Source organism: Coptis chinensis, chromosome 9, assembly GCF_015680905.1.
Source record: "Coptis chinensis isolate HL-2020 chromosome 9, ASM1568090v1, whole genome shotgun sequence".
Taxonomy (NCBI): domain Eukaryota; kingdom Viridiplantae; phylum Streptophyta; class Magnoliopsida; order Ranunculales; family Ranunculaceae; genus Coptis; species Coptis chinensis.
Genome location: NC_141464.1, coordinates 23,742,519 through 23,814,607, shown reverse-complemented (window position 1 = coordinate 23,814,607; position 72,089 = coordinate 23,742,519). Strand labels below are relative to the sequence as shown.

The 72,089-nt window shown below is 37.7% G+C and overlaps 2 protein-coding genes and 2 pseudogenes across 3 annotated transcripts; all 4 read right to left on the bottom strand.

Annotated features, from left to right (window-relative positions):
* Nucleotides 1-31,784: 31,784 nt before the first annotated feature.
* LOC147475261 (uncharacterized) lies at nucleotides 31,785-34,898 on the bottom strand (annotated as a pseudogene). The gene is made up of 6 exons (XR_015209712.1): nucleotides 34,469-34,898; nucleotides 34,177-34,431; nucleotides 33,976-33,997; nucleotides 33,792-33,921; nucleotides 33,554-33,706; nucleotides 31,785-31,919 (listed from the first exon to the last, which is right to left on the bottom strand). The product of XR_015209712.1 is annotated as an uncharacterized LOC147475261 (transcript).
* Nucleotides 34,899-35,034: 136 nt separating this feature from the next.
* On the bottom strand, nucleotides 35,035-35,968 carry LOC147475260 (uncharacterized). Its single transcript, XM_086583267.1, has one exon. The coding sequence runs from the start codon at nucleotides 35,646-35,648 to the stop codon at nucleotides 35,235-35,237; it is 414 nt and encodes a 137-aa protein (XP_086439393.1). The 5' UTR covers nucleotides 35,649-35,968; the 3' UTR covers nucleotides 35,035-35,234.
* Nucleotides 35,969-35,987: 19 nt separating this feature from the next.
* LOC147475259 (uncharacterized) lies at nucleotides 35,988-37,268 on the bottom strand (annotated as a pseudogene).
* Nucleotides 37,269-56,756: 19,488 nt separating this feature from the next.
* Nucleotides 56,757-57,152, bottom strand: LOC147475258 (uncharacterized). The gene has a single exon (XM_086585353.1). It carries the CDS (start codon nucleotides 57,150-57,152, stop codon nucleotides 56,757-56,759), a length of 396 nt encoding a protein of 131 aa, XP_086441479.1.
* Nucleotides 57,153-72,089: the final 14,937 nt, after the last annotated feature.

The following is a 72,089-nucleotide window of genomic DNA, read 5'->3' as shown; positions in this document are numbered from 1 at the left end:
TGTCCATAACTTGCCACATATTGTGTCCAGTGGTGGCCCGGATTTTGGTGTTTTTACAACTTTCTGTCTTTGCGTAAAGCTCGTCGCCATGGTCATTCTGGCAGTTCACTTGACAAAATTGGAATCCAGGTTTGAAAGATGTGAGCTTCGGAAGTTTGCTGTTTCTTTACATGTGGTCCCGTTCTGCACTGGTTTTGTCCCTTTGGAATCTTCGGCTCTAGTCAGGCTTTGTTAGGCTTTACTGTAGATGAGTGGGAAGACTTCAAGTATGCACAGTATTCTCGTACTTTGATGCAGGTTTTATCATCATATTCACGTTAACTGCGAAAACCTGCAGAAGTACGAAAATATAATTATTTCATGATTATTAAACACATAATTAACCAAAATGTTATATCTCTACGGGGTTTAGTATTACAATTTTGGGTGCTTATCACACCACCCCCAAATAGCACTTTGCTTGTCCTCAAGCAAAGAAGAGACATTAAAACGATAAGTGGCCAAAAATGTGTTGTCCTAAACTAAGTCTCATTTCGCAGAGTGCGGTTGCATTGACCGTATGCAACAAGGCCTTAAACTACTAGGAATTCTGATAAGAGCCCAAAACTGTAGTTTTAACCCTATAACAGTCATACTTTTAGACCAATTATGTGAGTAATAATTAAGAGTTAATACTGATTACGTGTTTTTATGCATTTCAAGCTTCAAAGTCCATTATGTGCAGAAATGTGCCACTTTAGCGAGATAAAGGAGCAAAGGTCGGTTGCTAAGGAGTTCTGTGATTAAAGGCCAAGATTCAAGAAGACAAAGCCTTTCTAAAGCCCGGTCAAAAGCTGAAAAGTCGACGCGGGCAGAAACAACACTCAAAGTAAGCAGAACTTCCGAAGGCCGTATCTTTGGACTCGGACCTCAGAATTGGGCCTACCTTATGTCAAAACGACCAACTCGGAAAGAGCTTTCCAATGGTCTAAGCCTTGACCCAATCAAAGGAGCAGAAGTAGACGAAAAGTCTGTTGAAGCCAACTGCAGCTGAAGAGGCCTTTTTGGACTGAAAGAACCCAAAACATGGATCCAAGCCCATGCACGATTTTTGGATCTGAACATATAAAAACCAAAGCTTAGCTCTTTGTTAATGGTAGCTAATTAGACCTAAAAATATAGATAATTCTAGATCTAGATTTAATTGTTTTTAATTTAGTTTAGCTTCAATTCAATTCTTGTTTTAGATTAAACTCTTAGAATCATTGTTCTTAATTAGTTTGATAAATAAAATAGCTATTTGTCAATTTCGATTTTGTCATTTCAAATTATAGATCTAGTTTTAATTCTTGTTGATTATCATTTCTGAGTTGTTAAATTAGATTGAAGTATTGTTAGTTAAATTAGTCAAGTTAGAATTTTGATATGATGTTTAGTTATAATAATAAGGGAAATGATGGTTTGATGAATCAAGGCTAAACCTCCATTAGAGGGGTTAATGAAGCCTTGATGAAAGCTTAGTTGTATAAGTGTAGAATCGTTGTAGAGTCTATTCCATTCTAGAAGGTCGTGTTTCGCCATGAGAATGGGTAAACGACCTCACATGCTAGTTATAATTGGTAGAAATGTCATGTTAATTAGGGATTAGAACGAGCAATTCTTACAGTAAGAACGTAAGAATTGGATTACAACAGTCTATGCTAGGTGATTAAGTTGGATTCGAGGTGGAATCAATTCCCCTCTAATTCTTTATCTAGATTCACATTCAGTATTCAGTATCATTTCGTTATTTGTAACTTGTTAATTTCATTCACCTCGTAGTATAGAACTCCCCTCGTAAACCTCTCATTAGACTTAAGACCGATTAGTTAACTATGAAATCATTCCATGCTAGAGAACTAGGAGTGGAACGAATTTGTTACTCCACTCTATTTTGATATAATTGAGAGTAGAAACATTGATAAATATAGACTCGTAATAAGTTTTAGTTTACTTACGTTTTGAGTTTCATCGTTCATTTCGTAGGTAAACTATCATTCATATGATTATCAAATGGCGCCGCTGCCATCTTAGTTTCACTTTAGCATTGTTTTCATAGTATAATTAGTCATTTTTAAGTCCCATTAAACCCACCCACCCTTGTTTGATTCATACTGTGGTTGTCCGTTTCAGCATTGAAAAGTTCCGCGAAAAATTACACGGAGCGACCCGTCGTCCAAAGCGGCCGCTACCAAAAACTGGAACCTTGAGCGCGACCCGCCCCCATATCGAGCGCGACCCGCCCTAAAACACTGTAACTTGAACTTACACGGAGCGCCCTAAGCTAAATTTTTCCGGATTTCTACAGGTTTGTTTCGAACTTCGATTTTTTAAGTTTTTCAGTGTTCTAACTGGTTATATAGACTGAACACGCGTAAACAAGACGCTATTCATAAGCGAAGCAAGGACACAATCAGGTATTCCTTTCTTCCATACCTTGCATCTCCAGTTAGAGGTTTATACTATTATATCAAGATTGTTTGGAGGGTTGTCGTGTTTAGACTTAGACTTGCATGAGATTAAGGTCTGGTCGGAGAAAAACACCGAACGTAATTAACCGTCAACGTCAACAAACAAGTCTATCGAGTATACCAATCACTACACCTCTAGCTATTATCCCACCCACCACACCTGACATAATGGCTGAGGAAAGAGAGACTCCTCTCTCCGACTTTTACAAAGCCTTGAGCGATAGCCCTAAATCTTGCATCGTTCTAGCGGACCCGGTGGGGATTTTGAATTCCCCAAACATATTTAATTTGTTACCCGTTTTCCATGGTTTAGACCATGAAAACCTTATCAACACACGCGTAGGATTGAACAAGTCCTTATAACATTCCATCATCCTACGGTTGGTGCGGAACAAATTAAAGCGAGGGTATTTCCCTTCACCTTAGCGGATAAGGCAGCGTCTTGGTTAACTTCCCAAGCGCCTAACTCTGTGGACTCGTGGGGTAAACTTGTTCAGCTGTTTATAGAACATTTTTACCCACCCCTAAAGACGGATGAGATGCTTTCCAAGATTCATTTTTTTTCGATTGAATCCTCATGAATCATTTTTCGAGGCTTGGAATCGTTTCACCGATCGCTTATAGAGTGTCCACACCATAACCTAGCAAAAGACACGTTAGTTCGTGCCTTTTTCAAAGGACTTCAACACCACCATAAAAAAGTCCTTGACATAATGAATGGGGGTAGTTTCCTAAGTAAAGGAACCTCGGAGGCTTACAAATTTTTAGAAGATCAAACTAATCGCAATAATAATGGGGTAGTGATGATATCCCCGCCTCGCTAGTTCTTCTTCAACATTAAGGCCGATATGTTTGAGATGAAACCCGATCCAGAACTTAAAAATTTAATCGAATCTCTAACTAAAAAGGTTGAGGCTATTTCTGTTCAACAAAAGCCTATCCCCGTCATGAATGTAAACTCCAACCCATGTAATTTCTGTTTGAGTCCTGAGCACCTTGACTCCTATTGTCCTCTCGCCTATGAACAACAACAATCAGAGCAAGATAATGTTTGCTCCATTAATAGCTATCCTATTCCTAATGCCCCATGGAGACAACATCCCAACTTTAGTTGGCGAAACAATCAACAAGTTACACCTCCAGGGTTTCATAACCAAAATGTTAGGCAAGCAAACAACTATAACCAAGCTCCACCTAGACAAGGACAAGGTCAGGGAAATTATAATAATTATAACAACCAAGCGCAACCACGACAAGGTCTAGCACAAGGTCAGGATAATTATAATAGTTATAATACCAATAGAGGTATCATTCTGGTTAACAATAGTAACTATCACAACCCACCCATAAATAATCAACGTGAGATAGTTCGGTCGCACCACTGTGACTACTACTACACCTACACAACCGGATCGTATCGACGCCTTTATACAGGTTACCCAACAACTTTTCCAATAAATGACTCAATCAAACCAACAGATCTTACAATCCATAAATCAGGGCATACAACAGTAAGCCCAAGAGAAAGCCCAACCAAAAGGCGTGTTTCCAGGACAAGCGATACCAAATCCTAAAATAGCAAACACAACCTTTGAGGTAAACAGTAATACTAGTACGGAAACTACAATCGTAGGTGACCTAAATGCCATCACTACTCTCCGTTCTGGAAGAGTGGTTGATAACAAAGTAACTATGCCTATAGTTACCCCATCAGTACTTCCTACACCGGATATCGAACTAGATACCGAAATAGAAACTGAAGAGCCTACCACTGTAGAGGTACCAGTCAAACAACAAACTAAGAAACAGAAAGCCAAGGTTACACATCAAGTCGAGCCATACACGAAATATAGAGCGAAACCACCGTTCCCTCTAAAATTAGCCATGCTAACCAGGGATACAAACTTTGAGGAGATTAGGAACGTTTTCAAGAATCTAACGATAAACTTTCCTTTTCTCGAAGCTATTAAAAAGCTACCTAACCACGCTAAGTTTCTTAAAGAGTTGTGCACTACTAGGCGGAAGACCAACATACCTAAAGACGCCTTTCTAACTTAACAGTTCCCAACTTTATCCGAAAATAATGGAATTGTTAAGTACAAGGACCCTGGTCGTCCTACTGTAAAATGCACCTTAGGAGATTCTCACACGACGACCGCTTTATTAGACCTGGGGGCGAGTGTTAACTTACTCCCGTATTATTTGTATAAACAAATAGGTCTATAGGAAATGCAACCTACAAAAATAACGTTGCAGTTAGCGGACAGGTCAATTAAGTATCCTAAGGGTGTAGTGGAAAACGTGCTTGTTAAGGTTCAGGATTTCTACTATCCTGCTGATTTTGTTATCCTCGATACAGAAGTCGCTAACGACTCTGTACCGATCATCTTAGGGCGTCCCTTCTTGGCAACGGGCTTATAAATTGCCGCGATGGTAAGATGTCCTTATATTTTGGCCATCTTACTATTGAGGTAAATGTTTTTAAAATGATGAAACAGTTACCAGATTCGTCTATAGATGGGGAGGTTAGCATGATCGAGAGCTTAGCTCAAGATTATTTTAACAACATTTTTCCCGAAAACAATATGTACAAATTCCTTTCTTTTGGAGCTTCAGATATTGTAAATGACTCCTACTTAAAGGAAGTCAATACCATCCTTGAGTCCACACCAATTGTAAAACCGCCAGTCGCTCCATATACTGAGTATGAAGACTTACTACCTAAGCAAGTATTCATTATGCAAGATGAGGACCCTGACGAAATATCTATTGATTTTCCTTCCACCCCAGTGCTTAAACCTCTTCCCTCGGAGTTAAAATATATTCAACTTGATCTGGATGGTACTCATCTGGTAATTATATCTTCTCTGTTATCTAAGAATGAAGAGACACATTTAATCTGGGTGATTAGGGAACATCGGTCTGCGATTGGTTGGTCCCTAGCCGACATTAAGGGAATTGACCCTAATGTTTGCACTCATCGCATCCATTTGGAGGATAACATGAAGACTTCTCGTGAACCTCAGCGTCGTCTGAACCCTGCCATGAAAGAGGTGGTTAGGGAAGAAGTCTTACGATTACTCGATGCGGGTATCATATACCCAATCTCTGATAGCGAATGGGTAAGCCCCATTCATGTAGTTCCTAAGAAATCGGGAGTTACCATGGTACGTAATGGAAAGGGTGACTATGTTGTCACATAAGGTCCTATGAAATGGAGAATCTGTATTGATTACAGACGTTTAAATGCTATGACACGAAAGGATCACTTTCCTTTACCTTTTATAGATCAAATGCTCGAACTCCTAGCTGGTCATGCTTTTTATTATTTTCTGGATGGCTACTCAGGCTATTTTCAGATTATTATTGATATTGATGACCAAGAAAAGACTACCTTCACATGTCCCTTTGGAACGTATGCCTATAAACGAATGCCTTTTGGCCTTTGTAATGCTCCTGGTACCTTCCAGCGGTGTATGCTTCATATATTTAGTGACATGGTAGAGCGCTTTATGGAAGTTTTCATGGATGATTTTTCTATCTATGGAGACTCCTTCACGGACTGCTTGTCTAACCTATCTAAGGTTTTGACATGGTGTGAAGAAAAGAGCCTCGTTTTAAACTGGAAAAAGTGTCATTTCATGGTGAAAAAGGGCATAATACTAGGTCACATTGTATCTAGTGATGGCATCGAAGTAGATAAGGCCAAACTAGATAAGATAGCGACTCTACCTAAACCACGGACTGTCCGCGATATTAGAGCCTTTCTAGGCCATGTAGGTTTTTATAGGCATTTTATTAAAGACTTCTCGAAAATAGCTAGGCCTTTAACTAATCTTCTTTTGAAGGATGCAATCTTTGATTTTAATTTTAACTGTAAGCAGGCGCACCAATTATACAACCTCCCGATTGGTCTAAACCTTTCGAACTCATGTGTGATGCTAGTGACTATACAATTGGTGCAGTCTTGGGACAAAAACTAGATAATAAGTCCACTGTTATTTATTATGCTAGTAAAACCTTAAACGATGCTCAACAGAATTATTCAACTACCGAAAAAGAATTCTTAGCTGTCATTTATGCTTTAGATAAGTTTCGTCCTTATTTGGTTGGTTCTAAAACTTTAGTTTACACGGACCATGCATGTTCTTTAAGTACCTTCTTGCAAAGAAGGATGCTAGCGCAGATTAATTCGATGGATCCTTTCTCCGCAAGAGTTCACATTAGAAATAAAAAGGACAAAAGAGGAGTCGAAAATGTAGTTCTTGACCACTTATCTAGACTCACAAACGGCGATAATAGTGATTACGAATCCATACTGGGACTCTTTCCGATGAGCATCTCAGATGCTATTTTTCAAAGCACCATGGTATCGACATTGTAAATTATTTAGCGGCTGATGTTATGCCTTATAATTAGTCAAGAAATGAACGTAAGAAGTTCTTGGCTAGAGTTAAGTTATACTACTGAGATGAGCCCTACCTTTTTAAGTATTGTGCGGATCAGATTATTCGTCGTTGTATTCCCCAGTGGGAATATAATGAAGTTCTATCGTTCTGCCATGACAAAGAGTGTGGTGGCCATTTTAGTGGGATGAAAATAGCCGCTAAAGTTCTTCAATGTGGATTTTATTGGCCTACCCTTTTTAAGGATGCCCAAGTCCATTGCTAGACGTGTATTCGTTGCCAACAACTTGGGCGAATCACAAAGCGTAATATGATGCCATTAAATCCAATCTTGATAGTAGAAATTTTTGACGTTTGGGGCATTAATTTCATGGGTCCCTTCCCTGTTTCCCACGGTTTCATTTATATTCTAGTTGCCGTGGACTACGTGCCTAAATTGATAGATGCCATGGCTTGCCGTAGCAATGACCATAAGACAGTTGTATTTTTTATTAAAGAATATATTTTCTGTCGGTTTGGCATTCCTAAAGCCATCATTAGTGATGGTGGAACACATTTTTGCAACATAGTTGTTGCATCCCTAGTGAAAAAGTATGGAGTTACACACAAAGTAGCAACTCCTTATCATTCACAAACTAGCGGACAAGTAGAAGTTTCTAATAGGAAAATCAAAAAGATTTTAGAAACAATCAGAAAACCCCGATAGGAAAGATCGGGTCGAAGCGTCTATCGGATGCCTTATGGGCGTATAGGGCGGCTTTCAAAACTCCTATAGGTATGTCTCCCTTTAGACTTGTATTTGGAAAACCATGTCATTTGCCCGTTGAATTAGAGAGTATCAAGGCTCGTGGGCTATAAAAAGCCTTAACTTCAATATTGATGAGGCGGGTGTCAAACGCAAGTTGCAATTGAATGAGCTTGAAAAAATCCGTAGCGATTCTTACGATCTCGCGAAGGATTATAAAGCTAACATGAAACGTGTTCATGATAAGTAAATCTTGCACAAAGAGTTTGTGGTTGGTCAAAAGGTTTTGCTTTATAACTCCCGTCTACATATTTTCCCAGGGAAACTAAAAACCCGTTGGTCTGGTCCTTTTCTGGTTACTGAAGTCACCCCTTACGGGGCAATCACCTTGGTAAATCCCAAGGACAACAGTACCTTTCAAGTTAATGGTCAACGGTTAAAACATTTTCACGAACTTCTGTCCCCTGATGTAGAGGAAGTCCTTTTACAGGACCCTGTCTATGAGGATTGACCTTTGTCATTTGGTGTACTTCCTTTCACTTCCATATAGTGGTAAGTGCACCATTTAGGTAACCGGGCCCTCCCTATGGAGTGTGTGGCTGTATGTACCGGATCCTAAGTCCATGTTTCACATAATTCACGTTTTCCACTTTTGCATATTTTCTCGGTTTTTAGTCATGTTCCTCTATGGGGTGAATTATGTATTTATTGTTTTTCGTGTTTCTTATAATAAACTAATAAAAAAATAAAATAAATAAAAATAAAATAAAAACTTTAAAATCATATAAATAGCAATCCAACAAGTCTTGGGAATCTGACTTTAAACGACCCACGTTAAAACAAATTTTGTGTTAAAAAAATTTTGTTTGGGGGTGGGCAGTCAGTTTTTCCATCCAGATTGCTCGAACTTTCCATTTGTATTGCTTAGGCCCATTAGTTGTAGTTCAATTGGGTTGACGTAATCTAAAACTTAGATTTCCTTCGTTCGTATAACATACGTCACACACGCACTTCAAGGAGTTTTTCCACCTTCTTATACATCACCCATGGTGGGAATTGAGTGTTTTATGGATCATTGGATTGGAAATTCTCTACTGATCATTTCCATAACTCATTCGCCAAAATCGGACCAGTAATGAAGCGGCAAATTGAATTTGAAATTGCGAGAAATATCGAAAAAGTTCGAAATTCAAATTGGGCTTGGGCCCAAACTCGCGCGCATTGGCAGCGCACCTGCGCCCCCCTTTGTTTTCATGAACAGTATCGTGTTCTAACCCACCACCGCCATTAACAAGGTTTTCAACCTAAAGAAAAAAAAAGAAAAAGAAAAGAAAAACAGGAAGGAAACCTAACTAAACCCACGCCAAGCAGTTAAACCAAACTGACATCTTCTCCAAACCATTACTACCCCCAACCCTAACAATTTTAAAACTCCGAAAACAGCCACCAATTCAAGCTTCAACCTGCCACCGTACCCACCATCGCCACCACCATAGTTTTTAGTTGTTTTACATCAAACTCGCCTCCTTCACCGTCTACAAAACCATTGGCTGGTTCAAAAAACTTCAATGGCGCTACGACGAAGAATTGTGCCGGAGCACGCGTTTGCGGCCGACCGTTTCGCGTCATTTTACGACGCGGAGATGATTAGGAGAAATTGGAATGGACTGTGGTACTCGACAGAGGAGTTCAATCACTACGATTTGGTAGAACAGTTTTATAAGAAGCGAGAAGTGGAGGGGGATAGGATTTTCATTAAGGTAGCAGGAACGAGGAGGAAATAGTAGACGGCGGTTGTTGGTCGATTTGTTAGGAACTACCGAAAAGCAACCTAGAACGACCATTCGGGAATCAATTATCTTGGAGTTCCTGCTTTGATGAAAGATACTGTTGTGGAGGGTGAATACAATACGAGTTCTCATTGCGTTCGCCAGTCAACCCTGAGAACCAATCAACTAGCTGTAGCTCAGTGGATTAGTAGGAACGTCATCGGGAAAGACAAAGTCAGTGATATCGGTCTGTAATGTTTGCACGTTCTCTGGATTTTGCAAATGAATAAGTATAATTTCTGCATCCTCGATTTAATTTTTAATGTGATTAGAGGAGTGGGAAAGAGCAAGGCGCCTCTTCCCATATTGATCACTAAGATCATGCTCTCATTTAGAGCTGTCACAAAATATTCTCCTATTAAGATCAAATTGCATTCTAATGCAAGTATCTATACGGATTGCATCCAAGAGACTTGGCCGTTGTCTAAAGGAAATGTGGTTGAGTCGGAGGATGAAAGGGAGGATATGACATGTCTGGATGATGATGCCTTTGATAGTTGTAGTTCTAATTTAGAACGCATGCAAGTGTTGCAAACTGCCTTGCGTTGCGTTTATGGTATTTGTGAAAATATCCGAGATAGACAGATTGTAGTTCGAAATAAGCAAACGAACCTTCAGACGAGACTTGAAATGCTCGAAAGGGGTCAGGACGATATCGTGTCTAACTTGGAGACTATCCCCCGACATCACCAAGCCCGATATATCGATTCTTTCGGATTGAGATGGAAGCACAGCGTTTGTTCCGAATAAAGATGCTACGGCGCATGCCACCCGTGGAGGATTCTGTTTCAGCCGAGTCTGAGAGGCATGAGCGTCGTCGCCGAAGGACAGATGGCTCAAGCCAATCTCCATCCCAGGACTAATCTCCATCTCAGGGTCCATCTTCATCACATGGCTAGGTGTTCACCATCAGTTTGTGTTCGCTGTTATTTCATTGTTTTGATTGTTTTATTAGTTGGATTTTAATTCAGTTGTTAAATTTAAATATTAATGTGTTTGTTTTATGTTGTTTGGATTTAAATTTTATTTTAAATATAATTGGTTATTTTCGAATTGCGCGTGTTTTTATCTTTAATCCCACCTTCCCGAATTGTTTGGGGGTGGTAATATTTATACCGAGCATAATTCGTTATATGATCACCTTCTGTAAGGTTGTCTTGGAGTAAAGGTTGAGAATTTGGCCGATATCGGCATATCTATGAATATGTGTGGTGGTAGCATGAAACCTAGTAGAGTTTAGAAGTTACTATCTAAATCCAGTATAAAAGATACCATGGTTGTTAGAAAATCAAGAATATGGTTTGTTTCCGTTTCCGGGTTTGGAATTTTTCTATTTCCGGAAATTACCTTAAAACAATTTGGCAACTTGCCGATTCATTTTGGAAGCTCAGAACCTATTTAAACTCCCTTCATTCTACACTCACAAACCACACTACACCCTACCATCATCCCTCACCTTTCACTCCAAGCTTTTCCTTCTTTTTCCTCTTAAACTTTTGCTTCAGCACTTACGAGCGCACCTGCGCCCTAGACACTTCCAGAAATTTTACTTAGAGCGCGACCCGCGCCCCAGTTGAGCGCGACTCGCGCCCAAACACTGTAACTCCAAAAACACCTGAAGCGACCAGCAAGTGGAAGCGCACCAGCCTCTGTCCCTCATTACACGAAAATTTCCAATTTTCTAAGGGCTATTCCAGGATTTTTGGCGCGGTTCAAAAGAGTAGTTGAGATGACATCTCCTATAGTCATACCTGAACAGTCTTTCGAAGACGTGTTGGGATCCGAGACCTATGGACATTGGTTCAGACACAGGATCCTGCAGTTATGATGGCGCCATCTACTGGTAAGTGATGACGATTCATATTCAGCACAGCTTACTGCTTATTTCTACGACCATGTTAGATTATATTGTAATCAGGATGGAGAACAAGAATTTTCCGTTGTAGTCGATGACACGACACTAGAATTCAATAAAAATGTGGTCGCTTTAGTTTCAGGATTACCAATACCTGATCCTGTTCACACATGGGCATATATGACCGATAATGCATACCTTTATGATTATACATATTTCCATGAGTATTATGGGGAGGGTATTTGAGTAATGGACCAAGGGCGATATAGCATTGCCCTTGGTAGCCGGGTCCTAAACGTAGGCACCACTATGTTATTCATCCCGATGAATATTTTGGGGAATGGCGGTTCATTTCTGCAAAACAAGATCGGGCTGGTGACATTTTCCTCGCTTTAGGCTGAGGGACGTCGCCGATATGACATTCCCTGAGTTTTAGTCGCTAGTCTTAAGAGAGCCCAAAGCATGAGGCGTAAGTATCTTCTTATGCCTGTTTTGGTAAGCCGCATCATGCGTAGTTGTTTACCTATATTCTGTGCATAATTTACAGATTGGCCGGGATGGCAGGTGCAGCCTCATTTGGTCGCCCCGTACATCCCATGAGACATAATAACACTTAACAGGTTAGCATCAGTAGATGATAAATGGTGGCAAACTTGGCAAGTTATAATGGACTGGCAGGATGCAAAGGAACCTCATCTCTTTAATGAGGAGGAGGATGCTTAAGCGGGAGATAAGGTAAGTTTTAGTTTCAGTTAGTGTCTTCTTATGTCCCAAGCAATTTAATTCTGTTAACCCCATAACGGGTGGAACTCTTATAGAGTTGCATCAGTATTTCTATTTCCTATATTAGTATGTTTTAACCTTGTTTTGCAGATGTTCCAGAATTTCAGGCGTTTCCATGGTATTTTTCTACCCTCTTTATTTAAATGCTTTGAGGACAAAGCATGCTTCTTGTTTGGGGGGCATAGAAACACGTGTAATTAAGGCATCTGTTAGGATATAGATATGTATAACATGCATTTGTTTTCAAGTTAAAAATTTCAAAAATATAAATAAATAAGTCTATGCTATACACTTAGGAATATTGGTATTGTTTTCTTTCTCTATGCTCTTAACAATCTAGAAGTCTCACGTAGCTTTTGCATCAGAATAATTGTTAGAAACTTAGGTTAATATATAGGTTATAATCTTTGCATCTATCTATAAATATATTACATGAGTATCTATGATTGTTAGCGAGAAGTTTTGAAATCTAGGCTAGAGTACTTATTCTACAAATCCTATGAGAATATAGCCTAAAAGCCTTATATGAGCTGAAACATTTGAGAAATGACACAAAGGAGAAGTAAAATCCGGATAGAGAAATCACACGTCCACTTGCTTGATCACTATTCCAAATCCTAAGCGAGAATTTAGGCCCTCTTTTGGATCGATATAGCCTAAAAATTCAAACCTATGAATTATTTTCCGCTAGTCTCCCCTCGAACCTTTCTTTAGCCTTCCATAAACCACAATTCCTTTACCCTATACAAAAAAAACAAAACAAAAAAAAATTCAACTTACCCAATCTAGAATAAGTCTGAAAATAGAATGAGTGAAGAAAGAAGAAGAGAAAACCTATGTAAACAAAAATTAGTTAGTTGCTTCGAAAAAAAAAAAAAGTTTCCATCCAAGGAAAAAGAAAAAAAAAATAAAAATAAATAAAACTCCAAAAAATAGAATAAAAGGGAGTCAAAAGCCAAAGAAAAGAAAAAGAAAAAACATGGCTAAGGATGGAAACAAAGTATAGAAGCAAAAGAAAATAACAAGGTTTTCTCTAAGTTACATAATATGAAGACTCTATTATCTCGGACTTGTCCCTTTTGAATATCCATTTCTTTTCCTTCTTAAACCATCTCCTAATCCCCCAAGAACACCTAATAAAGACCTCTAGCTCAATTAGGAATAGGTTAGTGTGATAGTAAGTGGCAGATGTGTTTGATCGATTCCGCTCCCTTGTTGTCATTGAGATTGTAAGGTAAAGTGTGCCCACCGCATTAATCGGAGTAGCTAAACTTGAGGAAAAATCAGAGTGGTTTTCGTCTTGACATTTATGTGAGGACCTACTTAAGGACGTTATTCCGAGTTTTTAGAAACGAACCTGCTAGGCATTTCATGGTATTTCTCATAGTATATATATTTGTATCATAGATGATTGATTATTTTGCATATATTAGCTTAGGTTTTTGACTTGGTTATTCTTATTCATTTGCTAGTGAGATGTATAGATAGTTGAGTCATGAATGAGGAAACAATAGTTTTATTTCTTATTCGTTGTAGTATAGATGAAGTTTGTGAGTACCTTCCCTGGAAAACTCTCACGAGGCTATAACTTGTCCACTAGGGAATTCCTAGTGGTTTAAGGCCTTGTTGCATATATGGTCAATCTGACGCTTTTCAGAACGAACGAGTAGATAGAACTCCATTTTTGGTCACTTATTCTAATTTCTCATCTTTGCTTGAGGACAAGCAAAATGCTGTTGGGGGTGGTTTGATAAGAGCCCAAAACTATAGTTTTAACCCATAACAGTCATACTTTTAGACTAATTATGTGAGTAATAATTAAGAGTTAATACCGACACGTGTTTTATGCATTTCAGGCTTCAAAGTCCATTATGTGCAGAAATGTGCCACTTTAGTGAGATAAAGGAGCAAAGGTCGGTTGCTAAGGAGTTCTGTGATTAAAGGCCAAGATTCAAGAAGACAAAGCCTTTCTAAAGCCCGGTCAAAAGCTGAAAAGTCGATCTTGGGCAGAAACAAGACTCAAAGTCGTGAGAACTTCCGGGCGTTATCTTTGGACTCAGAACTCGGAATTGGGCCTACCTTATGTCAAAACGACCGGCTCGGAAAGAGATTTCCAATGGTCTAAGCCTTGACCCAATCAGAGGAGCAGAAGTAGATGAAAATTCTATTGAAGCCAACTGCAGCTGAATAGGCCTTTTTGGACTGAAAGAATTGGGTTTTGGGCCTGATTCTCTGGCCCAAAACATGGATCCAAGCCCATGCACGATTTTTGGATCTGAACATATAAAAACCAAAGCTTAGCTCTTTGTTAATGGTAGCTAATTAGACCTAAAAATATAGATAATTCTAGATCTAGATTTAATGGTAGCTTCAATTCAATTCTTGTTTTAGATTAAACGCTTAGAATCATTGTTCTTAATTAGTTTGATAAATAAAATAGCTATTTGTCAATTTCGATTTTGTCATTTCAAATTATAGATCTAGTTTTAATTCTTGTTGATTATCATTTCTGAGTTGTTAAATTAGATTGAAGTATTGTTAGTTAAATTAGTCAAGTTAGAATTTTGATATGATGTTTAGTTATAATAATATGGGAAATGATGGTGTGATGAATCAAGGCTAAACCTCCATTAGAGGGGTTGATGAAGCCTTGATGAAAGCTTAGTTGTATAAGTGTAGAATCATTGTAGAGTCTATTCCATTCTAGAAGGTCGTGTTTCACCATGAAAATGGGTAAACGACCTCACATGCTAGTTATAATTGGTAGAAATGTCATGTTAATTAGGGATTAGAACGAGTAATTCTTACAGTAAGAACGTAAGAATTGGATTACAATAGTCTATGCTAGGTGATTAAGTTGGATTCGAGGTGGAATCAATTTCCCTCTAATTCTTTATCTAGATTCACATTCAGTATTCAGTATCATTTCGTTATTCGTAACTTGTTAATTTCATTCACCTCGTAGTATAGAATTCCCCTCATAAACCTCTCATTAGACTTAAGACCGATTAGTTAACTATGAAATCATTCCATGCTAGAGAACTAGGAGTGGAACGAATTTGTTACTCCACTCTATTTCGATACAATTGAGAGTAGAAACATTGATAAATATAGACTCGTAATAAGTTTTAGTTTACTTACGTTTTGAGTTTCATCGTTCATTTCGTAGGTAAACTATCATTCATATGATTATCAAATTCCCTAGTGGACGAGTTATAGCCTCATGAGAGTTTTCCTGAGAAGATACTCACAAACTTCATCTATACTACAATGACTCAGTAACAAAGGCTTGTTCCCTTAATTAATCTCAAATATATATATATATACAATAGCGGGGGAACAAGGATTAATTCCTTTGAAATTCAAGTTAATATATATACAATAATCAAAACATCTACATATGAGCATGCATGCGGTGATCTTTATAGTGAAATATACGAGCAGGGCCGTTTCTGGATCTTTTGGATAGCATCCTTAAGTAGTTCTCACAGGAATGTGTCAAAACACAAATTCTCTCATATTTTTCTACTCATGTTTTGCTAACTCCAATGTGCAGTGGGCACATGTTTCCTTATATACTCAATGACAGTCAGAGGAGCTGAGGTCGAGAATTCATATCTACTACTTATTATCACACCATCCTACTCCTAATTGAGCTAGAGATCTTTATTAGGTGTTATGGGGCTTAAGTCGTAGTGTAGAAGAAAATGGAATGGAAAATTCAAAAATGATAAATATGGAAGAATAAGGTCTTCAAGATATTTACACTAGAGAAATCCTTATTTTTTTTCCTGCTTCTAACATGAGTTTCCATACTTACCTTTTTTAAGCTTTTATATTCCCTTTTGATTAGATTTTGGGGGAAAGTCCAACTTTGATTTTTCTTTTGATTTTTGGAAACATATTTCTATTTTTCTTTTTCTTTTCTTCTGAAGCAGGTAACTGATTTTGATTTGTGACAAGTTTTTCTCTTCATTTTTTCACACTTCATCCTATTTCTCATACTCATCACCTAGGTGGGCTTATTTATTTGTGGTTAATAGATGGTTAGTAAAATTTTGGTGAAATAAAAAGGGTTAATGAAAAGTTCAGTGGGACGACTAGCGAAATTTTTTTATAGGTATGAATTTTTGGCTATATCGATCCAAAGAAGGCCTAAATTATTGCCTAGGATTCGAGTAGTGATCAAGTAAGTAGACGCATGAACTTCTCTATTCGGAAAAACTACTTCTCTATGTTACTACTCATATATTACACATTCTGAGGATTTTTGGTTAGTTTATCATAGGATATGGAAATTAAGTTGTCTAACCGCGGGTTCCATAAACTTACTGCGATGTACATTTAGTGACAGTTAGTGCATGAATGCTCATGAAAAGATGTAAAAACTATTGCATACGTATTAACTTAAGTTTCTAAGAACAAATCTTAATTTTAATGCTAGGGTGAGATTTCTAGATATTTTTCATCACAGAAAAGGAAACGAGACTTTGTCACTAAATACACTTATTTAGACATAAAATAAAGTTATTTATAACCTATAAATGCTTAATTTTTGCGAAAGGTTCTAACCACCCCCAAATAGTAGAACGCTATGTCCTCAAAGTGTCAAGAGGAAGAAAGAATATACCTGAGATGCTTGAGCAAAAATAGAGCTGATATTTGCAACAGAAGATTATGTGAACACCACGTATAATATACAAAACAAAAGAGAAAGGGCACATCAAAAAGTAAAACAACAAATATTTACATCAACTTACACTGCCCTAATTATGAATTAGGGGTATGTCCATTCTAGCTTCATCTCTATCGAAGTGCCATTCTTTGGCGTCACGCCAGTTTATCATGGTCTACCAAACTTTGCTCCACTTTCTCTTTTTAGAAGTGTCCAAATGAGCTATCATGTCTTTGTCTTTAGGGAAACAATGAACGTACTTCAAGTACCTTGAAAAGCGCCGACGCCAGACCCGAAATCTCAAAGAACAAATTATCATGTTCGCCGAACACATAGAATCTACTCGTACCTAGTCATTAAAAGTGGCCGAAAATTGTGGGAAGAATGCCCTCATTATCCGGCATGCAGTAACGGGCAAGGTGCTATAATGGTGTCAAAAATGACGAGCCCTTTTCAGGTTTTCAATTAAGAGGTTCGTGATGTCGAAGAGGTGTGTTGCTGAGCGAGAGCATGGAAAGTCTTGCAAGCTGATACGGTGGTAGTGGAACAATGCTAATCTCCCATGATGTTTAGAAGGATAAATAACATGGCAGTCCCGACATTTATTGTCATACTTTCTAAGGGAATTGTTTTGTCCAGCCATCGTCCAGCTTCCTCACGTTCAACGACTTGGGTGAGGCCATCACCATGAAGGTCGGCGAAATCTTCCCAAAAGTAGTGATTAAAGGAGTTTTGTATGATGTATTGAATGGTGGGGGTTGGCTGGTGATAGGGAAGGTCCAAAGTCATAGCAATTGTTGGCTCATAAAAGATATGTCTAGTGTTACCCATACGGATTGCAAATCCATTCAAAAAGAAACCACGGGCACCATTAAATGTTGTTGTATCCTCCATATTATCATAAACATAAGCCACTAAATGTGGAAAGTATGTCTGCTCAGGTTACAGAACGAGGGAGGGCCAACCAGCTTAGGTGATAAGGTATCTTAAATGAAGTCCATACAAAGGAGAATCCAACATAGCCTGCTAGAAGGATTGTTCAGGGATGATCTTTGGAGGTTCCATTATTGGAGATGCCAAAGACGTGTGATGAAAGACACCACCTGTAGACAAAGATAAACCAATTGTTAGAATTTGATGGAAATAACTAAGTAAAAACAAATTACATTGATTACAATAGGAAAATTGCACTTCACTTAATTAGGGTTACTAAAGAAAAAACAAAAAACGACAAAGAATATAAATTCGAATGGAAATTTGGGAATTTAATTTTGGTCATGGCCCAGGTAATGGCAAGGATCCTTAGGTGGGGGAAATCTATTTATAAGATTCTCGATGAAGTCAATCCGTGCAACAGCCCGTTGCAATAGGGCGCTCTGTGTCTGTTATCTCAGATTGGTTCTCCATTATGAGATTGAGATTTTCCAAGAACTGGTTGTGGCTATACAAGAATTGTGCTTGTTCCTTGTCGTGCATTGTCTGAAGATCGTGAAATTCAAGAAGATCGGTGATGATGATGTTCTGACGTGTGTATAATGTCATTAGTCCTTGGTGAATTAAACGAATGCCTTCCATAGGATTAAATACGTTGTGTATTGCATTATCAAAGAAAATGTTGACAGAGAAAAAAGTTTCGCCGGTTTCTGCACCGGCATGGTTCTTTGCAACATCGGGAGTCCAAAAACCGTTCATACATATGGAGTGAATGGTGAGAATGTTAGCTGTTCTGAGATAGGTAGTAGGATCAATAATAGGAAAACCCCAACGCACCATGATAAGTGTCACAATGGTTGGCAAAGGAGCTGACTTTTTCCTGGCACGTGCGATCGCATTCCAAAGAAATTGAATTATGTAAAAATCATTACTTTTAGTCTGCAAGACCCATAGTAGATGGAGGAGGGGTTTTGTTATTTTAGAAGTCTTAGATGTGTTGAGCACATTATGGGCTTGCCATTGGATCACAGATAATTGGTTTTTTTGCAAGGATCGCTGGTAAACAATGCGGTTTTTCCAGTTGTATTCGCTGTAAAGGATAGTTGTAAACATTATATGCCTTATATTGTCGAATGGGGAATCCTGAAGGTGTACCCCAGGGTTCGTTATGGCAATTTTAAGGACCTTAGAGATGATTTCGGGAGTCAATTCGCACTCGCATCCATTTGCACGGACAAAGAATTGCCCATTTTGGAAATAATCGTGTATAGAAATGCATAACCAATTCTCTATAATAAAGTGCCTCCTTATGATGTAATAGAGGGAACCATCCTCGACGTAAAATTTCAGTGTCAAAATATGGTTGAAATAGACCGCTCTGAAAATTTTCCATAAAGTTTTGCTCGAGCACGAAAATTCGAGTGAGGGCCATTGAAGATGGAAGGAATGGAGTGGTGAAGATAATTCAGTGAAAAAGGGAAAACTGGATTTTAGAGATGTCTAGCCTACCTATAAATAGGCACCAATCCAAAAGTTCAGAAAATACGGATCGAGGTGTCACAAGGTAGTTAGACCACGTGTATCTTTTAAAATACTTTATCAAGGTGCTTGCCTAAAAGATTGTTTAAAATCAGATCCCTGAGACTGTGAGTCAGACATAGGAAGAAATAGAATATACGAGAGAAGGTTTCACAGGGTAGTTTGACCAACTTGTATATTCATAAATCAATTAAACAAGAAGCGAAAGTGGATGTAGTGTGGAAGGGAAAGAATAGGGTATGCGACTACAAGGAGTGGTGCACTCTTCCTAAATTTTTTTTTTTTTTTCTTTTTTAGCAAGATCTCTAAATGTAGCATAAGTAAAAGAACAAGGAATACGTAAATAGGATCTCACAATAAGTTGTAACAACATATAGGGATGTGAAAACACACCATAATGACTATGGGAAAACAAAATACAGATCTAGATATTAGATAGGATTATATGCCACATCAACAATATTATGATAATAAAACTAACGAGCATGAAAGCGTGAGTGGCATATTAAATTTGCTGCTGCTCAAACTTTTCTAGTGCATCCATGAAGCTGAAGATTGGTAAGAACTTAAAAAATTGTAATTGGAATTAAAGAAAAAGTGTAGAGAGAAGAATATGAAAGGAGTGAATGTGAAGGATGTGATGAACTTTCTATTTATAGAAAGGAAATGGAGCCATTTTCTGACCATTGTGGTGGCAGTTTTCTGACCATTGTAGATCGTTAGTTGACGGTAAAGCTCGTCGTTATGTGTGACGTCAACTATTTTTTGTTTTTTTTACTTAGATATTGGAGATATATAAGATCTAATTTAATACTTGACAAGGCAGAATTTTGTGGAAAATGTAGGGAAAGACATACTTAGGTAGAAAATTAAAATGGAAATACGTAAAATAAAATATCCGACATAAATAAAATACAAGTCCAGGAAAATAAAACGCCTACTGGGAATCCTCAGGGGCTGTTGAAGAAGAACCAGGAGTCCTACGACGGCATACAGGACGAGCTCCCATTGAGGCTAACTGCTCCTGGATATTGCCTATATGCATCACCTGGGCTTGAAACTGGTGCTGGTTTTCCATGAGCATTCGCTAGAACTGGTTCTGGCGAGTACTCAGCTGATTCTGAAATGCAGTCATGGAAGTGTGCATTTCTTCCTGAAAGTCGCCCATGGTGTCGGTCAGTAAATCGTGGTGAGTGCTCATATCCTCCCTAAATTTGCCCATGTAATGTTAAGTATACTTGTCTCGCATGCCGCTGTTCATAGTGCGTAAGGTATCTATAAGATGGCTCATCTGACTCATAGCAGCCTCATCAAAGAAAGTTAGAGGGGATGGGGGAGGTGGAGTCATGTTATCCTGTTCCACTATCATGCGTGTTGTCGGTTCCCATGGGGACTGTATGCACTTCTTGAAAACATGCATGTTCTCATATTGCAGCATAAGAACTAAAGGTGTAGCAAACAGGAAACCCAAATTTATCATAACTTGCATGACAAGAATGGCAAAAGGGGCTGACCTGAGTGTGGCATGAGTAATGATGTCGAAAAGAAAGGTCACCATGAAAAAGTTTCCCTTTCACTCCTGGAGAACCCAAAGTAGGTGGAGAAATGTCTTGTTAATGTCTGATAGCTTAGAGGTGCCAATGACATTCTGACCTAGCCATTGAGTCACGGCAAGTTGGTTCCGATGCACAGACTGTTGATACGCGCATTTCCCATCCAGATTATAATCACCCTCGATTAGTGTGTCAAGCATGAGGTCGTAAGTCCGTGGATACATGGATTGTTGCTGAGTCAGCGCATGGTCAACCAAAGGTATGCAAGTGATCCTAGAGATCAAGGCGGGTATGACTTGGCGGGGCACGTCGTTGATGGTGACCCAAAAATGGTCGCCATAAAAACCGCCATTGTTGTAGAACTTTAACACCAAATCAGTCGAATAAAGCCCGCTATTGGCATACAACAAATACTCCCAACCTCTAGATTAAATTTCATTATCAAAGAATGGGGAAAACATCCCACTTTCAAAGAGTGATCCAAAATTCTGTTCTACTGAAATTCACCTATTTCCGACCATTTGGTGATCGGAAGAAGAGGATGGGTATTATTTTGAGATGATGGGAAGAATTTGAAGTTGGTGGCAGAATAGAAATTGAAACGGAGCTGTGGTAGTCCCGCACGAGACTGGATTTGAACCTAGGGCTATCTCGTGCGAGACTCGAATGGGGGGGGGGGGACGAGATCCGGTTTTTGTGGAAGAAGAAATAAGGAAATGGTGACGCTTAGGGAGGTGTCTCGGGTTATAAATGGGCCGAGAATCACGATATTTGGTCGAGCCCAATTTTTTTTCCTAGCCCAAATCAAACCTAAAAAATGTACGCACACAAATGACTCGTTCGGACTCCAAATTGGATAAATAAGCTACTGAAATGATCGACATGAAAAATGCCATCCAATTTGATGTGGCATGCTCAAAGGCATAAAGAGTTTTTGAAAAGGAGGGATGTTTTATTTATAAACAATCGTTTTTTTTTTATGGTTTTATTTCTATACAAGGGAGATTAATGTGAATAACACTGGATGGCCAGAAGACTCTCCATCTAAACTCTTAGGCAACTGTCATGTTGGCGCTGGAGCAAACCCAATCCAGCTAGATTGTGTCTTCACCTTTATGTATTATGGGTGCAGGATGGTACCATCCTTGACCGTGCACGCTACGGTCTAATAATATTAGCCTTATTACATATGGTTAGCCTCAAACCGCCCCAAAGGGAACTCAAAGTAGGCAATATCTAGGGGTTGGCCTGGTGGAATCCATTGCCCATGTCCCAAGTAGGCAACATCCGAGATTGAACACGAATCTCTTTGTGCACAACATTAAAGCGAGGGGAATTTTAAAAGGCAACAATACATACATATATACAAGGTGAGTCTTTTAACGTCAGATCCTCAAGACGAATCCCAACCTGTGGGAGGAACAACTTGGTGAAGTTGATCTCGAGTTGTTGGTGTCAAATAAGTGTATACGCTATAATAAACACCTTCACCAAGCGGCTGAAGACCAGGGCAATTAGGGGTTTGACAATGCATACACCACCCCATTCTGCACGCACACTGTCGATGAGCAAAAGTACTGCGACCTTGTTTAATTTGAGAGACGTTGTCCAAATGACGATTTGAACTTGGGCAGGAAGATAGTAGAAAAGAGTGGAGAAAGAAGGAAGACAAATTTTTGGAACCCATCGTTTACCAGTAGGAACGTTTGCTCGCGTTTCAGAAGACATTTATACTCAGTTCTGAAATAGAGTTTTTGTGGACTACAGCTCCGGCACTTGCAACCACGCATTTCAAAGTAATTTGGAGATCATAAAATAGAAGATGGCCCAGCTACCAAAATGACGTACACTATACAGAAAAACAAGATTGAGTACGCCAAACGAAACATCTAGTTTATGTAGACTGGATCCTGAAGAAGAGTCTGATCAACAGTTAAGGAGCGTAACTCTTGGTAATGTTTGAGGCGTTGCCTATTTACTTGAAATTCGATGTTATCTTGTGGATTAAGCAAAGAGATTACCCCATAATGGGTCATAGCTGGCACAATAAAAGGACCAGACCATCGTGTTTTCAATTTACCATGAAAAATGTGTAATCTGGAGTTGTAAAGTAAAATTTTTTGGCCAATTTTGAAATATTTACGCAAAATGTGATTGTCATGCACTCATTTCATATTAGCTTTGTAAGATTTTAAGAGATCATAAGCATCACTCCGAATCTCCTCAAGTTTATTTAATTGCAGTTTTCGCTTCTCGCCTGCCGCGTTGATATTATAAATGAGGCTTTTGATGGCCCATAGGGCATGATGCTCAAGTTCAACTGGAAGATGACAAGGTTTTCCAAAAATGATGCGGTAAGGAGACATCCCTATAGGTGTCTTAAAGGTCGTTCGGTATGCCTACAAGGCATCCTATAAGCGGAGAGGCCAGTCTTTCCTTAAGGGATTGGCAGTTTTCTCCATAATAGACTTTATCTCTCTATTGGAGACTTCCACTTGGCCACTCATCTATGGGTGATACGGAGTAGCAACTTTGTGAGTAACTCCATATTTCTTCATTAAAAACCCAAAAAATTTATTACAAAAATGTGTACCCCCATCACTAATGATATCTTTGGGAACACCAAAATGAGAGAAAATGTTTTCTTTTACAAATTTCACGACAGACTTATGGTCATTTGAGTGACATGCGAATGCCTCAATTTATTTGGACACATAGTCCACAGCGGCTAGAATGTAGAGAAAACCTTGAGAAATAGGGAAGGGTCCAATAAAATCAATGCCCCAAACATCAAAAATTTCCACAATTAAAATGGGATTTAGGGGCATCATATTGCATTAGGTAATGCGACCCAGGTGCTGACAACGAATGCAAGTTTTGCAATGTTCGTGTGCATCGCGAAAAAGGGTAGGCTAGTAAAAACCACATTGTAAAACCTTGGCCGCAGTTTTCTTCCCACTAAAATTACCACCGCAAGATTGTTCATGGCAAAAAGATAACACGTTGGTGTGTTCCCAATCGGGAATGCAATGATGAATGAGTTGGTCAGAATAATACTTAAAGAGGTAGGGGTCATCCCAAAAATAATATTTTACAGTGGATAAGAACTTTTTACGATCAGGGAGTGACCAAGAGGAAGGGCATTCCTCAGTAACCAGGTAATTAATGATATCCGCATACCATGGAGAGGAGAAAATGGAGTACAAATGTTCGTCTGGGAAGGAATCACAGATGGCGTCAGAATCATTATCAATGTCATCAACCAGCCTTGATAAATGGTTGGCCACCATATTTTCAGTTTCTTTCTTATCTTTGATTTCCAAAGTGAATTCTTGCAAGAGAAGGATCCAACGGAACAATCTCTGTTTCACATTGTTTTTTGCGAGTAGGTACCAAAGTGCGGATGGTCAGTATATACGATGGTTGAAGATCCGACCAGGTAAGGGAGAAACTTATCCAAAGCATAGACAACAGCTAGGAACTCTTTCTCAGTTGTCGTGTAATTACGTTGAACGTCATTAAGAGTTTTACTAGCATAGTAAATGACAATAGTTTTTTCATCATGTTGTTGGCCTAGTATGGCACCAATAGCAAAGTCGCTAGCGTCACACATCAGTTCGAATGGTTGAGACCAATCAGGAGGTTGAATGATAGGAGATGTAGTCAATAAAATTTTTAGAGTTTCAAAAGCTTGTTTGCAATTGAAATTGAAGTTGAAGACCACATCCTTAAGCAGGAGATTGGTTAAGGGTCAAACAACTTTAGGAAAATCCTGAATGAATCGCCTGTAAAACCTGGCGTGGCCTAAAAAGCCACGGATATCATAAATTGTTCAGGGGATAGGTAGAGAAGCAATTTTAACAATTTTATCTTTATCAACCTATATCCCGTCTTTCGAAACAACATGACCTAGAACAGTTCCTTTGGTAACCATGAAATGACACTTCTCCCAATTAAGTACCAGATTTTTCTCTTCACATTGTGTTAACACTTTATAAAGGTTGGATAGGCAGTCATCAAAAGAGTTTTCATAAATGGAAAAGTCATCCATAAAGACTTCCATATAACATTCCACCATATCACTGAAAATGTGAAGCATGCAGCGTTGGAAAGTACCAAGGGCATTGCACAGACCAAAAGGCATTCGTTTGTATGCAAAGGTGCCAAAGGGACATGTGAAAGTTGTCTTTTCTTGATCAGCTGGATCGATGACAATTTGGAAGTATCCGGAATAGCCGTCAAGAAAACAGTAGTAAGCATGACCGGCTAAACGTTCTAGCATGTGGTTAACGAATGGAAGAGGGAAGTGATCTTTACGTGTTACGGCATTAAGTTTGCCATAGTCAATGCAAATTGTCCATTTCACTGGAATGCAAGTGGAGATGCATTTATCATTTTCATTTTGTACAACTGTAATGTCGGACTTCTTTGGAACAACATGGATAGGACTAACCCAAATACTATCAGAGATAGGGTATATGATACCCGCATCAAGTAAATGTAAAACTTCCTCCCTCACCACCTCCTTCCTGGTGGGGTTAAGGTAACGTTGCGGTTCCCGCAATGTCTTTGTGTTGTCATCTAGATGTATGTGATGCGTGCATACACTAGGGTGTATTCCTTTGATATCATCTAATGACTAACCGATAGCGGAGCGGTGTTCACGAATGACATGAATCAGACGCGCTTCTTCGTCGGTAGTCAAGTGGGAAGAAATTATTATAGGGTGACTACTATCAGGATCATATCGAGATGCACGTACTTCAAATCAGAGGGTAGAGGTTTTAAATCCAGAGTTGGAGGATTGGGGATCAAGGATTCGTGAGGGACCGCCTTTTCAATGGAAAAGAGTGAGTCGAGTTCTTCTGAATCGGTTGGTAACGTAATAGTATGGTCAAATAGTGGTACTGACTCTAATAATGCATGAACATCCTTAATGTACGAGTCATCATCAAACTCAGGATTATCAAAAGAAAGAAATTTGTGTACCTCATCTGCGGGAAAAGAGTTTGTGAAATATTACTATGCTAGACTATCAACTATGCTAATCTCACCCTCAATGTCAGGATCGGAAAGTTGTTTCATTAAGTTGAACACATTGACTTTTATAAAAAGGTTCCCGAAAGACGTTGCCATTTAACCATCCCGACAATTGATGAGAGCGTTAGCAGTTCCAAGAAATGGATGTCCTAAAATGATAGGAATGGAGTCACAAGCAACTTTGGTATCTAGAATGACAAAATCAACGAGGTAGTAAAAATCTTGAACCTTGACTAGGACGTTTTCTACTATGCCCTTTGGGTACTTGATGGAGCGATCTGCGAGCTGCTGTAGGGTCATGCTAGTAGGTTTTAATTCATGAAGACCTAACTTCTTGAATAAGTAGTAGGAAAGTAAGTTAACACTCGCACCAAGGTCTAAAAGGGCGGTAGCGGTATACTTGTCGTCCAACGTGCATGGCACATTCGTCGACCTGGGTCTTTGTATTTAACCACACCATTGGTAGCAGTAATTGAGAAAAACTGCTCAGTGAGGAACGCTTGTTAAGGAACATTCGTTCATCGTTTGGTGGTGCACATGTCCTTCAAAAACTTGGCATGCTTAGGCAAATGCTTAAGTGCATCGAGAAAAGGTAGGTTTATGGTCAAATTTTTGAAGGTTTCTCAGATCTCATCGAAATGCTCGTCATGTTTGTTCTTTACCAAACGGGTAGGGAACAGAGGTTTTGGGCGGAATTGAGCATATGGATCAGTGGCATCTTTCCCGAGGGACAGGGTTGCAGATTTGGAAATAACAACTTCGTCCACTATTGGTTGCAAGGTAGGAGTTGGAAGGACGTCAGTCGTGGCTTTCGTCGGTTAAATGTCTGTCATACGTATGTGATTGTTGACGGTTCGGCTAGAACGAAGGTTGGTGATGGCATTCACCTCACCCTGGCTGGTATTACTAGATCATGGTGCAATGGTAAGTTCAAAGGCAGTGTTTGTGGGCTTAGGGTTGGGAACTGCTTGGCCAGGAAACATGCCCTTTTGACTTTTATCTTGTGCTAATAGTTGAAGAGACTGTTGGATAGATGTTAGGATTTGAGACTGTTGATTCATGAAGCCAGTAAAGTTTTAGCCGTTTTATCAGCAGTGGATTGTACCAGTGGGGCAACAAGAACAAGTTCATGGTTATTGTTTATGGGTTGATTTTGGTAGCCATTACTTGGATTAGCGGGAACAAGGCTGCAATTGTTTTGGTACGGTAGGAAATGTAGTTCGTGGATGACCGTACAGGAGGGTTGTTGAAACCCAGAGGAGCTGGCTATTGGACAGGGGTACGCCAATCCAAATTCGGATGTTGTCACCAAGGTGTATTAGGGATGTTGAAAGCACAAGCCTCTTCAGATGGTTGGGGAGGACACTCGTATGCCACAGGACAATAAGAATCGAAGTGCTTAAGACTTAAACAAAGAAGACATGGGGAAGCGTTGGTGGCTATGACTTGTTTGGGTTTTTGATCATTCACTTGAACCGAAAAAGCATCAACCTTTTTGGTTAGGGACTCGATAAGAGTTTTTAATTGGGATCGGATTTGACCTCGAACATAGAGGTAACTTTGGTAGGACTGTCTTTAGAAGATTTTGAAGAATCAGTGTTACCCCAATGGGTGTTTCATGAAGTCTGTTTCTCAAGAAAAGTGTATGCTTCAATAGCGCCTTTGTCCATGAAATAGCCGCCATTCATGATATCTAGTATTTCCTATTGATGGTCAGAGAGACCATTAAAGAATAACTGGACTAAGATAGTGGTGTCGAGTTGATGATAAGGACATTCGAGAAGTAGATAGGTAAATCTACCCACCCAATGCTTTCGTAAAGGATTCATGGGGATGCTGGCGAAAGAATTGAATCTTCTGAAGCATCTCTGTAGTTTTCTTCTGAGTATAGAACTTTATCATGAATGCTTGTACAAGCTTGGCCCATGTGTCAAGGGATTGCGGTGCTTAGCCCTGGAGCCAAACTGAAGCTTTATCAGCTAAGGTGAAAGGAAACAACCTAAGCAAGACTTGTTCGTTGGTAATGGTCGGATGGTGGAAAGTGGTGGCCACTTGCTGAATCCGACGAAGGTGATTGTACAATTTTTCATGGTCTAGACCATGGTAAACAGGTAACAAACTAAAAACGTTTGGCGGAATGCGAAAATCACCTGTAATCTCAGCTAGTTTAATGCAGGAAGCAGGTCTTTCCTGTAAGGCAGTATAGAAGTCCAAAAGGGGTTTCTCTACTGTGGGATTTTCCAGGGCCATAACTATGGGAGGTAATGGCAACTGAGATACTTGACGAGGTTGGTTTCCGGAGGAAGAAATATGTCTAGTGGATAACTTATACAGTTGTTTATCGTATTTCCAACGACGATATGTATATTCTAATTCCTTATTAGTACTAGATCGTATTCTCAGGCAAACACAAATTTTAATTCAAGGCTCATAAGGAACGAATTATGACATGAGGATTAGTAATTACAAAAGGAGGGAGGTGAACCACATCCTCCTGAGCTATTGCTAACGTGAGCAGGTAAGCTAGGATAACGTGTTAATATTCCAGTAGCCAGGTCACATGAGAGAATTGAGAGAGGTTGTCCATGCTAGCACGTTCCCTAATTAGGTAACCTCATTCTTTCAAGTTTGATAGACACTAATGGAATAGGATGATGATTTATGATGGTATATTATGCGATTATTATTAATATGATTATTACGATTTTTTTTTTTTTTAAAAAAAAAGTTTACGTAATTAATGTATTATGGAGAAGGGGGAAAAACACAGGTAATATATTCTTGCAACCGTATATGTAGCCTAAACATGTGATTACGAAACATGCAAATAAAGATGAGAGATGCCAAAATAGATGACTAATCATGCAATTAGCACATGCTACTTATACACAGAAAGGTTACACATGCAACTCTATATTACTCAAACGTGAATAGAAACATGTCTTACGTATGCAATAATATATAGCTACGCATACATAAAATATACCCTATAAGTGTAACTAGATGTGAGCTAGAGGAATATCGAGAACGAACTCATGCAAAGTAATGTCGCGTATGTGAATGGATGTAACATGCACATACAAAAATAATCTAAGCAGGCGGGTTGAAATCACGCAGATATCCAAATTTATTCGAATCATATTAACAGTATTAACGTCAATATGCAATGACGAACCACACATACTCAAGAAAAATTCTATACATGCAAAGAGTTTTCATGCCAACATATAAATACGCGATGTAAAACAGGTTATAGCAATCAACCAAATAATTTTCTCGACAAAGTTTGAGGAGGAGTTGAAGAATGCGAAACCGGGAGCTTCCCGCAATTCCACCTATTAGAATTAAACGACCGAATTAAATGCTAAAACGATTTTAACTCGTGCACTTATTAGAAGTTAGATAAACAGGTCTAGAGAGTTCAAAATAGCACTGAGAAGGGAAGTGACTTGGGCCTGAAAACTGGAGTGTTGATACTCCAGGGTAGTCTCGCTCGCAACCAGTAAAAGTCTCGTCCAAGACTATGAGATAAATACAGTGCTTCAACATCTTACAGCGCTCTTAGAATGTCCTAAGGATGATAATTCCGATCTGGTTCATAGGTACTTGTAAGCAGAGAAATAAAAGTTGGTACAAGTAGTTAAGAGAAACGTTAGAATCACAAAATAAATGAAAAATCAAAAAGAGGAGAGGGCAGGAGAGGAGGGGGGGGGGGGTGTAGGGTTGTCTAGTGATGTATTCCAGTTGTTATGTTAAATGTCCGGAGTCCTTAGGCGTGCAGCGGCGCCATTTGATAATCAGTAATTTAGGTTTTGTTCTTTTGAGTCCAAAGTCCGTAAAATGTACGATTAGTCAAGTTACCTTACTCACATGGCTTGGTAGCATAGATCGAGTAAGGGATCATCCAAACCTTAGGATTTGGCAAGGTTCACAACTGGATTTACAGCTTTAAAGGATTAGTGAGTAGGATTTTTGTTTATTTCTTATGTTGCTCAATTAAAACTTGGAAAGCAAGTTAACGTAAAACTACAAAGATTGATTTCTAAGTAAACTAAATAGAGAGGGAGAGATATAAGAAGAAGGTTAATCATAATCATGCAAGGTCAGTTACAAAAGTTTAGAGTACTTTATCACTACAGCTCTAATCCGTCTAGAGTTCATAGACAAATCCGAAATGGCGTCAAGTATCGATCTCTAGTGAGATGTACTCATCTCTGAGTTCATCTCACTAGCAGGGGAAGCTGAATTAACATTCCATCTCTAGAATATCACTTCAGCTCTTGTTTTGATTTTACACCATCTGGACAAACCAGAGGGCTAATGGCCACCATAGGGTCTCACACGAGACTTGACCTAGTGTTAACTAGGTCTAGCACGAGACTAGTCTGGGGTATCAGCACTCCAAACTTTGTCAGACTCAGTCATTTTGGGACCGGTTGTATAATCTAAACCTATTTCCTATGTAGTGATTATGGACTACTAAATTGCAGCTTGATCCTCACATGAGCATCATTAACCCTCCCCTTGGGAGAGTTTTAGCGCATGGTCCTTGGATTGATTTTATGTCTTTTATGTATGAATTGAAAAGTGAAAAGAAGTAAAGCAAGAACTGGAATCTAACTTGAAGAAATAGATTTTATTAGAAGTTAATACTTCTTGTACCAACCTAATACAAAAATTTCAAAGTGAAAATATACTACGCATGAAAATGTAAACAACGAAAGGAAATGCAAGAATGAATGTGTGCCTTTCTCCAACCTCCCAATATATATCCCCCTCTCTTACATGAAGCTTTCCCTCATTTATTTCAAATTTGTCTTTTCTAAATTTGTCTTTTCTTTTCAAATCCTCCAAACTTTTTTCACACTTTTCCTAATAAAAAATCTAATCATTCATTTAATGTTTTGTCTTGTCTCTCCTTGCAAGGTGTCACCAAAGTGTCCATAACTTGCCACTTATCCATGCATGATGACTCATTATTTCTTGTGGGCCTATAGAGTGGATCCACGTGTTGTGTCTAGTGGCGGCCCGGATTTTGGCATTTTTACAACTTTCTGTCTTTGCGTAAAGCTCATCGCCCTGGTCGTTCTGGCAGTTCACTTGCCAAAATCGGAGTCCAAGTTTGAAAGTTTGCTGCTTCTTTACACGTGGTCCCGTTTTGCACGGGTTTTGTCCTTTTGGAATCTTCGGCTCTAGTCAGGTTTTGTTGGGTTTCACTAGGGTTGAGTGGGAATACTTCAAGTATGCACAATATTCCCGTACTTTGATGCAGGTTTTATCATCATATTCACGTTAGCTACGAAAACCTTTAAAAGTACGAAAATATAATTATTTCATGATTATTAAACATATAATTAAACAAAATGTTATGTCTCTACAGGGTTTAGTATTACAGTTTTGGGTGATTATCAGTAGAGTTACTGCCCTTGATTATATTACCAACCCTAATATTGTCTTCATTCTATTCTCTAAAAAATTTAGGGTTTATTCTCACTTCGAACTCCCCTAATAAATTTGTGGTTCAACTAATATTGGAACTTTCATTTCTACTAGACCTCCACATTCTACGGACCCAAGATCTTGACATTTTCCCCGTGTCTGCATATTTCTTCTAAGTGGGTATGGCAAGAATTGGTATCAACTATTAAGAACTTTCAACAAAATAACCAACTTTCAATGTTTATTATAATAATCTTCGACATGATTGCTTTCCTGAGGTGGTGATGTCTTCTCATATTGCATCCAGATCCAAGCGGCGTAATCTCAACCAAGTTGCTAAATGCACCCCACTAATACAACTTTCATAATAAGTATGAAGAAAGTTAACACTTTTCAATGTCAAATGATGCCATGGCTTTGGTCTCGTTAACAAGTCAACTATTTAACACCTCTATTTGGATAGGACCATCTACTAATTATTCCATAGGGTTAACGAACTTAACTGTAATTGCCATTCTCCATCAGCTTCATTGAATCTTCTATAAGCTGGTCAAACATATGTTTTATGTCTTCAGGCATTTTCTCCTTCCTATCAGTTGATGTCCCTTTCAACCTTCTCAAAGCTTGTAGGGCCTGCAAGAACATGTAAATCACTATCCAGTATTCAAATCTAGACAAATATAGTCATTTTAGCTTATAACTGTGAAATTAAAGTAGTCCAAGAGAGACTTTGAATTGAAATGTGTATACATAAAGAAGTGTTGTACATCAAAGAATTCAACTAAAATAGAACATGGGGCTAAAATATGAAGAAATACATAAAGAATTTATTCTGTAAATAAAATACTTAAAAAAATTTCGAATAAAGAAGAATTTATCCTAGAGAATATATGAAGAGATATGTGTGACAAGATAGTCACAAATCCATTAGGACTCTAACAGTAAACACCACAAGCTTTATGCTTAAGGCTGGAATGGCGGGATGTGGATCTGATGAAGGCAGAATAGGAGAAAATACCTTAGAAATTTTATATTGCACATCGTCATGATACTAAACAAGGAAACCCTAATCCTCTCTTTTACCCTTTTGACTGGTATTCCTCCATTCTTTGCCTTCCTTATTAGAAATTCATACTTCATATTCCAGATATAAGGGTTTGGGGATTTTACGAGATACTATTCCTAGATTGATTTAGTCCTCAGCCTCGCAATGCAATATGCCATTATTTCCTCATTGCTTTGGTAGATATCTACAATTAAATAAAGCTTAATTATATGAAGACAAATGCACTTTTTCCATTTTATCATGTTTCTTTGCAAGTGCATGTTGTAGCTCCCGATTAAATTAATTTCGAACCATATGGTCCTCCAGTCTTAATACCCTCTTTAATTTTTAGCAAAGGCATTAAAGCAGCTCCTACTCTCCCAGTATATTTCCCATTATATAAGTGAATGTTGTAGCTCCCAGTTAGTACCACATTGATAATTAATGTTAAAATTCTTGTTATCTCGTATTATATATATACAAAACCATTTTTATTTTTAGTGCTAAGCGCCATACACATCGCTCGACTCCAAGTGGGGTAATTATCTCCCGTCAGTGGTTTAGAAACCATTGTCATCCCTGGATTATCTTAATGATGCAAATGATAAGGACTCGACACATTGAGTGAACCTCTAGAATTTGAAGATCGAGCATTCTCTGTAGATCGTGTGGTGGAGAGTTAAGTATCATCGATCACTTCCAGCCATGACATCTTGCAGAGGAATTACACTCAAAAGAGTGGCAAAACATTGAAGAATTAAAGAGAAGTAGATGAGGACATTCCTTGCTCTGATACCATGTTAAAGGGAATCAGGAACAACCCAATTTTATTGATACTAAAGGTATTTATACAAGTTACATTCCTACATATCCCATAATTCTTGTTATCTCATACTATATCTATACATAAATAAAAGATCTCTACCAAAGGAATGGTAAGAGGATCAGAAGATATATTCCTACTAAGGAAAGATATAGCTACCCAATATAGTTAAGCTACAACTGGTGAGGTGATATCTAGTGAACCACAGTGTTACTCAACAATTAACAATGGACAAAAACAAGCTCCCAGACGGTACAATTGCAAAAGTTCACAACGGACATAAATAGATAGCTAGTTAAAATCTCATAGATTCAGTGATCACATATCAGATTAGCAACCAAAACACATTACATTTTTCTCTAAATCGTAATCAAAGCCAGAACTGGATAGGTGCTTCACCGTTTCCTCAGGCTCAAGCAGATCAGCAATACGTCTTTTCATCTTTCCAATGTCGTCTGATGAAAGATCAGGGATTTCCTCTTCAGTATTAGGTTCAACAATTTTTTTCTCAGCATGTCTTGAATCAACTATAACACTATCCAACCATGCGTCCTGCATTAAACACAAGAAGTCAAGAACGAATATAAATAATCACGTTCACTGAAAGGTTATAGACAAATAAAATGATTGCAAATACCTTGACTTCATTCTCTCTAACATATTCAACAAAGTTTCCATCATCATCAAAATTAATAGCCTTCCTCCCTCTCTTGTTCCAGATTGAAAGGTTCTATTTCGATTCCATGATCACCAAAATCAGTATTATCCTGTCAAAAGTAATCTCCATTATCGCCTACCCGTTGCATATAGATGAAACTTACAATTGCCTCTGGGAGTAAATTTCTGCCATTCCAAACAAAAAAGAAATACCATATTATAAATGGAAGACACCGTAACCAATGCAGTAAAACATGGTATGTATTGTGATTCTGTGAACAACATTATGTGGGAAAAGCACAACGAAATGCGCTTGTTTTTTTTTTTTCCTTTTTGGTACGGCTAAAGTTAGTTTGCATTAATCCAAAGGTAAATACAAAAAGCAGTAGGTCAACTGAATCTTGTACGTAACTTCAGCAGCAGAAACATCCTTCAAAATTCCCTTCCCGCCTTGTTCAATAAACAACTCAGTAGTCGCACGCTCCTTGGCAGCTTCTTGCGGGTCCGACAAATCAACAGTCTCACAACTCGGTCCAATTGAAACAGCAACAGGAGGCAATTCATCATCATCACCCACTGATTTCACTTTCTTTCCTTTAGGAAACCTCGCCTTTTTCTGCCTGTAAAAACAAATCAGGGATTTAAGAGTAAACTTACATTAGAGGTTTGTTGTTGTCCTCTTCGGATAGTGGTAAAGGACGTTTGAGATTTGAGCGTGAAGAAATTCTTTTCTCTGCTTCCATTTGATTGAATTGATGAAATATTTTTGGTATTAAAACAAGAAGAAATTTCCCACCAAAAACAATCTCTATCTTTTTCAAATCAATATAAGAAGAGAGGGATGAGATTAAATGTTATGCCTCAAGATCTATGTTGTCCTTGCCTATCCAACTGCTGTGAGTACAGGAAATTATGTGAAACAGACACTCTGCGACTGTGCTTCATATGGTAAAGAATTATTCTATCATGTTCTTCGCTGCACAAGGTCCAGTTGAGAACGACGGGAATCCTAGAAAGACTCTAACTTGTACATCATTTTTCTGCTATGTATGTGCAAGTGCAACTTGAAAAGTTGAAAATACCCAATTTCTATAAAACCTGACTCAATCTCATAATTAACGCTGAAATATCATAAGTGAAACACTGGAACTACAAGTTCACTTAGAGGTGATATGATTCTCACAATACTATAAATAAAAAAAAAATAGATTCACAAAACAATCTTCTAAAAAAAAACAGTCTATAATACCACAACCACACTACAAAGTTTGCCTGGGCGGAACATACTAATCCTACAAAATAACTCAAAACGACCCTTTAACATGTTATTCGATCTCACACTTTCAAATTTCAAATGAACTTTTGTATGAAACTAGTATATAACTCATTCTGAGGCCAAAACCATTGCAATGAAAGAAGGGTATCATTCTTTCATACTCCCACCATCATCATCTTCTTCATCACTTAAATCAAGATCAGCAAGCAACTCCTCTAGTGGAACTGAAGGCAAATCCTCCCCATCAGTGACGGATGCCATCTCTGATTGCTGGTATTCTTTATTACGATACAGTGATATGTTAAACCTCAACTCTGGGTTCTCCAGGTCTCTCAAGAATTCTTCATACTCTGTATTCATCTTCTCCTTGTCAAGCCTTCTAGCAAAGTTATCCACTTCCATATTCATGGATTTAAGCTTCCAGGAACGAGGCTTTCCACGCTTCTTCAGGCGTTTCTCTTCATAGCTCTTCTTTATCAATATTGCATCTGGAAGGACAAGATTTATGTACTTGTCTAATTCAATGTCATCTAGGTTACATTGACATGCCGTATCGGACATAGATACGAATTGTCGGACATGGAAAAATATCAAAATTCGAGGTAAATTACATGCAATATGTGTCCGACACGGACACGTCGATACGTATCCGACACGGATTTTTTTCAAAATATGGCGTGTCCATATAACCTAGAATGTCATTATTGTTAGCTACATATAGGTCATAACCAAGAGCATAATCACCAGGAACGAGGCTTTCCACGCTTCTTCAGGCGTTTCTCTTCATAGCTCTTCTTTATCAATATTGCATCTGGAAGGACAAGATTTATGTACTTGTCTAATTCAATGTCATCTAGGTTACATTGACATGCCGATCGGACACGATAACGTAATTGTCGGACATGGAAAAATATCAAAATTCGAGGTAAATTACATGCAATATGTGTCCGACACGGACACGTCGATACGTATCCGACACGGATTTTTTTCAAAATATGGCGTGTCCATGTAACCTAGAATGTCATTATTGTTAGCTACATATAGGTCATAACCAAGAGCATAATCACCAGGGTTTAGAAGATGGCCAAGATGGGTTCTGATGTTGAAGATTTTGTCGTTCTTACCAAAATCAGATACACAAGCCACTTGAACATCAGCTTACTTCAGAAGAAAGTCAAGAAACAGACTCCACATCTAACACTATATATTCCACAAGCTGCTTGTATGAAAGCAATGACCTAAAAGGAAGTCTCCAATACTGGTCTGCATCCAAGAAAACGTGCCTCAGAGTAAACGGATCCACTAGGACGATATTATTGGTCACCTTAGCACACAACACAAGAGGACCAAGATTCCCCAAACCAACCACAACTTTGGGCGGAAGGCATACCAGATCCTCACGACAAACTGGGCAAATTTCAACAGAAAAAGTGTGCTTGTAGTTGTAATCATTGCTCTTAGTATCATGAGATACAAGTTGTTTGTCATTGCGGCTCTTTATTGGAACGACTTTGCCCATAAACTCCAAAAATTTCAAGGCGTGACTCCGGCTCGAAAAGAAGAAATCAATATCCTCGTCCATCTGGTTAATCTTAATTGCTCGGACAGCTGCATCATGCTTAAGTATAAGTTGTTCCAAATAAAACAATAACCTCCTGTGAGAAACATGTTGCGGAAGTTGGACAGCCGCCACCCATTGGTCGGGATTGGCTTGAACCCTGGAACAGGACTCACACATGTGGTCAGTCACCACATACTCTGTGATGTAAGCTTGTTCCAACTTTACCCCATTAAGTACTTCCTTTTGCACGTTCAGCTTCACCTTTATTCTCTTGGAATGAGGCTCGGTCCAGACAAACTCGGCATTAACAAGCCTAACCTTGCTCAAGTTCTTCAACCTCTTAATACAAAAAGTTAAAAGCTCCTTGGACTCCAATTCAGCTCTTATCCATGTTCTTGGTGGCTGCAAGAACTTCTTACACTCGGGCAAAACATAATGATGAGACTTTTCTGCAAGCCTTTAGTAATATCAACTTTAGACCGTAGGCACCTCACACACATATTTGCCGCATTTGGTGCTATAGATATTCCACATTTACAACACAAGACACTGCCAATAGTTTGTGGTACCCTAAACATACCCGAATCTTCATCGATGGTTAATAATATGAATTCAAGCGTTTATACGACCTACAAAGAAAACAAACTATGAATTATGACATGCACAGTAACTGAAAGATATTCGACGTATCACTCCTGATACATACTACTAGATTAATTTCATCGACACCGCAAAAAACAGTCAAAACTACATGCCAAAAATTATGTGAGAAAAAGTTTTAAGCAATTTCATTTTTGTACCATAATATTAAGTGGGACAGAAAAATACTACTGCAAAAAATCAAATAATATAACATGAGAGCTCCATTTCTAATGAATCCAATCATTACCATAAACCAAACAAGTTTATATTCAATTATGATGCATGAACGTTTAAATAAGCCCTATAAACAATTGACATATAGGAGAAAACTATTAAATTGTACCCCAAAATTTTATAGCACAAGCTGCCAATAGAAAACTATGTCCAAATGGAAATTAGGCTTTAAGGTTGATACCTGTGTTAGAATGGTGGGTTGAAGTGGCGGCCAGTTATTATTATTATTAGGTTTGAGGTGATGTTTTACTTTGCTTATTTTTTTTCTTTGTGGGCTTTGGACTTGGGCTTTATTTTATGGCTAAATCTACAATATGCAAAAAGCTTCGTATATCCCCTTAGCAGCTTCATAAATACCTCTATGAACCAAAACATCTGTTTCCTGAAACATAATCAACAAGCTCCATCATTTAATTTTGGTGTCCACTAGTAGAATATGATCTAACAAAGATCCTACAAAAACATGAACTAGCAGTGTCAATGACCTCTTAACTAATGTGGCTACATCTAGATGTTCCAATTTCCTAAAGGTATTTACATTCAAAATGAACTGGAAAAACTGACCCAAGTAGAAATGCATCTAGATATTGCCTGAGACAACATGAAAAACAATTTCAGAAGCATATTACCTTAGAAGAAAACAATGCAAAGTGCACCTAGATATTGCCTCTTCATTCTAGCGTACAAACTCAGGTACAGTACCACATATCTGCTGGTGTGTGATGGTGGCAGTGAAGCATTTTGCCTGCAAAAAAAATGAGGGCAGTGAAGCTCCTTTAGAGCGCCCAATTGTTCCAGCTGATTCATATTGTTGGCTTTCGAAAGATAGTTCTATAATGCCAATAATATAAACAGAATTATTCAATAGACCAAAGTCCAAGTTCAATATCTAGAAAGGAAAATATAAACAAAAAAGGGTGCGCATTGAAAACCTTGGCCTGATAGAGTTGCTTAAGCGAGGCCTGTTCGTGTTCAAGCATCTTTGTGAGAAAGAAATAGAGACTCTGTCATTGACAGGGATAGCTCTTATTAAGACATTATATATATATATATATACAAGACTACAGAATTTCCAGTAACTGCAGTCTTTTAACAATGCCCATTATTTGGTTTCATCACAACTTCAAACATTAGTAGCATGAGTCATTTAAAGCTGCGGATTTTCTCCTTCTATCAAAGTTTCAAATATCCGAATCACATAGTTTATCAGTAACCTAATATAGTAAGAGAAGTCAAAAGCTTGTGTGATACTGCTAATCTAGTAGAACATAAATAACACAAGTTTCATAACTGAAAGAGCTGAAAAGCCATCCATCTTCAATAAACCTTAACAGAAAAGATCATGTAGAGTGAAATTCTCTCCCCAGTATCTATTGATACATATATTTGAATCGTTTAGGTAACATAAATGAAAAAGATGGCCCGTACAGTACAGTCTGATGCTATATCCTGTAGCTATTACTAAATCCATTTAATTCATTCAAGTCTTAGAAGAACACTTGGATGAATAATATTATACTTTATTTAATACCCAAAGAAGCAAAATGAAGCAATATACATTTACTTGGCCGGTAAACTGTTGACTATACATATATATCTACCAAAAGAAGTAAAATGAAACAATTTATAGATATAAGATTAGTCATTACCAACTCAACTAGAAAGCAAACACTGAATTTATAACCCTACTATCAAAATAGAAATTCTAAACAAATTGTCAGATTGAGTCATTTAAAAAGTGAACTAGAAGGATCGATTCCAAGATACATTCCAATTTTTAGTAGATACTAGTTCTTCATACAGAATGGAAATATGATGTGAAATCATTGTGTTTCTCTTAGATATGTACCTGCAGTAGGAATTTCAACTGTGAATTCGGTGTAACAGAACACAGAGAGCATGGCAGAGACACCAGAAATTGCGTAGGACAAAACCATTGCAGGGCCAACAGTCCCCTTTGCTTCCTGACCAGTGAGAACAAAGATCCCAGAACCAATATCAGCACCAATACAATACCACATGAGATCCCACCAATTAAGAGTCTTCTTCTTGTCATGTTGGCCTCCATGCCTTTACATAGTTGCCCCACCTCTGGAATGACTTTTCAGGTAGGAAAGCATCTTTGTTGCATGAACATCCCCTTCTTTTTGCCACTGTTCCTTCGCCCTTCACAAACAAACAGTGGGTTACAAAACCAACAGGTTTACATCAACATTGGGGGGGGTGGTTTTCACGCTTGTTCCCTTCCTACTAAAGCTTTCGCTTCCTGCAACAACGCATGCAGTAACACATAGCTTCTGCTTTGTCCATATATATTCCGCTTCTGCTTTGTCCATATATATTCCGCTTCCTGCAACAGCGCATCCATCCAATAATCCGCAGCATGCGTTGTTGCAGGAAGCGGAAGCTTTAGTAGGAAGGGAACAAGCGTGAAATGGGACAACTTTGAACCCCCCCACCCTTCTTTATAAGGCCCCTATATATATATATAATACATTTGGACCGGAAAGTATGAATATATATAGGATAAACTGTTGTTTTAACCATTGTACTCTTGGTCAATTAACATTCTCCCCCTTGTACAAATTTAACAGCTTAAAACACATTGTACTCTTGGTCAACTAATATTCTCACCCTTATACACGTGGGGCTAACCCGATGACTAGGATATTTAGCATTATAAAAAAAAAAAAAAACAAACAAATAGTACAAGGGTGAGAACGTTAGTTGACTAAGAGTACAATGTGTTTTAAGCTGTTAAATTTGTACAAGGGGGAGAATGTTAGTTGACCAAGAGTACAAGGGTTAAAACAGTAGTTTATCCATATATATATAATTTTCAATATTGGTTTATGTTTGCTTTTGATATTAGAATTCAATTGTAACAAGAATTTTAGTTACTAGAGAATTCTTGTTACAATTGAATTCTAATATTCTCTAGTAACTAAAATTCTTGTTACAATTGAATTCTAATATCAAAAGCAAACATAAACCAACATTGAAAATTTCAATTTCTAAAATTTAATAAATCCAACAGTGAATTATAAAAAAACCAGAAAGACACCCCAACATAAGTGGTAGTAGCTAAAAATTTAATCTTCTCAGAAAGCATGTCTTCTAAAGCATCCCGAACGTCATCTTCTTATTTTTCTTCTGAATCTTCTTTTTAATCTTCATACGCCTTTGTTTTTTTTTGTGAGTAGTAGTAGTATTAAGCAGTTGTTGAAAGGAGGAGATGGAGTGTCTTAGATATTGTGATTGAGCGTCTGAAACTACTGGCTTTGTAAAGATGAAATCTTTTAGGATTGATGTTGCTTCGGGTAGAGTTACTGCCCTTGATGATATTACCGATCCGGATATCGTCTTCATTTAATTCTCTAAAAAATTGCTTCCCTGGAACAGGACTCGCACATGTGGTCAGCCACGACATACTCGCAATGTAAGCTTGTTCCAACTTTACCACGTTCAGCTTCACCTTTATTCTCTTGGAATGAGGCTCGGTACAGACAAACTCGGCATTAACAAGCCTAACCTTTCTCAAGTTGTTCAACCTCTTAATACATTGTACTCCAAAAGTTTACAACAAAAGCTGCTAATAGAAAACTAAATCCAAATGGCACCTGTAACCTGTGTTAGAACGGTGGGTTGAAGTGGCGGCAAGTTATTATTATTATTATTAGGTTGGAGGTGATGTTTAATTTTACTTCTTTTTCCTTTGTAGACTTCGGAAGAAAATCAGTGACACCCTTCATACTGGGAGACTCGGGGGCTATTTGTTTTTTTGGGTTAAGTTATAAGAGGGTCTTATAAGACCATGTGTTATAAGAGGGTCTTATAAAGTGGTTTGTTTTTCATTTTAAGTTCCTCTTATAAGCACTTGTAAAAATAGAAAAAACAAATACATAACATCTTATAGATGGTTATTTGACAAATATAACCCTACTTTACATCACATTTAACATGAATAGATTAATTTGAAACAAAGATATAGTTTGATTTTCGATTTCAAATCAATTTTGATAATTATAATATCAATTTTAGAAAACTACTTTAATTGGCAGTGGTGGTAGTGGTCTTAATAGCACGGTGGTGGTGGTAGTGGAAGTGATGATATTGGTCTTAATAACACGGTGGTGGTAGTGGTAGTAGTAGTAGTAGAAGTGGTAGATATCTTAATAGCACGGTGGTGGTGGTGGTGGTGATAGTCTTAATAGTACGGTAGTAGTGGTGGTGATGGTAGTGGTAGTGGAGGTGATGATATTGGTCTTAATAGCACGATGGTAGTGATGGTGATGGTTTTAATAGCACGGTGGTGGTGGTGGTGGTGGTGATAGTCTTAATAGTACGGTGATAGTGGTGGTGGAGGTGATGATGGTGGTGGTAATGATGGTGGTGGTAGTGGCGGCAGTGGTGGTGGTGGTGGTGGTGGTAGTGGCAGCAATGGTGGTGGTGGTTTTAATAGTTTGGTGGTGGTGGTGGTGGTAACCGGTGGTGGATAGGGCAATGGAGTTATTTAGAGAAGAAGATAATGAAAAGGAAAGAAGAGATAAATGGGATTAGAGGTATATGGATGGGGGTGTTTGAGTCATTTTTCAAGTTATAAGACTTATAGAATTGAAGTAGATCTAATTTTGGTACTTATAGAATTGAAGCCTCTTATAAGACATTTCTAGTAGAATGCCTCTTATAAGAGGCAAAAAACAAACAAAAAAAATGCCAAAAATCACTGGGCCACATCTTATAAAAGGTTATAAGACCTCAAGGTCTTATAAGAGGCAAAAACAAATGGCCCCTCGGTGTTATTACGCATTGGATGAGGTTACTGTTGTAAAGGTGGTCTTCTCACCCTTGTGCTATATGTAATATTTTCTAGTTTTTGGTTTTAGGCAATTTTAATTTTATTTTTATATAATTGACTTTAAAATAGTGGTGTTTATGGGTCGGTTCTTCTCGGTTTTGGTTCTGGGTCTATTTTTAGTGGTTTCTATTGGATTTGATCCTTTCAGGTTTTTTCTTATATTTTGAAAACCCGGATCATATCTATTAATTAAGTCGGTTCTGGTTCTGGTTTCGGTTCCTTATCGGGTTATATATTTTTATTGCTAATTTTTTTTTTAGTTATATAACCGATATAAAAGTTGGTTTACGGCGACTATAACATTTGTCATCGATATTTTTGTCCTCTCATAAGAAGTAATGGTCCTAAATTCAATAATAATATTTGAAAGTTATCTAAAAATTTTAAATACATTCTCATACATTATACGCATGTATATATTTTAAATCGAACATATGTATATTATACTATACGTAATGCGTCATATATAGAATAAATACCACATGTACTATAATTGTTAGTTAGCATTACACGTATTCGTTATCTAATATATATACATGTAATATATTAAGCATGTACACGTTCATGCATTAGTTAATATAGACAGTGCATTAGTTAATTCATAGTATACGATTATACATATAGACGTAGACACGTAACCATTATTATTAATATTTATAATACACATATTTAATGTAATATTATAAAATATGTATTTAATAACACACATTCACTATTATGCTAAAAGTTATATATCTATATCTTAATATTAAAGCTTCCACAAGGGGTATTTTTCAAGCTCTATTAAAATTCCACATCATCTCCTATTTAAACATAAATTTCTCTCATATTTGAAAATGGAAATCCTTTTTTACAATGAGAATTTCTCTCCTATTATAACGGAAATTATTCTCCTATTAAAACAAATTATAGCACTTTTAATTAAAGCGAGAATCCTTCTCCTATTAAAACAAGATGTCTCTCCCAATTGAAAAAACGGGTTTTTAAAACTTAATTAAAACTTCATTAAAAATAATTTGTTAGAAAATTAAAACGGGTTAGCGACTAAAACGGTAGTCTCAATTTTCTAAAAAAAATTTACATGTTTTCAAAAGAGTCGGTGCATATTACAAGCTAGTATTTAGTATAATTTTACACCTAACAAATATAGACTATATATAATAATAATGTTTGGGTTTGTCTTTATTTAGTGTAATAAAATACTAAATTTTATATATCAAAATCAAACTAATCGGTTCCGGTTTCGGTTTGGGTATCTATCGGTTTTTTACTATTCGGTTCTAACGGTTTCGGTTCTTTATCGGGTCAGTTCTTGAAGACCCACTTTAAATGGGTCTAATATTTTAGGACCCAGACCCGCTATAAATGGTTCCGGTTCCGGTTCCGGTTTGGATAATTGGGTACACATGCACACCCCTACTTTAAAAGTGTTTAGGATAATTAGGAACGCGATTAATGCGATTGTTGAGGAAAATTAGCGTCCAATTTTGTTGGAGATGAAGGCATCCAACTACCGTTTTCACTACTACTATGGATATTTAGACCAAGGGGGATTCTAGTGTATACCGAAAGAAAATTACGAAAATATGTTTTAAAAGGATTAAGGCTTGTTTCTTTGTAGAGAAACATTTGCTTGGAGTAAGTCCACGAAGAACAAAATTAATTACTTCACCCTACAAGTAGAGCTAATCATCAAGCTCCGACACAAGCACAGGGTAACTATTAGAGTAGTGGCATCGTATTGTAACAGTTCTATTAAAAATAAGGATAATTGTCATAATAATTTCTAACATCTCATTACATATTGATTGTAATTATATCAAGCGCGCCTTAGAATACATGTGAGATAGAGCTTAATGATTTGTGAATGGTAATAACTTTTGTATTTGATTAAACTGGCTTTGCATGTTATTCCAGCTCTTAGATATATGCCTATATCTATTTTATGGTTTTATCTCTAGATTGTGTTCAAATTCAAGGTTATACACAAAACAAGCATAATCACCCCAGAAGCATGTGATCGAGTTGTTCAAACTTATAGTTATGAACAATTCAAGTCCAGAGCTACTTGAAGAGCCGACTCAAAACTCGAGATAATTTGAGCTCGCCTTAGGAGACACACGAGCTGAGCTTAAGCAACCTAAAGCTCAACAACCAGCCCTACCTACAGGAGGCACTAGAAAAGGTAACATCAAAAAAATCTTCAGTATTTGTAAACCAAAACTGAGCAATCCACAAATCAATACTTAAAACGGCCCAATACTATGCACCTCATTTAATAAAACATGTTATTTGTCAAACATGGAGAACTAGTTGTTGAAGGCAATGTAGATTAGCAAAGATGTAAGAAAATTTATGTCGATTACTTCATGCAAGTAAGAAAATGAGCCATACTGTATAGAAACAGGTATATAGATCTCAATATACAACATCTTAGTATAGCTGGGAAGAAAACAGGTTCGAACTGATCTGTATGAGAAATGGTAGGCATGCCATTGAAAACATAACATCAAGCAGAGAACAATCAGCAACAATAGTTGCAACTAAATTCAAAACGCATCTACAAGTGAACTTGCATTAGAATAAATGCAAAACACTTCATTGATTAAATGCGTCTACAAGTGACCATGCATTAGAGTGAACACAAAACACTTGATTAATTGAATGAACCCATCCACAAGTGATTTTGCATTAGAATGAATGCATAACACTTAACTGATTGAAGGAACGCATCTACAACTGAGGTTGCATTAAGCACATAATTGATTGAATAAACATATCTACGAGTGAGCTTACTTTAGAATGAATGCAAAACACTTGATTGATTGAATGCAGCTACAAGTGAGCTTGTATTAGAATGAATGCAAAACACATGATTAATTGATTGCATCCACATCTGAGCTTGCATTAGAATGAATGCAAAACACTTAATTGATTGAGCGTATTCACTTGTGAGCTTGCATTAGAATGAATGGAAAACACTTGATTGATTGAATAAACACATATATAACTGAGCTTGAATTAGAATGAATGCAAAACATTTAATTGATTGAATGTATCAACATGTGAGCCTGCATTAGAATGAATGCAAAACACTGGCCTGATTGAATGCATCTACATGTGAGCTCACATCAGAATGAATGCAAAACAATCGATTGATTGAATACATCTACATGTAAGCTTAAATTAGAATGAACGCAAAACATTTGATTGATTGAGTGCGTTCACTTGTGATCTTGCATTTGATTAAATGTAAATCACTTGATGGACTGAATGAACGCATCAACAAGCCCCGTTAACAATCTCGCTTGCTGATAAAAAAAAAAAGTGTGCATTATAATGAATGCAAAATACTGAATTGATTTAATCGATTTACATGTGAGCTTGCATTAGAATAAATGCAGAACACTTGATTGATTGAACGCATCTACATGTGAGCTTGCATTAGAATGAATGCAAAACAATTGATTGATTGAATACATCTACATGTGAGCATGCATTAGAATGAATGCAGAACACTTAATTGATTAAGTGCATTCACTTGTGACTTGCATTAGAATGAACGCATCTACAAGTGAGATTGCATTAAAAAGAATGCAAAACACTTGATTAATTTAGTGCATCTACATATGAGCTTGCATTAGAACGAATGCAAAGTGTACATTTTATTGATTGAATGCATTTATGTCTGAGCTTGCATTAGAATGAATGCAAAACACTTGATTGATTGAATACATCTACATGTGATCTTGCATTAAAATGAATACAAAACACTCGATTGATTGAATGCATCTACATGTGAGCTTGCATTAGAATGAATGCAAAACACATGATTAAAAGATTGTGTCTACATGTGAGCTTGCATTAGCTAGAATGAATGCAAAACACTTTATTAATTGAATGCATCTACATATGAACTTGCATTATAATGAATGGAAAACACTCAATTGATTGAATACATGATCATGTGAGTTTGCATTAGAAATAATGTAAACACTTGATTGATTAAGTGAGTTCACTTGTGACTTGCATTAGATTGAATACAAAACACTTGTTAGACTAATTGAATGCATCTACAAGTGAGCTTCTATTAGAATGAATGCAAAACACTTGATTGATCGAATGCATCTATAAGTAAGCATGCATTAGAATGAACGCAAAACAATTGATTAATTGAATGAACGCATCTACAAATGAGCTTGCATTGGAATGAATGTTAAACACATGACTGATTGAATGCATCTACATATGAGGTTACATTAGAATGAATGCAAAACGCATGATTCATTGATTGCGTCTACATGTGAGATTGCATTAAAATGAATGCAAATCACTTGATTGAATGAGCGCATTCACTTATGGGCTTACATTAAAAGGAATGCAAAGCATTTGATTGATTAAATGAATGCATCTACAAGTGAGCTTCTATTAGAATGAATGCAAAACATTTGATTGATTGAATGCGTCTACATAAGGGCTTGCATTAGAATGAATGCAAAACACTAGACTGATTGAATGCGTGTACATGTGAGCTTGCATTAGAATAAATACAAAACACTCGATTGATTGAATACATCTAAATGTAAGCTTCCACTAGAATGAATGCAAAACACTTGATTGATTGAGGGAGTTCACTTGTGAGTTTGCATTTGATTGAATGCAAAACACTTGATTTACTGAATGAATGTATCTACGAGTGAGTTTGCATTATAATGAATGCAAAACACTTGATTGATTTAATGCATATACATGTGAGCTTGCATTAGAATACATGTAAAACACTTGATTGACTGAACGCATCTACATGTGAGCTTGCATTAGAATAAACGCATAACAGTTGATTGATTGAATACATCTACATGTGAGCCTGCATTAGAATGAATACAGAACACTTGATTGATTGAATGCATCTACATGTGAGCCTGCATTAAAATGAATGGAAAACATTTGATTGATTAAGTGCATTCACTTGTGACTTGCATTAGAATCAATGCATCTACAAGTGAGCTTGTATTAGAAAGAATGCAAAACACTTGATTATTTAATGCATCCACATGTGAGTTTGCATTAGAATGAATACAAAAAACTTTATTGATTGAATCCATCTACATGTGAGCTTGCATTATAATGAATGCAAAACACTTGATTGATTGAATGCATCTACATGTTAGCCTGCATTAGAATGAATTCATAACACTTAATTGATTAAGTGCATTCACTTGTGACTTGCATTAGAATGAACGCATCTACAAGTGAGCTTGCATTAGAAATAATGCAACCCACTTGATTGATTGAATGCATCTACATGTGAGTTTGCATTAGAATAAATTCAAAACAATGTATTGATTGAATGCATCTACGTGTGAGCTTGTTTTTTAATGAATGCAAAATAGTCAATTGATCGAATACAACTTGCATTATAATCAATGCAAAACACTTTATTGATTGAATGCATCTATATGTGAGCAAGCATTAGAATGATTGCAAAACACATTATTAATTGATTGCATCTACATGTGAGATTGCATTAGAATGAATGCAAAACACTTGATTGATTAAGCGCATTCACTTATGAGTTTGCATTATAATAAATGTAAAACACTTGATTGATTGAATGAATGTATCTATAAATACTTTCATTAAAATGAATGCAAAACATTTTACTGATTGAATACATCTACATGTGAGCTTGCATTATAATGAATGCAAAACACTTAATTGATTGAGTGCAGTCACTTTTGTGCTTGCATTAGAAATTAAATCCAAACCACTTAATTGATAGACTGAATGAACGCATCTACAAGTGAGCTTGCGTTAGAATGATTGGAAAATACTTGATTGATTTAATGCATCTACATGTGAGCTTGCATTAGAATGAATATAGAACACCTTATTAATTGATTGCGGTTACATGTTAGTTTACATTAGAATAAATGCAAAACACTTGATTGATTGAGTGTATTCACTTGTGAGGCTACATTAGAATGAATACAAAGCATTTAATTGATTAAATGAATGAACGCATCTATAAGTGAGCTTGCATTAGAATGAATGCAAAACATTTGAATGATTTAATGCATCTACATATGAGTTTTCCTTAGAATGAATGCAAAATACTTGATTGATTGAATGCATCTACATGAGAGCTTGCATTAGAATGAATGCAAAACACTTGATTGATTGAATGCATCTACATTTGAGCTTCTATTAGAATAAATGTAAAACACCTGATTGATTGAATGTACCTACATATGAGCTTGCATTAGAATGAATATAAAACACTTGATTAATTGAATGTATTCACTTGTGACTTGCATTAGAATGAACTCATATACTAGTGAGCTTGCATTATAATGAATGCAAAATACTTGATTTTAATGCATCTACATGTGAGCGTGCATTTGAACTAATACAAAAACTTGATTTATTGAATGCATATACATATGAACTTTCATTAGAATGAATGCAAAATATTTGATTGATTGAATATATCTATATGTGAGCTTGCATTAGAATGAATGGAGAGCACTTGATTGATTAAGTGCATTCACTTGTGACTTGCATTAGAATCAACGCATCTACAAGTGAGTTTGCATTAGAAAGAATGCAAAACACTCCATTGATTTAGTGCATCTACATGTGAGGTTACATTAGAATGAATGCAAAACACTTTATTTATAAAATGTGTCTACGTGTGAGCTTGTATTAGAATGATTGCAAAATACTTGATTGATTGAATTTGTATACATATAAGCTTGAATTGTAATGAATGCAAAACATTTGATTGATTGAATGCATCTACATATGAGCTTGCGTTAGAATGAATGTAAAATAATTTAATAATTGAGTGCTTTCCCTTGTGAGATTGCATTAGAATGAAGGGAATGCACTTGATTGATTGAATGAACGAATCTACAAGTGAGCTTGGATTAGAATGAATGCAAAACAGTTAATTGATTTAATGCATCTACATGTGAGTTTGCATTAGAATGAATGCAAAACACTTGATTGATTGAGTGCATTCACTTGTGACTTGCATTAGAATGAACGCATCTACAAGTGAGCTTGTATTAGAAAGAATGCAAAACACTTGATTGATTTAATGTATCTACATGTGAGCTTGGATTAGAATGAATGCAAAACACTCTATTGATTGAATGCATCTACGTGTGAGCTTGCATTATAATGAATGCAAAACACTCGATTGATTGAATACATATACGTGTGAGCTTGTTTTAGAATGAATGTAGAACACTTGATTGATTTAGTTAGTTCACTTTTGAGTTTTCATTAAATTGAATGCAAAACACTAGATAGATTGAATGAACGTATCTACAAGTGAGCTTGCATTAGATTCAATGCACAACACTTGATTGATTTAATGTATCTACAAGTGAGCTTGTATTAGAATGAATGCAAAACACTTGATTAATTTCTTAATCCATTTGGAAGTCCCATGAACTACTAAAAATACCATTGGGTCAAAATCTTACACCAAAAATATATTGCACTGAACATCGCGCATAACGGGTTGAAATGGGATAAGGCAAGATTAGGGTTTCTGAAATCCAAATGGATTCTAGGAAAGCTTGTACTCATTTTGAATTTTTTTTCAAGGGGAATTCAAATATGAAATAATCTCATCCAAAGAAAGAAAGGAAAATTCGAAATGTGGTCTCCAAAGGTGTCACAGGGGCATTTTGGTCATTTTCAGCTCGAAATTCAGATTACAACGAAATTTCAACCATAATTAGAACATGATGAGAGGAGTTTAAAGACGCTAATAGAAGATTGAAAAAGAAGAAGTTTAATATAGAAATGAAGACTTGAGAATGCAAATCACCTTAGATGTTTAAATTTAATTCAAGGCAAAATCGTGAATGAATTATGCTTGGGGTGAAAAAATAGGGTGTCTACCGTTAAGAAAACTTTTATCATGTTATGTGGTGTAAGTCCGTTCGATGCTTCCACTAACATTAATCTTTTGTCTTGTGGTGGTCCGATGCTTCCACAGATAATCAAGTCATCATGTTGCGTGGTATAAGTCCGTTTGATGCATCCACCTGATAAGGTTATATACTAAAAGCATTATTTTTGTATTAACTCTAATTCTTTATATTTTGAATGAGAATCATATGGGCAAATGTTATGGATATTATATATGTTATTAGTTATATGCATGTGTCTAATACTTTATGTTGTAGATGATATGGTATGAACACACAGAAGATCATGTCATCAGTACCTTATAAAGTATAAGTAATCGTTCACAACCTAGATGGATTTGGACAAACCATTGGTACAGTTGTAGTATAATCTGGTATTAGTCTATCTTGACTATAGGATTACACTAGTACACTTTGTGTGTATTGAACAGGACCAAGTGAGGTTGTTTCTCCTTATACTGACTATATAAGAGAACAAACGCCTCTGTTATTATGGATGCTTGTCCTCCTAATCCGGATATAATAACGGGCACTTACATGCATTGTACATTGCTTTAAATCATCAATGAGTGAGATTCATTTGTGAATCAACAAACTCGATGGATTGGGTAATGATATTGTATGTAAGGTGTGCTGTTGATTATAGAAGGAATCAGTGTCCTGCAAGAAGTCAGGTTGATGATGTCCCCTTGAGGAGCTCAAAAAGATTGTCATGTAAACCCTGCAGGTAGATTTAATCCGACATGACAATGAGGTTGAGTGGTACTATTCAAGGACATAAGAAGTTGATTAATGTAGTTGTCAGTAACTTGACTTAATCAACGGACATTCGATATCTTAAACACGAGGAGATCAACGAGCATATAATATGGAGCCCATAAACGCTGACACGTAATTTGGGATTAGGGCGGTAGTGCAATAATGGCCTTTAGTGGAATAAGCCATTTGTTGACGGACTTGGGCCGTGTGTTCGGGGCGAACATGGGAAGCCCAAGCCCGTCAAGAGGCCAAACCCTAATTTCTCCTCATGGTCCCTGTTGTAGCCTATAAATAGAATACTCTTTCTCTCTGGCCGAAATTCACTATTCACTAGTTCAGAAAAAGAGGCAAGAAAAGTAGATCTGAATTCATTTCTGATCTGGAGAGAAAGAAGGGTGTTGGTAGATCGTTGTCCACACAACGTCCAATCTATTTTAAAGGAATACAACAGAAGATCAAGAGGTTGATTTTGGATTTCATAAAGCTTTGATTCTCAAAGCTATCTAAATCGATTCTCAAAGATATGTTTTCCAATCACAAATCGTGGACACCCATTAATTCCACTGCGCGTGGTGTTTGCGGTTTGTAGAAATAGTCATTCTGAAATAACGGTTCCTACACCACCAACATCCAATCATTTTTAAGCACTCACAACCAACTTTTCAAAAAATCAAGGATTCCAAATATCTAGGGAAATGCCCTTTTCCAAAAATATTTTTCAAATGAATTTTTAAAAAATTGCATGAGATCTTTTGGCTAGAGCTTGACAAAAATGGTGTCTCCATGGCTTTATCATTCTATTACAAGCAAACTCCACCAAAAAGGGGCAACTGTAGACACCCAATTTTTGCACCCCAGACATAAATCATTTACGATTTTGTCTTGAATTAAATTTGATCATAAAAGGTGATTTGCATTCTTGAGTCTTCATTTCAATATTAAACTTCTTCTTTTAAATCTTCTAGTAGCGTCTTTAAACTCCTCTCATCATATTCTAACTATGGCTGAAGTTTTGCTGCATTATGAGTTTTGAGCTGAAAATGACCAAAATGCCCCTGTGATACCTTCGGAGCCCAAATTTCGAATTTTCCACTCTTTCTTTGGTTGCGATTATTTTATATTTGAATTCCCCTAAAAAAATCCTTTGAAATGAGTACAATCTTGCGTAGGTTCCATTTGGATTTCAAAAACCTTAATCTTGCCCTATCCAGTTTCAACCCGTTTTGTGCGTTGTTCAATGCAATACATTTTTGGAGTAAGATTTCGATCCAAGGGTATTTTTAAGAGTTCATGGGCCTTACTAATGGACTAAGGAACAATTTTTGTGAAGAAGAGTTTGCCTAATTTTGACCCAGTCAATGGAAATTTGCAGTGTTAAGAAAATGGTCAAAATGGGCATTTTTATGGATTTTGGACCGGTGCTTGTAGGCTGTGGATCCAGCTCACGTTGAACCTTTTCATTAGGGTTCCTAGACTATTCTCAAGCCTCCAAAACCCTAGAGAACCTTTCTTACTTGTTTGATTTGATTTGATCATTAAAATCAAAAATATTCTAGTGAATATGCCATTTTGGAGCCATGTTTGGAAACCCTATATTATAAGCATATTGAGAACGTCTAGGGTTTGATTTTTTTGCTCTAATCTATCTAAAAAAAATAGAAATCAAGGGCCAAGATCGCAATTCTCTTTCCACCTCTTGAATCAAGGGCTAGATTTGCTTTATTTAAGAAGGTGCATCCAGAAAGAATCAAGCCCTTGGATTTTTCCTAATTAATACTCAGCCATTAGATCTTTTCCATTACCATATTAAAATCCTTGCCTAAAAACTATAAATAGGAGACCCATTCACCCACAAAAAATATCTTCAGCTAGTTATTCAGAGCTAATAGCCTAGTAGTCTTTTCTTGAGTGTTATTGATTTTTTCTTTCTAATTCTTCATTTTAGCCATCTATTCTCCTCTTTCGATTTTAAGTATAAGCTCCATTTCCCCAAAAGTTGTTTATTCTCCAAAATCACCTATTTCAATACAAAGTTCAAGGTTGTCAATTCAAAATCAAGTTCATCATCATCATCAATCAACAATCAAGTATGAGGTAACATTCTAAACAAGGTGACATATTTCTTTTCTCTTCATTTAACATTGCAGATTTGGATTATTTTTTCGTTTATCATATCATATAGTTATTAGCTTTTAAATAATTTAGCGAAGATCATCCAACTCGATAGTTACTTTTTAAGCTTTCTTCCCTCGCCTATTAATCAACTCTAAAATGTGCATTTTATTACCTTTACATTACTGCATTACAACCCTTCTTACGTTTAATGAAAATACAATTCATAGCTTTTATTGCCTTTTTCAGGTTACAGAGAATTTTAGACCACTTATCATGAAAGTTGCGTCTTAGCACTAAAATGAGCCTTAATCACGCTTATTATGAAGACCAGAAGCTGCTATGAAAAAGTGATGAAAATGTCAAAGTCAAAGGTCAAAGCCCTCAACTCAGAAGACTAGAGATGGAGGCCTTTATCACAAAATATGGCATTCTCAAAACCTATCTTAATCAAGAAGAAATCAGAAAGCAAAAGGATAAGCAAAAGCATAAAGTAAAGTGTGAGGTGTCTCAAATATAATGGAGAACGGCAAATCAGTAAAAGATATAAAGTAGGGGTATATAAACTAGAAGTTAAGGAGAGAGAATGCACCTAAACTTAATCTAATGTCATGTAGGATTTATTTTTCTAGTATTTTATCTTTCAAGTCATTTTATTTTATTTATTTTCATTTCAATCTTGTTATTTTTCTTTGTTATTCAATCAGTCAATCTTCTTTTTATTGTTTATTTGTTCCAATCTTCATTTCAATCCTTACTTTCATGTTTGTGTCATTTTAATCTTCAAAATAACTTAAGTTTTCAATGTTCTTCATAACCTAGAAACTAAACAAGTCCTAAACTAAGAGTCTACCTTCCTTTCTTTAACTCCCAACATTCAAACTCTAAACAATCTAGGATGAACCTCACTTCTAATCTTTTGAAGATAATTCCTAATACCACTACTTCAAATGGTGCCGTCGTCATGGATTGAAGGAGCAAGAGTGCTTGGTTGAGCATCTAAGGAGGAAGCACCATTCTCACCTTTCCATTTCTTATTTTTCTAATTTCCGTTGTTTATTTTGTTGTTTTTCATTACTGACTTACTTTTCTGCAAATCCAGGTTCAAGATCATCATACTGGAGACGAGCTGAAGTTGCAGCCGAAAACCAAAAAACTTTTGACGGAATTCGACATGCGACCGTGTGGGCGACCGTGAGGCCACGTCAGCACACCGGTGTCCAGTTTTTCTAGTTCTAGTTGTTTTGCAGTGTGTAGTTAAACTCCATACCCGGATTTTGTAATAAAGTAGTATAAATCAGTAGAACTTGTTTGTAATAGTTAGAGATAAAAAGAAAAACGAAAAAAAAAATAGAAAATATGAGTTTTGATTGATTGTATGGATGAACTTGGGTGAACACTTGGTTGAAGTTCTAAACTTACCAAGAGATTAGAGTTTTCATTGCCTTGGGAAGTTCAAGTGTGCGAGGCAAGTTGTGAATCATCGTTCGCACACTTTGAATCAACATGGTAATCAACACTCTAATTAAGTTAACTCTAGTTACTCTAGATAATCTATCTTAACTAGTTAATCTATTAGATTAGTATAGTATTAGTTTAGTTTTATGTTTTGGGCACTTGCAGACAAAGTTGTTTAATTATCAAAAACCCAACTTGTGGGATTTTAAAGTGGACCTTTATTGTAACTTAAAACAAGGTAAAGCTCGAAGGGTTGGGCCTGATTCTCAAATCATGCGCCAACCGACGTCGCCTTCTCCTCAAGCAGCGTGTAAGCACGACTTGAGGGGTAAATTCTAAACCTCCTCGAAGCCCATGTAAGAGGATACCTTTTGTGTTTAAGCATGCTTACGTGATTGTTTGAATTTTAATTTTAGCACTGCAATTTACATTCACGCATTAGGCTAAACCCGAGCCACATAACAACCATTGGGAAGTCATTCCCCAATGTAGGTAAAATTGAACGTTGCTTGATTCTTGAAGCCCTAGACCAAAAAAATCAATTAACTAGAGCCCAAAGTAGTCACACTCCTCCAGAAAAGGACAAAATATAGCCACGAGGATTTAGAGTAATCAGTTACGAGATTTCGTGAACCAACTACCTTCCTCACTCCCCCTCCCCTAGATTCATCGTAAGTGAGATTTTTGGTAGCACACCGCTTGGTGAAGTGACTACCTACTCTTATGAGATGTGTAGTAGAGCCATCGTAGTCTCGTACCCAATTGTTCCCTTGAACAGGGCATAGTAATATATAGACCAAGCAAATATTTTCAAAAATCCAAAAAAATGAATTTCTACTGTTTGTGCATTATCATTGATTGAACATTCATATCTTATCAATATGCATAGCAGCCATCATGGAATTACAATGCAAACCCAGAACCTTATTCTTTTTGCGGTAGTCTTTATCATTGGTTATCTCATTGTCCATCATATACCGAATTCGAGTCTACTACGGGAATTTCTTACGATTACGAACCTCAATTTTCAAATTTCCCTAGTACCCCATACACTCAAGAGTTTTCCAGTCATGCCGACAATTCATAGAGTTCCACCACAAATAGTCAGCCACCATTCATATATCCATCTGGTTAGTCAGAGTACGGTTTCACCCAAAACCTATTACCATTCACATCACCATCCATCACAGACCAACTTTACCAAGAAATGGCCAAGCAAACAATATTAACTCAGCAAATAGCAACTACCTTATGTTTTCCCAAATCCGATTCAAAAGATACCACATCTGAGACTAATATTCTTCCCACTAGTCCAGAACCCAACCGAAAAGAGAAACAAAGTGTTACTATAACAAAGCCAATTGCTAAAGCCCATCCTGATACTTTTGACCAATTAAATCCCCATCAACCTCAACCTGACTATAGTGAGAATCCCAAATTTTATGACGATAACTATATGCCCGAAGTCACAGTTTCTCTTACATGCATTAATGCATCATCACCCATAAATGACAAAACTCCGACAAAAGAAACTCAAGAGCATGTATTGGACTCAACGCATTTGGAAAATGGCATTAAGAAATTTTATGAAGATCTAGGCAGAGAGAACAAAGAAAATGAAGTTCTTGGAAAAGAGGGAATAAAATCTATGGTGGAAAGTGGATTTCAATTTAGTTTGGTCGTTAAAGACTTATCGATAGAACAAATTTGTTACATCCTTACTATTACAGATATGAACCACAATCATGTGGAAATGCCGAACCTAGATGAAGAATTCTCTGAGTCCTCGAGATCATGTGAAGAACCACCACCCAACTATCACCATCCCAAATTAACACGTCTTGAAATCAAACCTCCATTCATAAAAAATCCACCAAATTCTGAGGACTGCACCACGAAACCATTTCAAAGAAACCTCAAATTTGCACTTAAACCAATTACCTTTGAGATCATTCATAATTTTCTAAACCTTCCCTTTTTTTTCGCTAAAAGGTAATTGATTAAAAGAATAAAAGGTTACAAGGAAAAAGAATAAGAAGTGTTAAGAACTGTATAGTATGGGTATCATCAGTTGTGTACCCACCTATTATATCCTACATTTAGCTTATGAAACGGAAGTAAGTAGTATAGTGGTTCTCCAGATTTCTCACAAAAGGAGGTTTGTTGTCCCACCATTTACTTTCTCTATTTTGCAATGCTGCACCATGTCTCGCACAACTATCCGCACCTGAGTTTGTCTCCCTCCATGTAGCTGTAACAATATTGATCCATGTTGCTTTCTCCTTGAGTTGCTCCCATTTTGTTCTAACCCTCCAATGCACTGTGTCTTCCTGAAAGGCTTTGACTACCGATGCAGAGTCAGATTCCACCCAAATATATCTCCAGTCTCGATCCAGTGCCCTATGAATCCCTTCTATAATAGCATAAGTTTCTGCTATATAGTTGGTAGCTACCCCAAGGCCTCCTGCTGCTGCCCCAAATGTTACCCATGTCATCCCTGAGAATCACTCCCCAACCTGCCCTGCCTGGGTTCCCACGTGAACTTCCATCCACATTAATTTTTATGATGCCAGGAGGAGGTAGAAGCCAGTAACATTCCAAAATTTTGGGTGCTCTTCTCAATTAGTGTTAGAGATTAAAGATGTGAAGAATTTTCATATCGGTCACTGTGTTGTTCATGGTACCTGTCGATTTTTGGTATGCTCTGATGATGGCTCTTCTAGTCAGAAAGAAAATGTTAGAAAAACTGGAGATTTTCTGATCATAGAGCACCTGATTTCTATTCTTCCATAAGCTTACCAAACTTGTCAGCGAGCAAGCTTTCCACATATCCAGAATCAAAGAGCTATGGTGTTTGGCCTGTTGCATGATGTCATTGAAGGAATCAATGTGTGAAGTAATGCTGAAGATATTTCTAGCATGATCCCAAACTCGCTTGGCCAATTCACAGTGATAGAGAATGTGCTCCAGGTTTTCTGTCTCCTGCTTACATATACAACATCGACAGGCCAGCTGAGTCTTCCATTTTTGTAACATGTCATCTGTTATGGAAACCCCCCGAATCAGTTTCCATGCTAAACCTTGTGTCTTTGGAAGAACTTTTGAGCTCCAGATGAACTTGCATCCTTTTTGCTTCGGTGCTTTCGTCCGAATATCCTCATCGCAACTGGCCAGATCAGAACTTCCCTTAACGTCCGAGAGAGCAAGACTCTCTCATCTCCCTTTGAAATGTCAGGTTGCTGTAGATGAGAGGGATTGATACCGATGAGGTACAGAACTTGAGTCATGTTACTGGAGAAGTTCCAAAGGTTGCCTTGAATGAATTCATTGAGTTGGCCTTAGAGCTTCCTGATATCCTTACATTCTTCCTGGAAAAATTCACAAATCGGTTTTTGATAGATCCAATTCTCCCTCTAAACATTAATTGATGTCCCATTTCCTACCACCCAGCCATGTAGGTGATTCATTTCTTTGAGAGTGATAAGAGCCCAAAACTGTAGTTTTAACCCTGTAACAGTCATACTTTTAGACCAATTATGTGAGTAATAATTAAGAGTTAACACTGATTACGTGTTTTTATGCATTTCAGGCTTCAAAGTCCATTATGTGCAGAAATGTGCCACTTGAGCGAGATAAAGGAGCAAAGGTCGGTTACTAAGGAGTTCCATGATTAAAGGCCAAGATCCAAGAAGACAAAGCCTTTCTAAAGCCCGGTCAAAGCTGAAAAGTCAAAGTAAACGCAGGCAGAAATAGTGCACAAAGTCAACAGAACTTCTGAAGACTATATCTTTGGACTCAGACCTCGGAATTGGACCTACCTTATGTCAAAATGACCGGCTCGAAAAGAGCTTTCCAATGGTCCAAGCCTTGACCCAATCAGAGGAGCAACAGTGGACGAAAAGTCTATGGAAGCCAACTGCAGCTGAAGAGGCCTTTTTGGATTTGAAGACTGGGTTTGGGCGATTCTCGGCCCAAAACATGGCTCCAAGCCCATGCACGATTTTGGATCTGAATGTATAAAAACAAAAGCTTAGCTCTTTGTTAATGGTAGCTAGTTAGACCTAAATTAATATATAGAATTCTAGATCTAGTTTTATTAATTAAATTAAGCTTAGTTCCATTTTCAATTCTTGTTTTAGATTAAGTCTTTGAATCATTGTTCTTGATTGATTAGATAAATAAAATAGTTGGTTTCTCAATTTTGAATTGTGTTATTTCAATTTATAGATCTGATTTTAATTCTTGTTGATTATCATTCCGTAGTTTAAATAGATTGAACCATTGTTAGTTCATTTAGTTAAGTTAGAATTTTAATATGATGTGTAGTTATAATTCAATGGGAAATGATGGTTTCATGACTCAAGGCTAAAACCTCCATTAGAGGGGTTGATGAAGCCTTGATGAAAACTTAGTGGTATAGTGTAGAAACATTGTAGAATCTATTCCAATCTAGAAGGTCGTGATTCGCTATGAGAATGGGTGGACGACCTCACATGCTAGTTAGTACTCGGTAGAAATGCCATGAACACTAGGGATTAGAACTCGAATTTCTTGCCGTAAGAACGTAAGAATCGAGATACAAGAATCTATGTTAGGTTATTAAGTTGGATTCGAGGTGGATTCAATTCCTCTAATCATTTATCTAGATTCAAAACAATCATATTTCCATAGCATTAGTAGTTTAAAAGTCAAGTAATCAAATTCAGTAAGTATCGTAGTAATCACCTTCGTAAAGCTCTCATTGACTTAAGACCGACTAATTAGATTAGAAAACATCCATGCTAGAGCACTAGGAGAGGAACGAATTTGTTACTCCACTCTATTTCGATAGAATTGAGAGTAGAAACTTTGATAAAATAGACACTTAAATAGTTTTAGTTTACTTAAGTTTTGAGTTTTATCGTTCATTTCGTAGGTAAACTATTCATTTTTCAGTTTATCAAATGGCGCCGCTGCCATCTTAGTTGCACTTTAGCATTGTTTTCATAGTAGAATTAGTCATTTTTAAGTCCCATTAAACCCACCCACCCTTGTTTGATTCATACTGTGGTTATCCATTTCAGAGTTGAAAAATTCGGGGTAAAAATTACATTAAAGCGCCGTGGCGCCCTCCTTGGCGACCGCTTCTAACTCATGGACATAGAGCGACCGACCGCCCCATGTGGAGCGACCAGCGCTAAAAACACTGTAATTTGAAAAAATTACCGAGCACGCATCACGCTTCTATTCGAAATGGCCTTGGCCGCCACGGTTAAATTTTTCGGATTCGGCGGTTTTGACTTCGAACTTTGCTCTTTCATATTTTTCGGTGTTCTAACTCGCTATATACGAACAAAGCGTAAACAAGACGCTATTCATAAGCGAAGCAAGGGCCTTAATCAGGTATTCCTTTCTTCCATACCTCGCATCTCCGGTTAGAGGTTCATACTAATATATCAAGATTGTTTGGGTTGTTTTTCGTGTTTTAGACTTAGAGTTGCATGAGATTAAGGTCCGGTGGGAGAAAAACACCGAACGTAATTAACCGTCAACAAACAAACATATCGAAAGTATACCAATCATAACACCTCTAACTACTATTCCACCAACCATACCGACATAATGGGTGAAAAAAGAGACTCCTCTCTCCGACTTCTATAAAGCTTTGAGCGATAGCCCTAAATCTTGCATCGTTCTAGCAGACCCGATTGGGGATTTTGAATCCCCAAACATATTTAATTTGTTACCCGTTTTCCATGGTTTAGGCCATGAAAAACCTTACTTACTAATACATCGTAGGATTGAACAAGTCCTTACAACATTCCATCATCCTACGGTTGGTGCGGAACAAATTAAACCGAGGGTATTTCCCTTCACCTTAGCCCGATAAGGCGGCGTCTTGGTTAACGCCTGGCGCTAACTTAACTTAACTCGTGGACTCGTGGGCTAAACTTGTTCAGCTATTTATGGAACATTTTTTTACCCCTAAAGACGGATGAAATGCTTTCCAAGATTCATTTCTTCCGGCGTAACCCTCATGAATCATTTTCGAGGCTTGGAATCGTTTCACCGATCCGCTAATAGAGTGTCCACACCATAACCTAGCAAAAGACACGTTAGTTCGTGCTTTTTCAATGGACTTCAACATCACCATAAAGAAGTCCTTGACATAATGAATGGGGTAGTTTCCTAAGTAAAGGAGCCTCGAGAGGCTTATAAATTTTTAGAAGAACAAACTAAACTTAATAACAATTGGGAAGTGATGATATCCCCGCTCGCTAGTTCTTCTTCAACAGTTAAAGCCGCCCGGTATGTTTGAGATGAAACCCGACCCTTAACTTAAAAATTTAATCGAATCTCTAACTAAAAAGTAGAGGCTATTTCTATTCAACAAAAGCCTATTCCCGTCATGAATGTCAACTCCAACCCATGTAATTTCTGTTTGAGTCCCGAGCACCCGACTCCTATTGTCCTCTAAGCCTATGAACAACAACAACAATCGAGCAAGATAATGTTTGCTCCATGAATAACTATCCTATTCCTAATGCCCCATGGAGACAACATCCCAACTTTAGTTGGCGAAACAATCAACAAGTTACAACTCAGGGGTTTAATAACCAAAATGCTAGGCAAACAAACAACTATAATCAAGCTCCACCTAGGCAAGGACAGGGGACAAGGTCGGGGAAATTATAATAATTATAACAACCAAGCTTAAACCACGACAAGGTGTAGCACAAGGTTAGAATAATTATAATAATTATAATACCAATAGAGGTATCGTTAGGTTAACAATAGTAACTATCAAAACCCACTCATAAATAATCAACGTGAGATAGTTCGGTCGCACCACCGTGACTACTACACCTACACAACCGGACCGTATCGGCGCTTTATACAAAGTTACCCAACAATTTTTCCAATCAATGACTTCAATCAAACCAACAGATATTACAATCCATAAATCGGGGCATACAACAAGGTTAGCCCAAGAGAAAGTTCCAACCAAAGGCGTGTTTCTAGGAGGAAGCGATACAAAACCCTAAAACAACAAAAAGCCGGCCTTTGAGGTAAACGGTAATACTAGTAACGGAAACGACTATAGTAGGTGACGAATGCCATCACCACTCTCGGCCTCGAAAGGTGGTTGATAACAAAGTAACTATGCCTATAGTTACCGCGATCGAGACTCCTACACCGGATATCGAACTAGATACCGACATAGAAACTGAAGAATCTACCACTATAGAGGTACCGGTTAAACCACAACCTAAGAAACGAAAAGCCAAGGTTACACATCAAGTCGAGCCATACGCTAAATATAGAGCTTAAACCACCATTCCCTCAAAAATTAGCCATGCTAACCGGGGATACCAACTTCGAGGAGATTAGGAACGCGTTTTCCAAAATCTAACGATAAACCTTCCTTTTCTCGAAGCTATTAAAAGCTACCTAATCACGCTAAGTTTCTTAAAGAGTTGTGCACTACTAGGCGTAAGACCAACATACCTAAAGGCGCCTTTTTAACCTGAACAATTCCCAACTTTATCCAAAAATAATGGAATTGTTAAGTACAAGGACCACGGTCGCCCTACTATAAAATGCACCTTAGGAGATTCCCACACGACGACCGCTTTATTAGACACGGGGCGAAGTGTTAACTTACTCCCCGTATTACTTGTATAAACAAATAGGTCTACGGAAATGCAACCTACAAAAATAACGTTGCAATTAGCGGAGGGTGTCTATTAAGTATCCTAAGGGTGTAGTGGAAAACGTGCTTGTTAAGGTTTGGAGTTCTACTATCCCTGCTGATTTTGTTATCCTCGATACGTAAGTCGCTAATGACTCTGTACCGATCATCTTAGGGCGCCCCTTTTACCAACCGCCAACGACTTATTAATTGCGCGATGGTAAGATGTCCTTATCTTTTGGCCATCTCACGGTTGAGGTAAATGTTTTTAAAATGATGAAACAGATTACGATGATTCGTCTATGGATGGGGAGGTTAGCATGATGGAGAGCTTAGCTCAAGATTATTTTAACAACACGTTTCTGAAAAAACAATATGTACAAATTCCTTTCTTTTGGAAAGTCAGATTTTGTAAATGACTCCTACTTAGAGGAAGTCAACACCATCCTTGAGTCCACACCAATTGTAGACACCCGGTTGCTCCACATATTGAGTATGAAGACTTGCTACCCAAGCAAGTATTCATTATGCAAAATGAGGACCCCGGAACGAAACATCTATTGATTTTCCTTCCACCCCGGTCTTAAACCCCTTCCCCGGAATTAAAATATATACAACTTGATCGGATGGTAATCATCCGGTAATTATATCTTCTCTGTTATCTAAGAATGAAGAGACAAGTTTAATCGGGGTGATTAGGGAACATCGTTCAGGGATTGGTTGGTCCCTAGCGACATTAAGGGAATTGACCCTAAGGTTTGCACTCATCATTATCCATTTGGAGGATAACGCGAAGACTTAGCGTGAACCTCGGCGTCGCGCTTGAACCCCACCATGAAAGAGGTGGTTAGGGAAGAAGTCTTACGATTTTCGATGTGGGTATCATATACCCAATCTCTGATAGCGAATGGGTTAGCCCCATTCATGTAGTTCCTAAGAAATCGGGAGTTACCATGGTACGTAACGAGAATGGTGACTATGTTGTCACACAATGTCCCATGAAATGGAGGATCAGTATTGATTCTGACGGTTAAATGCTATGACACGAAAGGATCACTTCCCTTTACCCTTTATAGATCAAATGCTCGAACGCCTAGCTGGTCATCCTTTTTATTGTTTTCTGGATGGCTACTCAGGCTATTTTCAGATTATCATTGATATTAATGACCAAGAAAAGACCACCTTCACATGTCCCTTTGGAACGTATGCCTATAAACGAATGCCTTTTGGCCTTTGTAATGCTCCCGGTACCTTCCAAAGTGATGTATGCTTCATATATTTAGTGACATGGTAGAGCTTTATGGAAGTTTTCATGGATGATTTTTCTATCTATGGAGACTCCTTCACAGACTATTTGTCTAACTTTGTCTAAGGTTTTGACATGGTGCGAAGAAAAGAGCCTCGCTTTTAAACCGGGAAAAGTGTCATTTCATGGTGAAAAGGGCATAGTACTAGGTCACATTGTATCTAGTGATGGCATCGAAGTAGATAAGGCCAAACTAGATAAGATAACGACTCTACCTAAACCACGGACCGTCCGGTGATATTAGAGCCTTTCTAGGCCATGCGAGGTTTTATAGGCGATTTATCAAAGACTTCTCGAAAATAGCTAGGCCTTTAACTAATCTGCTTTTGAAAGATGCAATCTTTGATTTTAATTTTAACTGTGTCGCAGGCTTTTGAAACTTTAAAAGCCGCCCTAACCACTTGCACCCATTATACAACCTCCGATTGGTCTAAACCTTTTGAACTCATGTGTGATGCTAGTGACTATGCGGTTAGTGCGATCTTGGGACAAAAACTAGATAATAAGTCCACCGTTATTTATTATGCTAGCAAAACCTTAAACAATGCTCAACGGAATTATTCAACTACCGAAAAAGAATTCTTTAGTTTGTCATTTTGCTTTAGATAAGTTTAGATCCTTATTTGGTTGGTTCTAAAACTTTAGTTTACACGGACCATGCGACCCTTTAAGTACCTTCTTGCAAAGAAGGATGCTAAGTAGAGATTAATCCGATGGATCCTTCTCCTGCAAGAGTTCACATTAGAAATAAAGGACAAAAGAGGGGTCGAAAACGTAGTTGCCGACCACTTATCTAGACTCACAAACAACGATCAGACTGATTCTTAGTCCATACCAGACTCTTTTCCTGATGAGCATCTGTATGCCATTTTTTCAGCACCATGGTATGCTAACATTGTCAATTATTTAGCGGCCGATGTTATGCCTTATAATTGGTCAAGAAATGAACGTAAGAAGTTCTTGGCCAGAGTTAAGTTATACTATTGGGATGAGCCCTATCTTTTTAAGTATTGTGCAGATCAGATTATTCGTCGTTGTATTCCCCAGTGGGAATACAATGAAGTTCTATCGTTCTGCCATGACAAAGAGTGTGGTGGCCATTTTAGTGGGATGAAAACAGCCGCTAAAGTTCTTCAATGTAGATTTTATTGGCCTACCCTTTTTAAGGATGCCCAAGTGTATTGCAAGACGTGTATTCGTTGCCAACAACTTGGGAGAATCACGAAACGTAATATGATGCCATTAAATCCAATCTTAATAGTAGAAATTTTTGATGTTTGGGGCATTGATTTCATGGGTCCTTTCCCAGTTTCCCACGGTTTCATTTATATTCTAGTTGCCGTAGACTATGTATCAAAATGGATCGAGGCCCTAGCTTGCCGTAGCAATGACCATAAGATCTGTTGTATTTTTATTAAAGAATATATTTTTCAATCGGTTTGGCATTCCTAAAGCCATCATTAGTGATGGTGGAACACATTTTGCAAAAGAGTGGTTGCATCCCTAGTGAAAAAGTATGGAGTTACACACAAAGTAGCAACTCCTTATCATCCACAAACTAAGCGGACAAGTAGAAGTTTCTAATAGGAAATCAAAAGATTTTAGAAACAATCTGTAAACCCCGATAGGAAAGACGGGTCAAAGCGCCTATCGGATGCCTTATGGGCGTATCGAACTGCTTTCAAAACTCCTATCGGTATGTCTCACTTTAGACTTGTATTTGGGAAACCATGTCATTTGCCGGATTGAATTAAAGCCATGCTCGTGGGTTATAAAAGCCTTAACTTAAATATTGATGAGGCGGTGTCAAACCAAGTTGCAATTGAATGATCTTGAAGAAATCCGTAGCGATTAAATGCGATCTCAAGAAAGGATTATAAAGCTAACATGAAACATGTTCATGATAAGCATATCTTGCACAAAGAGTTTGTGGTCGGACAAAAGGTTTTGCTTTACAACTCCCCGCCTACATGTTTTCCCTGTGCAAACTAAAACCCGTTGGTCCGCCCCTTTTCGTTATGAAGTCACCCCTTACGGGGCAATCACCTTGGTAAATCCAAATGACAACAGTACCTTTCAAGTTAATGGTCAACGGTTAAAACATTTTCACGAACTTCGTCCCCCCGATGTAGAGGAAGTCCTTTTACAGAGGACCTCGCTCTATGAGGATCGACCCTTGTCAATTGGTGTACTTACTTTCATTTCCATATAATCGATAAGTACACCATTCAGGTAACCGGCCCTCCCTATGGAGTGTGTGGCTGTAAGTACCGGATCCTAAGTCCACATTCCACATAATTCACGTTTTCCACTTTTGCATGTTTTTCTCGGTTTTGAGTCATGTTCCTCTATGGAGTGAATTACGTATTTATCGTTTTTCATGTTTCTTATAATAAACAAATAAAAATAAAATTAAAATTCCTAAAATCATAGAAATAGCAATCCAACAAGTCTTGGGAATCTGACAGTAAACGACCCACGTTGTAAACAAATTTTGTGTTTAAAAATTTGTTTGGGGTGGCAAAATCGATCTTTCCATCGGGGATTGCTCGAACTTTCCATTGGTTTTGTTTAGGCCCATTAGTTCAATTGGGTTGACGTAATCTAAACTTGGATTTCCTTCGTTCGCATAACTTACGTCACACACGCACTTTGAGGCGTCCTTCCACCCTCTTATACGTCACCCATGGTTGGAATTGAGTGTTTTATGGATCATTGGTTTGGAAATTCTCTACTGATCATTTCCATAACTCATTATAAAAATCGGACCGTAACGGCGGAAATTTAGTTTGAAGTCGCGCTAAAAATCGACAAAAGTCGAAAAATCGAATTGGGCTTGCGCCCAACTCGCGCGCACCTACAGCGCGCCCGCGCCTCCCTTTCCACAAACACAATCGCGACTTCATCTTCTCAAACCGCTTTTCACAAATTTAAATTAAACCCTAGCAACCAAAATAAAAATAAAAAATAAATAGAATATATCAAAATAGAAACACCACCCACGCCCATTGTGTAACACCAACACCAATCTCCCACACAATCTCCAACCGTTTCCATCAAGCAAACACCCAACAATTCAAGTCTCCAACCTCCACCATACCCACCACCATCGTTTTTTAGGAAGTTTTCATCAAACTCGTCTCCTCCACCTTATACAAACCTAAAAACAGAAACTTCATGGCGCTACGACGTAGAATTTTGCCGGAAAACGCGTTTGCTCCCGACAGTTTCGCGCCATTTTATGACGTGGAGATGTTCAGGAGACATTGGAACGGCCTGTGGTACTCAACTGAGGAGTTCTATCACTATGATTTGGTAGAACAGTTTTATAAAAAGCGAGAATTGGAAAGGGATAGGATTTTCATAAAGTTAGGAGGAACGCGGAGAGAAGTAACGCGCCGGTTGTTAGCTGAACTGTTAGGAATTACGCTTGAAAGCAACCTAGTAACGACAATTCAGGGACCCCGAGATATCTTGGAGTTCCTGCTTTGATGAAGGATACTTGTCGTGGAGGGTGAATACAATCCGACATCCCATTGCGTCCGCCAGACCACCCTGAGAACCAATCAACTGGCTATAGCTCAGTGGATTGGTAGGAATGTCCTCGGAAAAGACAAAGTCAGTGATATCGGCCTGCAATATCCGTGACGTTCTCGGATATTGCAAACAAAGAACTATAATTTCTGTATCCTCGATTTAATGTTTAATGTGATTCGAGGAGTGGGGAAGAGTTTAGCGCCTCTTCCCATATTGATCACTAAGATCATGCTCTCCTTTATAGCTGTCACAAGATCTGCTCCTATTAAGATCAAATTGCATTCTAATGCAAGTATCTATCTGGATTGCATCCAAGAGACTTGGCCGTTATGCGAAGAAAAATGGATGAGTCGGAGGATGAAAGGGAAGATATGACATGGATGGATGAAAATGCATTAGAGAGGTGTAATTCTAATGTAGAAGCGATGCAAGTGTTGCAAACCGCCTTGCGTGCGTTTATGGTATTTGTGGAGATATCCAGAAATAGGCGGATAGTAGTTCAAAAGAAGCAAGGGAACCTTCAGAGGAGATTTGAAATACTTTCGAAGGGTTCCGGACAATATCTTGTATAACATGGAGACTATCCACCAGCAAGAACAAACCCAAGATGCGATTTTCGATGGCAGATTGAGATGGAAGCCCAACGCTTGTTCCGAATAGAGATGCTACGACGCATGCCACCCGTGGAGGACTCTATTTCAGCCGAGTCCCGGCCGGGCATGAGCGTCGTCGCCGGGACGACGATGGTTCAAGCCATTCTCCATCCCAGAGCCAATCTCCATCTCGGGGTCCATCATCATCACAAAACTAGGTGCTCACCTGGTTGGAGTTATTTGTTATTTCATAATTTCGTTTTATTAGAAGGATTTTAATTCAGTAGTTAAAATTTAAATACTAATGTGTTTATTTAATGTTGTTTGGATTTATATTTTATTTTATTTTATTTTTAATATAATTGGTTATTTTCGAGTACTGCTTGTTTGATCATTTATCCCACCTTCCCGACTTGTTTGGGGGTGGAAATATTTAGACCAAGCATAAGTCGTTATATGATCATATATATGTTAAGTTGTCTTGGAGGAAAGGTTGATAATTTTGCCGATATCGGCATATCTATGTCTTATGTGGTGGTAGCATAAAATCTAGGAGAGTTTAGAAGTTCCTATTCTAAATCCAGTATGAAAGATACCAGGATTTTTAGGAAATCATGAAAACGGCTTGTTTCCGTTTACGGTTTTGGAAATTTTCCTATTTCCGGAAATTGCCTTCAAACAAATAGGGAACTTCCCGATTCGTTTTGGAAGCTCCTAACCTATTTAAACTCCATCCTTTCTACACTAACAAACCACAATACATCCCACCATCATCCCGCACCTTCCACTCCAAGTTTTCTTTCTTTTTTGCTCTAAACTCCGGTTTCAAATTTCGAGAGCGCTGCGCTGCGCCTTCACATTTTCGGAAAATTTTGTCGAGCGCCGACCGCCCTCATCTTCGAGCGACCGCCCCTCAGCCTACTGGACCTAGAGCGCGATCCGCCCCTCATACCAAAAGCGCGACCAGCATAATAACTGCTAATCGCATTTACACAAGAGCGACCGCTTCTACACGCTGCCGCCATACCGGTTTCGCGGAACGCGGAAATTTCCAATTTTCGACGGTCATTCCAGGATTTTGTGAAACTGTTCAAAGAGTTATTGTGATGACATCTCCTATAGTCATACCCGAACAGTCTTTCAAAGATGTGTTGGGTAACCGGAGACCTATGGACATTGGTCCCGACAAAGAATCCTGCTTGATTAGGATGGCGCCATCTCATCGGTAAGTGATGACGATTCATATCCACCACGACCATCGCTTATTTCTATGACCACGCCAAATTCTATTGTAATCGGGATGGAGATCAAGAATTCTCCGTCGTGAGTCGATGACACCACACACATGAATTCAATAAAAATTTGGTCGCCTTTAGTTTTAGGAATACCAATACCGATCCTATTCACACATGGGCATATATGACTGATAATGCATATCTTTATGATTATACATATTTCCATGATTTTTATGGGGAGGGGTTTTTCGAGTAATGGACCAAGCGGCGATATAGCATTGCCCTTGGTAGCCTTTCCTTAAACGTAGGCACCACCATGTTATTCATCCCGATGAATATTTTGGGGAATGGCGGTTCACTTCGCAAACAAGATCGCTGGTGACATTTTCCTCGCTTTAGGGAGGGACGTTACCCGATATGACATTCCCCGAGTTTTGGTCACTAGTCTTAAGAGAGCCCAAACCATGAGGCATAAGTATCTTCTTATGCCTGTGTTGGTAAGCCGCATCATGCGTAGTTGTTTACCTGTATTCTGTACACAATTCACAGATTGGGAAAGGGTTGAAGTCATGGGACCCACCAATAGGGTGGTTCGCTCATTGCGAACAATGACTTGGCTGGGATGGCAGGTGCAGCCTCATTTGGTCGCCCCGTACATCCCATCAGACACAATAACACTTAACAGGTTAGCATTAGTGGATGATAAATGGCGCCAAGCTTGGCAAGTTATAATGAACTGGCAGGATGCGAAGGAACCTCATATCTTTAATGAGGAGGATGCTTAAAAGTTATAAGTTCTTAGTTTTGTTAGTGTCTGCTTATGTACCAAGCAATTTAATTCGGTTAGAGTTGCGTTAGTTTTATTCCTATATTAGTACGTTCTAACTTTGTTTTGCAGATGTTCCTGAATTTCACACGTTTCAATGGTATTTTTCCTACCCTCTTTATTTACAATACTTTGAGGACAAAGCATGCTTCTTGTTTGGGGGCATAGAAACACGTGTAATTAAGGCATCTATTAGGATAGATATGTATAATATGCATTTGTTTCTCAAAAAAAAAATAAAAATAAAAATAAATAAATAAATAAATAAATAAATAAGTTTATGCTATACACTTAGGAATATTGGTATTGTTTTCTTTCTCTATGCTCTTAACAATCTAGAAGTCTCACGTAGCTTTTGCATCAGAATAATTGTTAGAAACTTAGGTTAATATGTAAGTAATAATGTTTGCATCTATCTATAAATATATTACATGAGTATCTATGGTTGTTAGTAGTAAGTTTCTGAAATCTAGGCTAGAGTACTTATTCTACAAATCCTGTGAGAATATAGCCTAAAGCCTTATATAAGCGGAACATTTGAGAAATGACACAAGGGAGAAGTACAATCCGGATAGAGAAATCACACATCCACTTGCTTGATCACTATGCCATATCCTAAGCGAGAATTTAGGCCCTCTTTGGATCGATATAGCCAGAAATTCAAACCTATGAATTATTTTCCGCTAGTCGCCCCTCTGAGCCTTTCCTTAGCCTTCCATGAACCACAATTCCTTTACCCTGTTACAAAAACAAAACAAAATAAAAAAATATATATAAATCAACCTACCCAATTTAGAATAAGTCTGAGAATAGAATGAGGAAGAAAGAAGAAGAGAAAAACATGTGTAAACAAAAATTAGTTAGTTGCTTCAGAAAATAAAGAAAAGAAGTTTCCATCCAAAAAAAAAGTCAAAAGCCAAAGAAAAAGAAAAAAATATGGCTAAGGATGGAAACAAAGTGTAGAAGCAAAAAGTAAATAACAAGGTTTTCTCTAGTTAAATAATATGAAGACTCTATTATCTCAGACTTGTCCTTGTTGAATATCCATTTCCTTCCTTCTTAAACCATCTCCTAATCCCCGAAACACCTAATAAAGACCTCTAGCTCAATTAGGAATATGTTAGTGTGATAGTAAGTGGCAGATGTGTTTGATCGACTCCGACTTCCTTGTGTGTCATTGAGATTGTAAGGTAAAGTGTGCCTACTGCGCACTAGAGTAGCGAAACTTGAGTGGAAAAATCAGAGTGTTGTATCTTGACTATTATTGTGAGAACCTACTTAAGGACGCTATTCCCAGTTTCATAAACGGATCTGCTAGACATTTCATAGTATTACTCATTGTATATATGTTTATTATAGATGATTGAGTATTATGCATCTATTAGCTTAGGTTTGTGACTTGGTTATTCTTGTTCATAGCTAGTGAGATGTATAGATAGTTTGGAGCATGAATAAGGAAACAATAGTTTTATTTCTTAGTCGTTGTAGTATAGATGAAGTTTGTGAGTACCTTCACTGGAAAACTCTCACGAGGCTATAACTTCGTCCACTAGGGAATTCCTAGTGGTTTAAGGTCATGTTGCATATGGTCAATGCAATCGCGACTCAAATAAACGAGTAGATAGAACTCCATTTTTGGTCACTTATTCTAATTTCTCATCTTTGCTTGAGGACAAGCAAAATGCTGTTTGGGGGTGGTTTGATAAGAGCCAAAACTGTAGTTTTAACCCCTCAGAAATGATCATACTTTTAGACCAATTATGTGAGTAATAATTAAGAGTTAACACCGACACGTGTTTTTATGCATTTCGAGGCTTCAAAGTCCATTATGTGCAGAAATGTGCCACTTTAGCGAGATAAAGGAGCAAAGGTCGGTTACTAAGGAGTTTCGTGATTAAAGGCCAAGATCCAAGAAGACAAAGCCTTTCTAAAGCCCGGTCAAAGCTGAAACGTCAAAGTCCACGCAGTGTAAAGTAAAGCTTGATTGCACAAAGTCAACAGAACTTCTGAAGACCATATCTTTGGACTCAAACCTCGGAATTGGGCCTACCTTATGTCAAAACGACCGGCTCAGAAAGAGCTTTCCAATGGTCCAAGCTTTGACCAAATAAGAGGAGCAGAAGTGGACGAAAAGTCTGTGGAAGCCAACTGCAGTTGAAGAGGCCTTTTTGGACTGAAAGAATTGGGTTTTGGGCCTGATTCTCTGGCCCAAAACATGGCTCCAAGCCCATGCACGATTTTTGGATCTGAATGTATAAAAACA

What these genes read in the sequence shown, in the direction of transcription:
- LOC147475260 (XM_086583267.1), bottom strand. Translation starts at nt 35,648, where the DNA reads ATGTCCGATACGGCATGTCAATGTAACCTAGATGACATTGAATTAGAC.
- LOC147475258 (XM_086585353.1), bottom strand. Translation starts at nt 57,152, where the DNA reads ATGACATGGGTAACATTTGGGGCAGCAGCAGGAGGCCTTGGGGTAGCT.